Here is a 72089-nt window from a genome sequence, read left to right as displayed (position 1 = left end):
CACCAAGTGTGTAGAGCTCACTTAACTTGGGCGGTATCCAGACTGGTGCAAAGCGCCAGCCTGGATACGTACTAGGGTTGCCTCAGGGTGTCCTTTCCAGATGCCCCGCACCCCTAGTACGTTGTAATGGCGGTGCCCTTTCTACATGGGCGCCGCCGTTACGACATCAGGGCCGCACCGCAGCCAAACAGCACAGCGCAGATGTGATGTCCTGGCGCCGCTGGAGGACGCTTGTGGCACCCTTTCAGTGGCACCAGAAGGAGCTCCGTTTCAGAGCTCCTTCGGCCGCGCGTATCGCTGGCGCGGCCTTTAAATGGCTGCACCAGTGATACAAAGAGAAAGGGGCCGAATGGCCCCTTTCTCCCTTTCCCCCCCACTGTCGGGGTGTCCTTGGGGCATGAAGCCCCAAGGACACCTCTTTCCAGGCCAGGAAAAGTGGCGGATTGGAGCCTCTGGGGTTGCTGCTGTGGCAGCTGAGGCCCTGATCCGTCGGGGAAAGGGGCAGTCTGTATCCCGCCATTGTCACCTTTAGAGACACAGTGGCCTGATACAAAGAACTGGGTAAAAACATGTAAGCTCTCAGACCATGAAGGATTTGTACCTTATTATTTATGACTCCAGAGCCTCTCTATTTAGAGGTAATGTATCTCTCAGTACTGGCTACACAAGGAAGGAGGATTGTTAGCTTCCTGAAGGCACTTGCAGGACCACTTGACATTTGGTCTGAATCCACAGAGTTTTTCCTGTGTTCTTATAAGATAGCTCAGAGCAGTTTCAGTGTCCTCTGTAATTTCTGCTCTTTCACAGCCATGTAGGGACATGAGACTACAGAATCAGTGCCTTTGCTGAGAGGACAGCTTTCATCACCACTGAGTGCTCCATGATCTTCACTGCTGCTTGGTTGAGTTTACTGAAAACAAGTCAACAGATAACTGTCTTTCCTTCACCAGTCCTGACTTACTATGAATGACTCAACCTGTCTAATTTGCCTCTCCCTTCCTGAGCCCGGAGTCCTAGCAAAATTGGATTTTTTGTTAACACTCCTACAGCAGAATGGGATATTTCAGGCTGCATCTTAACTGCAGATATAATGTAGTTTGATACCACTTTAATTGCCATAGCTCATTGTGATAGAATTCTGGGATTTGTAGTTTTGTGAAATATTTAGCTTTCTCTCTCAAAGAGCAATGAAGCCACAACAAATTATAAATCCCAGGATCCCATCGCTCTAGTTATATCAGACAAAAGCAATATGGAAGACCGAAGAGCTTCTCTAATGGAAGAAGAGATTTATTTACCAAGGAACAACTTAGAACAAAAGCATGCACAACTGCTTTCTGTGTTACAAGGTGACATACAACAATGCACATGTGGATGCTCAACTGAATGTGCAATATGTAACTGAATGAGCATTTGCATGTGCAAAGGCACCACATGCATGATTCTTCCTTGTGACATTAAACAGAATGCAGATTTTGCTCATCAGACAAAAATATCTGATTCCATAAGTGAACATAGGCATGCATTAGACACCATCAGGATTCTGGCCACAGTCCTTGTGTTTCAGTCATCTGTCATAAGCTGATTTAAAAAAAAAACTGGGCTGGAATTCACTAAGATAGTGAATACATAACCTCGAGTTACACTGGAGTTACATTTGTATTCATGATTCCTACTTATTTCCAAGTTTAGGCAATACATAGGAACCATGAAAGTCCCAAATCCCTACTTAGCAGGCAGCAGTTGCTGTGAGCAATGAGGGTCTGTTCCCCTGTTGACTGGGAATCAGCTGACTGATGTTCCCACCTAACCCTCTCACACTGGGGATCACTTGCATGAAGGGTGAATTTCAATGTCAGACAGCTGCTTTCAATGTCAGACAGGGGAACAGACCTACATCAATTGCAGTGGATGCTTCTAGGTAAGTGGAAATTAGGGTGGGTGAGCTGGGAGTAAACTATGTAGCTACAGAACAATGGTGGCTATGCATTTATAACTGCCTTACTGAATTCCAGTCATTATTATATATTTGTTGTTGTTAACTGCCCTCACATCAACCCCAATTCATGATGACCCCGTGGATGAGACATCTCCAACCCTGCTGTCCTCCATTGTTCTGCTTAGTTTCTGCAATTTCATGCCCATGACCTCCGCAATAGAATCCATCCATCTGGCATGTGGCCTTTCTTTCTTTCTGCTAACTTCTACGTTTCTTAGTATTATTATCTTTTCTAATGAGTTGTGTCTTCTCATGATGTGGCCAAAGTACGACATCCTCAGTTTTGCCATTTTGGCTTTCAGAGAAATTTCAGGTTTTATCTGTAAGGATCCATTTATATATAAACACTTCACTTTGTTTTTACGAAGAAGCATCTAAAACGTATTAATCTAAGAAAATATTTTTATTTCATTTCTTATAGATTAGTGGCATTACAAGAAAGCTCACAAGTGAGACTGGACAAACTTGCAAAACAGTGGATAATTTTACATATTACATTGTTTCAAAAAAAAATTATCACCATTAATCTGTGTGTAAATTGTTACTGGGTCCATTTCCAGGGCAGAATACTGTGCACACAAGACAGGACATTAGTTACTGTACTGCTGGAAGCATATTTATTTAATCAACAAAGTTCATGGGGATAACTGGATCATTAATTTCTAATGCAGCTCAAGAAAATACAATTATGTTTATGATAACCAAGCAGCTGCTCCGAATTAAAAGAAAATGTTTAGAGTAAGAATGCTCCCATCACACAAACAAACACACATACACATATACTTACAAGTTTGAAGGAACTTTTAATTTCTTTCTGCAAGCTGTTAATCTGGAGTTCTTTCAAGTTCAGCAGAAGTTGTATTTTGTATTATCAGTTTGTAGTAGAACAGAAACTATGACAAATGTTCCCTTAACACCTTTCCCTAACTGGTGCCCTCCTTATCTCATGGACCCTGGCTGAGATCTATTTGAAGGTGATGGAGTGTAAAGTTTTGCCAACATACTTATGCAGGAGGTCCAGGAGAATGATGGCTACCAGTTGGGTGACAGTATGATCGATTTTTGTGGGTTTTTCAGGCTATGTGGCCGTGTGCTAGAAGAGTTTATTCCTGACGTTTCGCCAGCATCTGTGGCTGATATCTTCAGAGTATATCCTGGTAAACTGGAACCCCACCTGGCAGCCATTGGACTGCCTGGGGAAAATGTTATGCAAGGGGATATTTAAAAAGTACTTATACTCCACCACTCATGCAAGCATTAGTAGTCTCCAAGATGGTTTCAGCCTACAGTTCTCATCAGCTGTAGTCAAATGGTTTACTTTCATTTTAACTATTCATTGCCTTAGGACATTACCATACAAGCCTTATTCTCGCTGCAGTCACATCAGTTATTATAAATAGAAACATGCTTGTTTCAGAGCAGTCATGATCGTACATCTAATCATTCCCATAATTGGGGCTACTTCTGTCACTGTGCTCTCTTTCTGACTTTTGAGTTTTAATTTTTTATTTTAATGTTTACTTTTAGTGCAGTTCTGGAATTCTGCTAATGCAATTTACATTTTAAAAAAAGAAATAGAAAACATAAAAGAAAAGAAAGACAACCAGCCTCCTTGGGAATAGCAAGGTGGAGGTGGGAGAAGGGGAGAGGAGGAGACACTGACACCATGCGACTGCCAATATTGCCCAGCAGTGATGTTTCACCTTTGAGGACTAGTGAGATTGCAAGCTCATTGATGGGTTTTCCCTATCAATGAAAAGGGACATCCTAATCACACTGGAGACACAGCAGCTATGGATCGGAGGTGTCATTGTGTGATAAGTATTGCCAAAGGAACTTTTTCTGACTACAGTCACGGGTTAAAAGCTGTGTGAAGTAATCTCCTTAGAGACTAATTGTCTGGCAGAATTCAATAAATATAGGCTGGAATCCTGTATTAGCTACTTAGGGACTGTGCACACCGGCCGTAAAGACTGGCCTGGGGGCAGTGTCGGGGCATGGCACCCACATAACGCATGCCTCGACTCTGCCCCCAGGGTGGTGTGATGCTATGCATCACTCCACATGGTGCACAGCTTCACAGCGCTCCTCTGCAGTACCAAAAGAGCTCCTTAAAGCCATGGCGCTACAGCTATCGCACCCTTTCCAGGGCGCAAAAAGGAGACATTTTTGCAGCTTCTTTTTGCATCCTGGAAAGGGCAGATTGGGGCTGCAGCGTGCGGTTGCCACGACTCAAATCTGGGGAAAATGGAGGCGGCTGCAGGCCGCCCCTTCAGGGACAATCTGCACAACCCCTAAGTTAAGCTCTCCTGGCCTGCTTCTGCCCCCAAACCTCAGAGCAACATCATTCACTCATGCTCCAGTTGCTGACAGAAAGAGATCCAGCTCATACAGGATTCCAGCCTATGTTTATTAAATTCATATCCCACCCTTCTAACAAAAAATACTATCTAAGGCAACTAATAGTAACAAAATTAAAATGAAAGCAAACAAATATAAAAATGAAATAAAAACATGTTCCCTTCCCTCTTTCCATCTACCTGATATTTGCACAGTGTCTATGTGCAGCTTATCCCCTCATCTTCACAGCAAATGTATATAAATTGGTTTAAAATTTTAATTTTAATTTTCTTTAACTCTGCTCAAGTGGCATCAGGTTAGGATCAGATATTGAAACAGAACCTTCCCTTTAAGTGTAAGATAGCAGCCAGTACATTCCTTTAAAGAAGTATTCCCACTAGATTGACTGTTATATTCATTACGAAAGACTTTGCAGTATGGACAGCGAGGGATCTGCTGCAGTCACCTGCAACTCTTGTGGGATGTTTCTCTTCTTGCCTACAGAAGTCGAGAACTTCACATGCACCAAGTGCAAGTTGGTAGCACTCTTGGAGGAGAAAGTGCAGCAGCTGGAGTCCAGAGTAGCTACACTTCAGCATATTAGGGAACAAGAGGATTTCCTGGACACAATAGAACTAACCATCTTGGATGAGTACCACGCAGAGGAAGATGCTAGGGTGGAAGAAGTCACTTGCCATACACAGGAGGCAGACAGCTGGAGGAATGTCACAAAGAGAAGTAAGCCAAGAAGGAATTGTTCAGGGAGCTTGCAGCTAGAGAATCGATTCGAAGCTCTTTCCCTTATCAAGGAGGATGAAGAAGAGCAGCATGGACAGACTTCAGGGACAGAGCAGGGGAGCCTGAGAGTCCCACCCGAGGGAACAGTCGCTGCTAAGCCTTGGAGGAGGCGTGTGGTCGTAGTGGGGGACTCCTTGCTCAGGGGTACAGAAGCAGTGATTTGTAGGCCTGACAAGATGTCTCGAGAGGTGTGTTGTCTTCCAGGTGCAAAGATCTGGGATGTGACAGAGAGGCTGACAAGACTGGTCAAGCCTACTGACAAATACCCCTTCCTTTTGGTCCACGTGGGAACTAATGATACTGCAAGACACAGCCTTCAGAACATCAAAAGGGATTACGAGGCGCTTGGTAGGAAGCTGAAAGGAATGGATGTACAGGTTGTCATCTCATCTCTCCTGCCAGTTGAAGGGCATGGTCCAGGAAGGGAGAGGAAAATAGCGGATGTGAACAACTGGCTTCGCAGATGGTGCCGCCAAGAAGGATTTGGATTCTTCGATCATGGGCTGCGGTTCCATGAGGAGGGACTTCTTGCAACAGACGGGTTGCATCTCACGCCAGTTGGAAGAAATATTTTTGCCAACAGTCTCAAGAACTTGATCAGGAGGGCTTTAAACTGAGTTCCGAGGGGAAGGGAGACAATATTAAGGAAGGCGAAAGGGATGGCGAAAATAGTCAAACTGACATAGAGGAAACAAGGCAAACAGTGCAAGGACCCAACAGTGGGAGGCAAAAAAACTTGCACAGGCAGCAAGTAAAAGGGAACCAAGGTCTGTGATGTCTCTACACTAATGCACAGAGCATGGGAAATAAGCAAGATGAACTCGAACTCCTAGTACAACAAAGCAAATATGATATAATAGGCATCACTGAAACCTGGTGGGATGAGTCTCATGATTGGAATGTGGAAATAGAGGGGTATAACCTTATTAAGAGAAATAGGCCAAACAGGAAAGAAGGAGGAATAGCACTATATGTCAGAGATATTTACACCAGTGAAGAGATCCAGGACATCAATCATGGAAGCCAGGTGGAGAGCATCTGGATAAAAATTAAAGGGCTAGGGAAACAACAAGGATGTTACGGTGGGAGTCTACTACAGACCCCCAAGTCAGACTGAGGAATTGGATGATATCTTTCTAGAACAGATGACCACACAGTCAGAAAAGAGAGATGTAGTAGTTATGGGCGACTTCAACTATCCTGATATTTGCTGGAAGTCAAACTCAGCAAAATCCTCAAGGCCTAACAAATTCCTCATTTGCCTGGAAGACAATTTCATGGTCCAAAAGGTGGAAGAGGCAACAAGGGGGTCAGCTATTTTAGATCTGATCCTAACCAACAAGGATGACTTGGTTAATGGGGTGCAAGTAGTGGGATCATTAGGTGGAAGTGACCATGTTCTCCTGGAGTTTGTAATACAGTGGAAAGGAGAAGCCAGGCATAGTCAAACATGCATTCTAGACTTTAGGAGAGCGGATTTCAGTAAACTTAGAGAAGTATTGAGGGCGATTCCATGGTCAGAAATACTAAAAGATAAAGGAGTTCAGGACAGATGGGACTTTCTCAAAAGGGAGATACTGAAGGCACAATTTCAAACAGTTCCAGTGAGAAAGAAAAACGGGAGGTGTCTCAAGAAACCAGGATGGATGATTAAGGAACTTTCAACGGAGCTAAGTTTGAAACGGAAGATGTACAAGAAATGGAAAAAGGGGGAAATCACAAAAAAAGAATTCAAAGAAATAGCAGGCATTTGTAGGGGTAAAGTGAGAAAAGCTAAAGCGCAGAACGAACTCAGGCTTGCTAGAGAGGTTAAGAACAATAAAAAGGGCTTTTTTGGATATGTCCGCAGCAAAAGGAAGAAGAAGGAAACGGTAGGGCCACTGAGTGGAGAAGATGGCAAAATGCTAACAGAAGACAGAGAAAAGGCAGAATTACTCAACACCTTCTTTGCCTCAGTCTTCTCAGAAAAAGAAAAGGGTGCTCAACCTGAGGATAATGGAGCAGAGGACAGAATAGGGGAATTTCAGCACAGAATAAGTAAAGAGATAGTAGAGGAATACCTTGTTAATCTAAATGAATTTAAGTCTCCGGGACCAGATGAACTCCATCCAAGGATATTAAAAGAACTGGCAAATGTAATATCGGAGCCATTGGCAATAATCTTTGAAAACTCCTGGAAAACAGGAGAGATCCCAGCAGACTGGCGGAGGGCAAACGTTGTCCCCATCTTCAAAAAAGGGAAAAAAGAGGATCCCAACAATTATCGTCCAGTTAGTCTGACATCAGTACTAGGAAAGATTCTGGAGCAGATCATTAAACAGAGAGTCTGTGAACATCTAGAAGGCAATGCCATAATCACAAAAAGTCAACATGGGTTTCAGAGAAACAAGTCATGCCAGACAAACCTGATCTCTTTCTTTGATAAAATTACCAGCTTGGTAGATGAAGGGAATGCTGTGGATATAGTATATCTTGATTTCACTAAGGCCTTTGACAAGGTTTCCCATGACATTCTTGCAAACAAGCTTGTAAAATGTGGGCTAGACAAAGGAACTGTTACATGGATCTGTAATTGGTTGACCGGCCGAACCCAAAGGGTGCTCAACAATGACTCCTTTTCATCCTGGAGAGAAGTGACCAGTGGGGTCCCACAGGACTCTGTCCTGGGCCCAGTGCTATTCAAAATCTTTATCAATGACCTGGATGACAGAATTGGGAGCATACTTATCAAATTTGCAGATGACACCAAATTAGGGGGAATAGCTAATACCCCAGAGGACAGGATCAAGATTCAAAATGACCTGAATAGACTAGAAAGCTGGGCCAAAGCTAACAAAATGAAATTCAACACGGAGAAATGTAAGGTATTGCACTTAGGGCGGAAAAATAAAATGCACAGATATAGGATGGGTGACACCTGGCTGAATGAAACTACGTTTGAAAGGGATCTAGGAGTCCAAGTAGACCACAAGTTGAACATGAGTGAACAGTGTGATGCGGCAGCTAAAAAGGCCAATGCTATTTTAGGCTGCATCAATAGAAGTATAGTGTCTAGATCAAGAGAAGTAATAGTGCCACTGTATTCTGCTCTGGTCAGGCCCCACCTAGAATATTGTGTCCAGTTCTGGGCACCACAATTCAGAAAGGACATTGAGAAACTGGAGCGTGTCCAAAGGAGGGCGACAAAAATGGTGAAGGGTCTGGAAACCATGCCCTATGAGGAACGACTTAGGGAGCTGGGGATGTTTAGCCTGGAGAAAAGAAGGTTAAGAGGTGATATGATAGCCCTGTTTAAATATTTGAAAGGATGTCATATTGAAGAGGGAGCAAGCTTGTTTTTTGCTGCTCCAGAGAACAGGACCCGGAACAATGGATGTAAGCTACAGGAAAAGAGATTCCACCTGAACATTAGGAGGAACTTCCTGACAGTAAGGGCTGTTCGACAGTGGAATGCACTCCCTCGGAGGGTGATAGAGTCTCCTTCCTTGGAGGTCTTTAAACAGAGGCTGGTTGGACATCTGTCAGGGATGCTTTGATTTGGATTTCCTGCATGGCAGGGGGTTGGACTGGATGGCCCTAGTGGTCTCTTCCAACTCTATGATTCTATGATTCTATGAAATAGTGCCTTCCTTTTCCATGGTGACCAGCTTCTCTGTTTTTTTGTTTTCTGTTTTTGTATTCAGTAAGTGAATAAACATTCAAAGAGTGAATGCAGAGAACTGTTTTATTTGGACCAACAAATTTGCCGCTATGGTGCACCATATCTTCCAGTATACCTATTTATAACCTATTTCAGAGAAATAGATCAAACAGGAAGGGAAGAGGAGTAGCATTATATGTCAATAATGTTTACACCTAATCCATGACATGAACCCTGGAAGCCAAGTTGAGAGCATCTGGGTAAAAATAACAACAGAAGAGAAACAACAGGGATGTCATTGTGGGGGTCTGCTACATACCTCCAAGCCAGACTGGGGAACTGGATGATGCCTTTGTGGAACAGATGATTACACATTCAGAAAGGAAAGATATAGCATTAATGGGGGAGTTCAACTATCCTGATATTTGTGAGTCACCAAAGTCTGCCAAAAAATTCAGGTTCAACACAATCCTCATTTGCCTTGCAGATAATTTCACTTTCGACAGGGTGGAAGGGGATTGGCTATCCTGATCCCCTTCTACCTCATCTGATCCTCACCAACAGTAGTGACCTGGTTAATGGAATGGAAATGGTGGGATCCTTAGGTGGGATTGACCATGTATTCCTGGATAGGGGAAGCCAAACAGAATCAGACATGCTTTTTAGACTTTAAAAAAACTGATTTCAGTAAACTTAAGTAAACACTAGGGGTGATTCCTTGGTCAGGAATACCAGTGTGTGTGGACTGCTGGGATAGCAGCAGCCAAAAGTGTGTGCTTGGTCCTTTCCTTCACCACTGTGGCACAGGTCTCCTCGTGAGGAGACCTCTGCCACTACAGCAAAGCAGGGAGAGGTGTGCTCAGGCCTCTTCTTCACTGCCGTGGCAGAGGCCTCTATGTGAGGAGGCCTCTGCCACCACAGCGAAGCCAGGAGGGGCACAGTTGGAGAATGTCCTGACCAGATGTCACCCCTCTTCTAGGGTGTTACCTGATATGGGGCGCACCCTCTGCACACCTTATTGACACCACTGGTAGTAAGCTTGTTTTCTGATGCTCCAGAAGCTAGGATTGAACAATATATTAAAACTACAGGAAAAGAGCAATGGGTTCAAACTACAGGAAAAGAGATTCCACCTAAACATTAGGAAGAACTTCTTGACAGTAAGAGCAGTTTGACGTTGGAATATGCTGCCTTGGAGTGAGGTTGAGTCTCATACTTTGGAGGTTTTTAAGCAGAAGTGGATGTCCATCTGCTGGGAATGCTTTGATGGCGTATTCCTGCATGGCAGCAGGTTGGACTGGATGGTCCTTGTGGTCTCTTCCCAAGGTATGATTCTAAGGAGTTTGGCACATAGCTAAATAATCCGGTTTACCTTGCCTGGCTTGAATCCTCTTCCAGGGTGCAGCCAGATATTATCATATGCATTTTGCTGCCGATGCCACCTCCCGCCTAAATCCCAGATAGAATCCGAGCTCAGCCAGCCAATTTTCAAAGCTGGGAAGTGCCTGACTTTGTAAATTGGCCAGCTGAGTGTGGCTGGGAACCAGATTTTAGGTGGGTTTTAGGCGGGAGGTGGCATTGACACCAAGATGAATATGATATAATATACAGCCTTATCCCCAAAGAGGATTCAAACTGGGCAAGATTCAGCTGTGCATTTCACTCCTAAATTTGCTAGAGCTGGACTGAAGGGAACTAAATCCACATTCCTCCTAAGTGAATAAGGTTCCACACATTTTCACTCAGCCTAACCTGCCTCACAGAATCATTGTGAAGATAAAATCCAATATTAAATAATTTTAGATCTGGGTAAGCAACTACAGAGGAGGCAGGGGCCATTTTCCCACAAGACCCCATGGTTGCTCCTGGTGTGACTGAAAGTAAGGTTTTTGCACTTCCAGTTCTGAGAATCACCCCAAATATGCTGAACTTTTGCTGTCTGGAGGGGAAAGGGGCCCAAACCAGCATGCATATATATACTGGTTTGGGTGTTTTTAAAAATGCTTTACAGCCAAAAGAATTAAAGGAGAGGTGTGATCTGAGAGTTTTGAGAGTCTTTAGAGGGGCTTCAGGAACTGCAAAATGGGGCCCATAGGCTGCACTTTCTGCATTTCTATTTTAGACTGTACACAATAATCCTACAAGGAAATTGCTGTATGGACAGTAAAAACATTATTATTTCACCAACCTCAAAATGGGTTAGGCCAGTTTGGCTGCATCTAGAGACTCTTTGGCTATTGGGGCCCTAGATCTCTGCCTCATAGTCCTGCCCCAATGGCATTTCTGAAAATGTGGGGGTGAGGGGAGAATGTCTGAAAGTAATTTACCAGTCAGCCTGAGCAAATGGGAAGGAAGAATGGTATGCAAAATGTAACAACCTTCCTTCTTTGATGTTGGTTCCTTTTAAAGTGTAAATATAACTTTTAAAAAATGAAAGCATTACTAAAAGCAATTCCTTTGTAAAAATGTCTATTTTAAAAGGTACTTATTTCAGAAAACAGGCATGCATCAGCATCTGATCAAAGTGGCTTAACCGGAGCAAAAATACATCTGGAGGTTGCTGAAACACTTATTAATCTTAACAAATGGGAACTGTTGTTCTCTCCTTCATCTGCCTGGGATCTGTACAATGAATGTGCAACTTTTGCTTCTTTGCTATACATACATACTGAAGAATATATGTGATAAAAGACTGAGGCTCAAAAAAGTGATAACACCTCTCATTCTTTTTATCCTTCAATCTTCAATGCGCTTCAGGAGGAAAATGACTAGGATTCAGGACAGAATTTTAAAACTTAAACACAATTGTAATGGAAGAAGAACAGCCAGGCACACCTCACTGCCACCAAACTTATCTCCCCCCCCCCCCCCCCCGCCTCTTGCCATGCCTTTTCCCTTCTATGTTGTGACATACTTAGGGTAAGATTGTACATGTGCACATAGCTTTGCATGAATAGTTCCACATCCTCCCACAGGAAAGGGCCTCTGCTGCTGCCATTTACTGGTTTGGAACAGGTATGGAGCTGATTCAGACCATAGAGAAGCAGCTTGGTTGTATGGGAGAAAGAAACAGGGTTGTGTCCCCAAATGGAATGCACCCACTTTTTCCTTGCTCAGGCACATTTCCTCCAGTATTTCAGAGATAAAAACCAGAAGACATGCGACCAAGCAACATCAGAGTGTGGTCAAGATGGCAAAAATTATTAATGAGCAAGAATACACAAGTTAGAAGCTGAAGCAGTTTACTTTTGCCTGACTCTACAGAGAAGGCTAAGATCCCACTCTCTCCTCTTCTCTTTCCCTTGCTGAGTTAACTGAATGTGAACAACGTTTGCACAGTTTGTGGCAGCTGAAGTAAGCTGAGGTCAAAGAGCCAAAGTGGGAGGAGGAGACAGAAATAGAGAAATTTTAAAAGCAGCTAAAAAAGTGGGACAGCAGAAGATTAATCAGGATTGTCACTGCAGTATGCAGGAGTTCAGAACAGCTGGATTTTCATGGTCTGAAATACCTCCCCTCACTTTCCCTTCACTCTCTTGGGAAGAAGCAGCAGTTGCTCATCCTAGGATTTGCCAGCTGCCAGTCGTGGGCAAGAGGGCAGCCCTCTGTTCCTTATCAGAAAAGAGACCGCTATATGCGGAAGCTCCACTTATCCAAGTGTACATCACTAACAGGATGTGCAGTTCAGATTGTAAGCCTCATGACAGGGACTGTACTATGAAATATTAGTAATCCTCACTGGGAAACTTTTTGGCTGAAAGAGTTTTTAAAAAATCAATCAATCAATCAATCAATCAATCAATGCCATAGCTGTGAAACACTGGAGGCTATGTAAGTTAGGGCCTTGTGCTCAAATCTGACTTTTGATGTGCTGTGAACTCACTAGCTGATCTAGTGAGGAATCAAGCCAGAGACTGCTACCCACAAGTACTAACCAGCACACAATATAATATAAAACTCACATATTGCAAGAGACTATTTAACAGCATGCATCTCTGAAAACATTGGAGAGACAGTGTAATACATCCGCATAGATATCTTTTCAATCCTGCCAGTAATGGAATTTGAAGAAGCAGTAAGACTTAGATCTCCATAACTACAAAGGCAATAGTGATATTTGATATAAAAACCCTATACAGGAGGGTAGTTACTTTCTCCTTGGTCTCTCTCCCTGGTTCCCCAGCTGAGCAATAATTGATGGTTTGAGCTTTGTATGTAGGTTGATCTTTAAGTTTTTATGATGAGGATTGGTTTTGGACAAAGTGGCACTAAAAGAATCATGCATACTAGCATCTGATGAAGACTTCATAGGAAACAGGTTGCTGCCAGGATGTCTATTGTGTTTCTATGTGCTTTACTGTACTTCTGTTGTACAGTGTGTCTGTACTGTGCTACTGTTGCATAGTATTTCAACTATTATACTATTCAGTAACTGTCTCATGCCTAAGTTCTCTATTGAAACAGTTGGACATAGTTCTGTGATGCACAACATCGGCATTAAGTTCAAAGTCACAAAAGTGGAATTGCTCTGTGGTGCATTTTCACATGCAGATGCACATTCAATTGTGCATTTAGTTGCACAGTCGGTTGTGCATCTGACTGTGCATCAAGCTGTGCATTTGCTGTTCACTGTGGCCATTCAAAACCAGGTTTGTGTGGTACAGTCAATCTGTAATTCCATACATGACACAACCCAATCTTGGCCAGGGTCTTATACTGTCTAACCTATGTTTGTACACATGACACCATAGAGTCAAACGTAACAAAATGAATTTCAGCACAGATAAATGTAAGGTGCTACATCTAAGCAGAAAAAGTGAAATGCAAAATATAGGACACCTGGCTTGAAAGCAATACATGTACAAATGATCTAGGGGTCTTAGGAGACCACATACTAAACTTGAGTCAACTGTGTGATATACTGTAGCAAACAAAAAAGCCAATGCAGTTCTGTGCTGTACCAATAGGAATCTAGTATTCAGACTGAGAGAAATAATGGTATCACTCTATCTGCTTTGGTCAGATCTCATCTGGAATACTGTGCCCAGTTCTGGGCACCACAATTCAAGAAAGATATTGACAACTTGGAATTTATCCAGAGAAGGGCAACCAAGATGATTAAAGGTGTGGAGCTCAAGCCTTATGACAAGCAACCTAGGGAGCTACATATGTTTAGCCTGGAGAAGAGAAGACTGAGAGGTGACATGATAGTCACCTTTAAATAATTGAAGGGATGTCCTATGATGGAGCAAGGTTGTTTTTGGCTGCTCCAGAGATTAGGACACAGAGAAGCTGCAGGAAAAGAGATTCGACCTAAACATTAGGAAGAATCTCCTGATGGTAAGAGTTATTCAACAGTGGAACACATTCCATTGGAGTATAGTGGAGTCTCCTTCTTGGGAGGTTTTTAAACAGAGGCTGGATGGGAGCCTTCTGTTGGGAATGCTTTAGTTGTATCTTCCTGGATGACAGGGGGTTGGATTAATGAATCAACTGATTAAAAATACAAGGAAAAAAAGAGTCCACCTAAATATTAGGAAGATCTGCTTTACTGTAGGAGCAATTCGATAGTGCTATAGCCTGCCTTGGAGATGGTGGACTCTCCATCTATGAAGGTCTTTAAACAGAGGTTGGATAGCCATTTTTCAAGCCTGCTTGATCCCTGAAATCTTTGAGGGAGGCTCTAGTTCCATCATCTTCCCAGGCATATTTGGTGGAACTGGGCTATGTCTTGGTGGCTGCTCCCAGACTTTGGAACTCCCTCTCTAAGAGAGAATATGATGAGCTTGTCCTTTTGTCAATAAGAGAAAACTTTTCTGTTTCAATAGGGTTTTTGGAAGTGAGTGTAAGAGCTTTTTAATAGCATACTGCTTTACGGGTGTTTATGTTTTGTAATTTAAGAGATTTCTTTTAAATGGTTTTGATTTTATGGAAAGTTTAATAGCTTTTTTAAATGTATTTATGCTTTTAATGTTTTACATATTCTTGTAACGGCTTTGAATTGCGTTTGTTTTAATTTTTGTGAGCTGTTTTGAGTGCCAGTTTTGAGAAACGAGCAGAATGTAAATGAACTGATAATGACGAAGAAGAATCACCTTTCTCAGGAATTTTCCACAAAGGGAAGGAATATTCAGATATAATTTCCTCATGTGCAATCTGGAGGTCTACAGTCCATTAGAAATTGAACTATTTGGTAGTTCTGCCACTTTTTGTTCAATTCGTCATTAGAAAAATGCTCCTGAAAATACTTAACTTCTGAGAAGTTTTTGACTTTACATTTTTAAAAATCCAAGATGACTCACTTAAATTGTTCCAGTATATGTAAGCACCCCTATGCAAACATCTTGACCGAATAAATAATTTACTTGTAATCTTTGTCACATTTCCCACTATAGGGCTGTTGGCTGAGAGCAAAATTAAGACATTGTACTTCCTTAAATCATGATTACCTTGTTATATGAGTAATACCTTTATGAGAATGATCTTATTTATGCTTGTGCAACCAGGTGTTAGCCAAATGTTATGTCCTTTTTCAGACATTTTGTAAAGAATTATCCAGCATCTGCTTGCACATAACTTCTTTTCCACCTCAGCTGCAAAAAACATCTGGATGGTGCCAGGAAAAAGCTCCAAACTCTTTATTGAAATGCCCACTGTTTGGCTGTGTGGGTACTGGATGAGCTCCTTCACACTGCCAGCCAGCTATTACCCTCTCCTAGAGTAAGTGTACCATCACTGGACACATGACATTTTGTTCCACCAGTTTCAAACAGGTTCTTGGCCCATTTCACCAGTGTTTCCCCCTCTCCCCTGAAAGCCATGCAAGTGTAGAAAGAGAGCTGATGAATTATATATTTCCGGATTTTTGGAATAGAATGGTCTGTTGACCACTGGGAAATGGAATTGGAAACTGGAACAATTATTTTGGTTAGAAATCTGTATCAGCTGCTTAGTAACTTAACTAAGTAACTTCTCCTGGATCAGTCAATTAGTCTTCAGTCATTGGAAGAATGGACCTCATTCTTCCTATACAGATGATGCCCAGTAAAGTAGATTAGGGTTACAATCATGGCAATAGTGTCACAATCATGACTAAATAATGGTGGTGATTACCTACATTACCCATAACTGTTTCTTATTCATGATTGTTACTTAGCCATGATTTTGACACTATTACCACAACTGGAACTCTTCACCATTGCCATCAACTTTCCTGGACATCACCTGCATGGGAAGAAGGAGGTCCATTTTGCCAGTGATTGGAGCATGAATGATATTTCTGCCAGGTTTTGGGGTGGATGTGGTTGGACTAGGAGAAGTTACTTAGGTAAGGATACTTAACTATAGGATAAAGCAAATGGGGAGAAAAAAGGGGCCCAAAGCTGCTTTTTCCGAAAGCTGGGTGAGTCCCCACTGACTACACCATCTGCTCCCAAGGCGGCCGGAGTGTGCATGTCATGACCACACAGTGTAGCATAAAGCCACACTGTTGGGTCCTTTTTTAAAAAAAACCTTCCCCCAACCATCCCTATGCACCACCACAGGAACAAACTACCAGTGATTGCCATCTCATTAGATAGCCATCCCTTTGATCCTCTGCACAGTCATATGTGCAGCCCCCCACTAGGACAGGGCATCAGAGCTGGGCTGTGGCCATAAAGACACTAGCAGGTACAATCCTGCCCACCCCTACCCCCCTTCAACCCATGCCCCCTCTTGGACTGTCTGGCTTGTGTATGCTGTATTGTCATTCATTAGAGGTGTCACACTTTCACATCTTTCAATTGCCGCCCCCACTGCTTGGGTACAGCACACCTGAATTGGTCCATTTGTATGCAGGGGGTAAGGATAGATTACTCCTTTAGAATTGCTCTGGCTTTGGTGTGTTTATATGCCAAGTCAAAGGTGTGCACCTTGCAGGAATAGGCAGAAAAATTCAGCTTCTTTTTAGTCCCATTCCCCTCCGCCCCTTAGTGTGGCTGTGGTATGGTTTCCAGCAGCTTTGGGTGCATGCGTCATCTAAATGTCATGCGCCAAAAGCAGCCTGAAACCACTTCTTTTGGCCCATCTGCTTGAGGCCTATATAGCTGCTACAAAATTCCTGCCAATGTTTTCTTGTGGGTTCATGCTGGCCTAAATACAACTGTTGACCAGAGTATTTATTTTTTATTTAGTATACCCATGAAATCAGTGGGAAATTCATAAACCTACACTTATGTGATTTCTATTGATTCTATGGGTCTAGTCTAGCTTGGGCTAACCATTGGATTTAAACCTCTATATTTTAAAGGAAGGCACTGGCAAAGCTGCCTCTGAGTATACCTTGCCTAAGAAAACCATATGAAATTCATGGGCTCACCATAAGCTGATGGGTGACTTGAAGGCACATATGAACACATCCATTTTAACAACAACAACAACAACAACAAACTCTCAAAAGAATTGATCAAATGTGTTGGAGAAGCACAGCAAATAATTCCTAAAATGAATGAATAATAAATAAATAATGGTGTGGATTTGGTTTGCAAGCCATTTTGTTATTTTCTCCTCCTCTGCTCTGAAATTGATTTTAGCTGCCCATGGAATTTTCTATGAGTTATTTGTATTATTCATGATGAGGGGAAAAACTGTTGTCAACTTGCCTGCAGGAGTTGTGGTTAGTCATGGCTACTCCAAACATGTTCATGTGAGTAGAGGGGAGGGCAGGGGGTGTCTCTAATGGGGAAGCAATAGCAAATGTGTTCTAGATTTTAGCCTAATCTTAAAGTGGCTATCAAAGGTGCTGGATTCTATCCCAAGAATAGCCTCACCACTACATGTAGCTCCTTTAAGGTCCAGATAAAGACCAGAATGGATTCACTGATCTAGGAGCCAACAGCCACCGTGGGGAATGTGTTAGGGAGGGAAGAGGCAAGTTATGGCAGTATTTCCATTTTTGCAACCTAGAATTTTGGGAAATTGTTGCTAAAGTGGAAATGAAATGAAAGACATAAAGCTATTGTGAATCAAGTATTAAGGTTGGCTATCTGAGTGCCAGTCTGAGACTCCTACTTTAGCCCCACTCCCCATCTAACCCCAGGACTTCTTGAGGAATCCTCTTGTGGATTGTGGAAGGTGTATAGAGGCCATAGTGGTTAACAAAGCTCAGGTAAGAAGGCTAGAAAAGACTTTACATAAACCACAGCTAATAATAAGGCTGGTTCTGTCTCTAGGCAGAAAAAAAGCAACTTTAAAAGAAGCAACAAAAGAGTTAAAGAGGGAAGTGTTATGCTCTTATGTCCCTTGTCCCTCAGGCAGGAAAATGACTTGGGCCAGCCCTAAATTTTGCCTTCCCTTCTTGATCCAAAATTAGTCATTCTTAGTGGAGCCCCACTAAAATCACTGCGGCTTAAATGAGTAGAGATTAACTTCAGTCCCCTTGAATTCAATGAAATTAGTTTTTGGGGAATGGCCAATTTTGAATAATGCTTTGCTTCTGATAAAAGGCTCTCTTCATAAGGTTGTGTGGATGGAGAGCTCAGATTTAAGCAGTAGATCTGCCCAAACTCAGCTGAAAATGGCTTTTTATCATGTAGCAGTGTCCCATTGGACAGTATGAGACTTACACCCACAGTTCCTGACAGCTCTGTTATCATGCCTTTCAAAAGGAGCAAACTACCTTTGAACAACTCAAGATAACATGTCCTTCTTAGCCTACAATGGATTGAAAAAGGTCATTTCCAGCATTTCTGGAGAGAGTTGTGAGGCTGGATCTTTAATTTCTTGGGGCACAAGAGTTTAACAAAAGCTCTCCTGAAGCTGTAGTGACAGAGTGGGTAAAGGATGGGGTTGATGGCTGAATTGACCCACAGGAGCCAAAAAGAAGTCTCATACCAGTATTCAGGGATGCAGTGACCATGACAAGCAGCTCGGATAATCATGAGAAGGGTGTACGGTGCCCAGCAGAGACCAAAAATGCCCACAATGACTGCCAGTGATTTGGCTACTTTTTTGTCCCTTTTGAGCCTAAACCGCTGAGACATGTTCTGGGAGGCCACCTTCATCCGTTTCTCTAATGAGTGAGTGGATGCTGAGTCTTTATAATTCTTTTTGCTTGAGGGTTTTGCCTTGTTATTGGGAGACTTTGAACTTTCTGTGTTAGAGTCCTGTGAATATTTCACATTTGTACTCTCTTTTATGCTTTCTTCTTGCTCATTCCACTTTGGAACACCAAGGGTTTGCTCTGGGTCTCTTTGCTCCCATTTGCAACATTTCATGGAAATCTGGACCTCTTGGCTCATTTCTATCTCTTCCATGAAGTTCTGGCTTTGGGTCTCATTAAGTACATCTAAGCGGACTTTGGTGCGTTTCTGGATGTTCAGGTAAATGCTCAAGTTGAAAAATGTCACACTGATGAAGGGCGTGAAAAACTCAATTGTGGAAGCTGTGATAAGAAAATACCAGTTGTAGAAAAATTCAGCATAACATTCCCCATCAGGTATAATGCTTCTACCAGATATGTATTCCCAGCTGATAATTGCAGGTCCATATAGCAGGAAGGCCAAGACCCAAACCATCAACATCTTGAAGAGAGCTTGCTTGGTGTCCCCTTGTTGTGCTCTATATGATACCTGAAAGGCAAGAACAAGGGGAGATTTCCATTAGGGAACACCAAAACCCAACTATTGGGAAAACCCCTGAGATACTAATTCCAAACAATAGGACTATGAACCTACATTGTACCTGATTAGTGTAAATACGCATTAATTAATTAATTAATATGGTGTTTGTGCTACACCACACCTCTGCTGAATACTGATAGTGTGCAATTGATTGTGTATCTGCCAGTGGTGGTGCTTATGGCCCCATTGTGCAATGCGGAATGCACAGTGCTGTTTCTACCATACCAGAGAATCAAGTGGTATACTAAAGGTATGAATGAATAGTTATGCAATGTCCAAGAATGCACAACTGTATGATTGGAATCCCATTGGTTAATCCTAATTAAAGTCAAACCGCTGAAACAATTGTTAAGTGGTGAACTATCACATGAGTAGATCCCATTGTTTTAAGCCAAATGGAACTGTGCTTGCGCAACTATGAATGGAATATATCCTTGCATATATAATGGAATTTATACGTGTGTGACACCACAGCTTTACACTCTGCCAGTGTTATAACTGGAACTCGGCTTAAGAGTCTGTGCAGACCAGCCATTAAGGCCAGCCTTGGGGTGGAGTTGGGGCATGGTGTTCATAATGACGCACACCCTGACTACGCCTCATGGCGGCGTGATGCTGTGCACCACTCCACATGGTGCCTGGTGTCACGGTGCTCCTTTGGCGCTGCATTTACATGATGCTGCACCAAAAGAGCACCTTAAAGCTGAGGCAACGTGGCCATCATGCCCTGGAAAGGCCAGATCGGGGCTGTGGCATGCGGTTGCCATGACCCCGATCTGGGGGAAATGGAGGCGGCTGCAGGCCCTAAGTCTGAAGTTTTCTGATACTGAAGACACTCTTGAGCTTGCTATATGTAGTGCTTTGAGTGTTGGACTGCATCTCTGGAGACCAGGGTTCAGTTCCCAGCTTGGCCATGAAACCCACTGGGTGACCTTGGGCAAGTCACATGCTCTCAGCATCAGGGAAAGGCAATGGCAAACCTCCTCAGAATACATCTTGCCAAGAAAACTCCATTATAGATTTGCCTTAGGGTCGCCATAAGTCAGAAATGACTTGAAGATACATAACAACTAATATGTGTGTCAGAGTCTTCAATCTGAGCTTAATTTGGAGCTATTCAGGATCCTGCATGGAGCAGAAGCCTTTCTTGGAGTGTAAATCTTACTTGGATCTTAACCTCTGCTGGAACCTCCTCTTGGGCTTGGAACCACCACTTGGCTCAGATATATTTGAGGAAGTAAACTTAAGCCTATGAATGTTCATGCTGCCAGCTTCTTTCTTTCAGTTAGATTCAAAGGTGCTACAAGATTGCTCTACATATTGATTTTACACACTAACATGGCTATATGTTTGAATCCTTTCAAATATTTAAACAGTGCTATCATATCACCTCTTAACCTTCTCTTCTCCAGGCTAGACATACCCATCTCCCTAAACCACTCCTCTTAAGGCATGTCTTCCAGACCTTTCACCATTTTGGTTGCCCTCCTCTGGACATGTTCCAGCTTGTCAATATCCCTCTTGAATTGTAGTGCCCAGAACTGGACACAGCATTCAAGGTGGTTGTCTGGGGATAGTATGAGTGACTGAAAGCAAGCAGAGATACCTATGTTGTGCCTTGGAGAAATTCTGGAATTATTTTAGTATGGGATCTGCTTCAAACAATCCATATTTGGTATGCAGAAGCAATTACCAATATGATGCATTTGGATAAAAGCACTGTTAATTATATCATTGATATAAAAAGGCTTTTAGACTTCCCTGAACCTTCTTGCTCTATTGATTAACACTGGGCTTTTTGCAGCACTGTCAATTAGTGCATTAGCTCTCAGACGGTCCTCATGGAAAAATGTTGAATGTATGCGCAGCTATATAATCTGAAAAATTATAATAAAAGAGTCTTTTTTAAAAAATGTGCTGAAATACAGAAGTGTCATGAAATGTGCCTGGTGAATTGTGAAGGTGTGTATCAGGGCAAGAGATGTGGATCAGCATTCCTTAGCTAGTATCCTGATGTGAATTTGTCACTTTGCTGGCTCCCCTATCTAGTAATGTCATGGCAAGCACATGCTGAATACAGATGTTGTGAAACTGCTCAGTTCTCTTTCCTGCAAACATATGTGCACTATGTAAAGTTCTATAGTGAATCCCAGCTGATCAAATCATTACATGCTTTCCAACATTTCAAATGTTAAAAACAGAGGCTTGCATGACCTGGCCCACTTTCCTTAACAGGGATTTCTATCTGAGCCCCCCTCCTGGTAATTGTCATATCAGTGGGGTACTGATTTTAGTCTGAATTTAAAGGAGATATCTAAGGTTTTTTGGGATACTGAACAAGAACTTTTAAACTTCAGACTAATGGATCTACCACACCACTGATACTGGAGCTGGGGCTAGTGGGAGCTGGCAATGGGACTGGGGCAAAATGCAAGATCATGGCCCCACTCGCTAAATTTAGCAACAGACATTACAGCACTCTCTCAGCTGTTGAGATGTGTTTGCTGTTATGTCAGCTTCAATATATGGCAACCCTATCCAAAGGTTTTCCTGGTAAAAAAATTTCAAAATTGGTATGCCATTAAACCCAGTGTGGTGTAGTGGTTTCAGCACTGGATTACGACGGTAGAGAAAGGGTTAGAGTCCCTGCTCAACTATGAAATCCATTAGGTGACCCTGAGCAAGTCACACTCTCTCAGCCTCAGAGAATGGCAATGGCAAACCCCTCTCTGAAAAAACTTGCCAAGAAAACTGTGTAATAGGTTCATCTTAGGGTTGCCATAAGTCAGAATTGACTTGAAGGCACACAACAATAACAAAGGTATGTCATTGCCTTCCCTTTAGGCAGAGAGAGAGGAGGAGAAAGAGAGAGAAAGAGCAAGAGAAAGAGTGAGTGAGTGAGCGAGTGAGAGAAAGAGCTTGCTCAAGGTCACCCAGTGGGTTTCCATGGCTGAGTGTGGATTTCAGCTCTGGTCTCCCAGAATCCTTGTCAAACCACTACACCATGTTGGCTTTAACTGTTGTTCCAAAAAAAATCATTTTGTAATGTATTGACCAGACTCTTCAGAGATCCAGACCCCCAGGGAATTGTTCCCCTCCTGTCCCTCTCTTCAACCTTGCTAGAACCAGCATCTATCACACTACCTCTCCCACTATTGTGGTTTTTGTGTGCCTTCAAGTGTTCCAACTTAGGGAGACCCTAGTGAGACCATACCATGGGTTTTTGTCTCAAGATTTATTCAGAGGGGGTATGATGGCCTCCCTTGGAGGCTATGAGAGTATGACTTGCCCAAGGTCATGCATTCCATGACCAAGTCGGGTTTTAAACCCTGGTCCTCAGAGTTGTAGTCCAATACTGGAGCCACTACACCATTCTGGCTCTGAACAGTAGCTTTGTTGTTGTGTGCAGTAATTTTCCTTTGAGGTAAAGAGAGTATGACATGGCTAAGGTCACCTAGCGGGTTTCTATGGTTCAATGGGGATTCAAACCCTGGTTTTCCAGAGTCCTAGTACAACACTGAAACTAATGCACCACACTGGCTCTTGCATTGTGCACACTGCCGAATACTATATTCTTCTTGCTGTCATCATTCCTCTGCACTATTGCACTGCTGTTACATTCCTGTCCTGTCCGTGGTCTTCCCACAGATACATAGGTAGCTACGGTGGGAAGAAATGGGACAGATGGTTGGGGGACTGGTCTAGTTGAGCTCTTGTGTTCTTATTCATTCTGCAATAGTCTGCGACCTGGAGATCTAAAGGTGTTTGTCCTTTCTGTTCAAAATTTATGAGATCATAAACTGGACTTACAGTCTTTTTTGGGATTCATATCTATGGTCTTTAATGACTGAATGTGACTCAAAAAACTACACCTTGAGCTGGGCAGGTCTCCAACTAAAAGGTTTCTGGGGGATTTCAGATTGGAGAACAGGGAAATAATGACTGTATCTTTCTCCCAGTCAAAGAACTCATTCAGACAAACAAACTGCAGCAAGAGTCTGAGGGGTCTCTAGCTTCCCTGTTATTGTCGTTGTGTGCCTTCAAGTTATATTTGATTTATGGAGACCCTAAGGCGATCCCAAGTTTTTCTTAGCAAGATTTGTTCAGAGGAGGTCTCACATGGCTGCTATGTAAGTTAGGCTGCATCTGCACTGCAGAAATAATGCAGTTTGACACTACTTTAACTGCCATGGCTCAATGCTTTGGAATTATGGGATTTGTAGTTTGTTGTGGCACCAGAGTTCTCTGAAACAGAAGACTAAATGTCTCACAAAACTACAAATCTCAGAATTTCATAGCACTGAGACATGGCAGTTGCAGCAGTGTCAAACTGCATTATTTCTGCAGTGCAAATGGAGCCTTGGTTAGTAAATCCACTCCAAACTTTAAATCAGCTACCCAAGGTGCTGAAACCTTCTTTTGCATAAGGTAAATTCAGATCAAACCCAGAGTGGATTCACTGCCCTACAGACATGGAAACCACTCTTTGCCACTGCTTTCCCTCCAACTTCTGTAACTTCTACTTGTTTTTTTAATGGGCTTCTTCTTCCTCCCTTCTCAAATAAATAAAATTCAGTTTTCCATTGGTAGATGACAGGTTGCACAAACCTCATTACACCAAAAATCTTTCTTTACTATGCAGGAATAGCTTGCCTTTTGGGGTAATCTGCAGTTCCTAGCACTTTATCATAGTATATCATGAGCACAAATGGGAAATATCCAACTTTCTGCTTTTCCTGTACAGGTCTATTATCTCATAGGCTGTCTAGGCCTGGTTATCACAATAAAGGAAGGTTTTTCTTCATTTCAGATTCCAGAAGTCCCAGCATAGCAAAATCTCTGCCCTACATCTCAACAGGATACTTATGAATCAAGATGTCTTCAACTCAGTAAGCTTTGTCGTCACTAGTCCTGGACTCCACAAAACCTCAGCAAGTTCAGTGTGAAAAATTGGCAGGTCCACCAGTTCTTGGTTTTTACCATGTACTTGTGTATTCATTTTTTTTTAATGGACGATGACTTTGGAGACAAGCATTCAGATCCTGGGCAAGTCAAATGCTCTCAGCCTCAGAGGATGGCATTGGCAACCCGCTCTGAGCAAATATTGCCAAGAAAATCCAGTTATAGGGTCACCATAAACTGGAAATGACTTGAAGGCACAAAATAACAACAAGAATGAAGTGACAGTGAGGGATTAAGATCCTAACCAGCCACTTTAGGTATGATATCAGGCAAAGGACAAAGCATTAAAACATTAAACAAAAATAAAACACAACAGGAACACAGTGCAGTGAGAGGGGAGGCATATTAAACTTTGAGAAAGAAAATCCAAATGAAAAGATAGGAAGAACCTGGAAATAATATTTGTTTGGCAGTGGAAGGGATTGCTCAAGATGCTGGTAGACCCTCCTTCACTGAGGTTTTTTTAAAAGTACATTGGCTGCCTATATGTCAGGGATGCTTTATTTATACATTCCCTGCACTGTCAAATGGTTGCACTAGATGATCTTTGGGATCCTTCTAACTCTCCAGTTCAATGATTCCTCAGCATGCTAACAACAAAAATCCTTCTCTCTGTGTGACTCCAACACTTAGAAAGCTCCCACTTGCTCCAATGGAAGCTACTTGTTGACAGGTTCTAGCACTTATGGGAGTGTGATCTTCATTCCTATCGCTCAGGCAATTGAGGAGGGCAGATATGTCTCCTCTTTCTTTGCACTTCCCCACACCTGCCATAAATTACAGTGAAAGGACAGTATGTAGCTGCACGCTTTCTATTGAACAAATGTCTGATTTATCCCCCAGAGACACCGAGGAAGAGTTTGAATGAATGATACAACACAAGCAACTGAAACCAAACAAACTTGTAATGAGGTTTCCCCAAAGGCCAAAGAATAGGAAGAAAAGGGCAGTGTTTAATCACAGACTGGGACTGTAAAATAGGAGCTGTTCCTGGTAAATAAAAACAGTGGGTGTATAAGCAAATTTTTACAAGAGATACATTTTTCTTCATTCTGCTTTGCTTAAATCTTATTGCTTTGCTTAAATCTGGCCAATCTGTTCAGCAAAAGCATGCAGTGAAACCTTTGCTGGGCTTGGAACAGCTATTTTTGAGATTACAGCCTGCCAGAATCTCCCCAGGGAAAATGGTCATCAGTGGGGTGGGTTTATATATTGACTTGTGGGTTCTCTATGGACAAGGGGACAGTAGATGAGGTTCTTTATAGTGAATTGCATCAGTTTTTAAAAACTGCCAAGATTCCACATTGGGCTTGCATAACTTCAATCTCCACACAATGAATTATGCATGAATTGCCTTATGCATCTTTTTTATTTAAGAATGTGGGCAACAAGTTAATTTTTACAGAGAAGTGCATAGCTAAGTGAACTGAAATCAATACTTTCATTTTGTATTACAGTATATAGAGCACAAGCTCATTAATATCCACTTCCTGATTATCAGTTTGTATATCATGGATTTCAACTGTCCCTTATTTTGTTCTGAAAATCCTAATGTAATCAAAAAGCTTCTTTCATCCAGGAGTGGGAGATGTAGCTTTCATTTGGACCACTGGCCCCACTGGCTGAGAGATTCTGGGGATTATGCTCCTCCCCCAAAGTTTCTTTCCTAAACTCTCAGAAACAATGTGAATGCACCATGTCCTCTCAACCGGTGGTGCACATTAGTAAAAAAGCAAGTTTTTACAAAACAGGAATGATTAACCACTGTTGTCTCTCCATTTCCCTCTGTGTACCCATTATAGCAACGCTTAAACACTTTAATGGTTTCAAAAAATCAAGTCTGAACTCTCCTGATAAACTAAGATGAGTAAAGTGAGACTGCCATACGTTGGACATACCAAGAGGAGACATGATTTCCCTGAAAAGACAATAATACTTGGTAAGGTAGGAAAAGAGGAGGACTGCATTCCAAACGGATGGACTCAGCCAAGAAAACTCTAAATCTGCCAGATCTGAGTAGGGGTTTTATTGGTAGGGCTATGGAGGTCTGTTGTTTGTAGGGTCACCAGAAGTTGAAGTCAACTTGATAGCAGTTAACAATTACATCAACTAGTGGCTAGTTAGTTTTATTTTTCTTGAACACACTGCAAGGAGCAACAGCATGATCTGAGAAGGAGGACAGGCATAACTTTGTGCAAGAGAAGTGCTATCTTTAGCTTTACACACCCACTCCCTAATCTACTGATAATGTAAGGGACGAGAAAAAAGCAGATTCATTTAAGAAACTTAATCACATTTATTGGGTATATTAACACTTCTAAAACTGGGGTTTAGAACTAATTAACAAAACCAATCAACAAAAAACAAAGGGCCACACTTCCCTTGGTCAACTCCTCAAATGCAGAAGAATCTTAGTCATGGGCCACAGCCAATTAAGCTGAAGCTGACTTCATTTGTTTACAGTCTTTGTGATACAGAAGTTAGGAACCCTTCGGAAATATATTAATGTCGTTGTGTCACTCCTTTACTATTCCTATGTCTTCGTTATGCATCAGACCTCTATTTCATAATTAAAAGTAAAATACTTTTTTAAAAGGGAGAAAGTGGATGCCTAATCTGCCTTTGGAAGATTACAGTCTAAATGTAATCTTCCAAACAATATAATCTCTTGGTTAGCTGCTAGACCATGGAAATGGTAATGGAGGTGTTTGGAATCAAGAAGATATTTGTGTGTGCAGGAAAACATTCCTTATACTCTCTTTCTCTCTCTCTCTTTCTCTCTCCAAGTGGCCTGTTAATTTATGGCAAGCCCATGAATTTCACAGGGTTCTCAGGTATGAAATACTCAGAGGTGGCTTTCCTCTGAAATATAGTCTCCAGCACTTGGCATTCCTTGGTTGGTTCCCATCTAATTCTAACCAGGCCTGGCCCTGCTTAGCTTCCAAGATCAAATAGAATCTGGTGCCTTCAGGAGATTTAGGTCCCTATATGAGAACTAACAGAGGATTTTTTCCTAATGCAAATACATCTCCAAAAGAGGCATTTGTCTCAAGACTATTAGACTATAAGAACTCCACATGCAGAGATTTACACTATGCAATGCTGCTATACAATCTGGCCATTATGTGGTAGCGAAACACTGAAAATAACCCATTTCATAAAGTAATGTTTTTCAGGCCCACTCATGGTGCATTTTGTGAGTCTAACACTGAGAGAAGGAAAAGGTAAAAACACAATAAATGCTAAAAAATAAAAATCACATGCAAAACAGGCAGTTGACCAGATAATAGATCTTTCACTGATGAATAGCTCTCGATTTCAATATATGGTTTTACATATCTCTGCTCATCTCCTGGGGAGATAATTGAATTTGTAACATATGTACAGTAATCCGTCTTAAATATCATAGTCGCAATTTTAAATCCTCCATTATCTTTCTCTGTTCCATGGATTCTGAGGGTTCCAATTAAGAAAATGTTCACCCATGTCCTTCCCCATTTTCCTTCTCGTTTTTGTACATTTTAGTATTACAGTACATTAATAATGTATTTTCTACCATTGAAAGTGTTTTTCTTTACCAAAAAATATAGCTGCTTGTAGAAAATCTGTGGACTTTCTCCTCCCTTCAGTATTATCTGGGTATATTATCCTGGGGAAGAGAAGGTTAAGAGGTGACATAATAGCCATGTTTAACTAATTGAAAGAATGTCATATTGAGAACAGAGCAAGCTTGTCTTCGGCTGCTCCAGAGGCTAGCAATGGATCCAATCCACAGGAAAAAAATTCCTGTGTGGAATCTAACTGCAGGTCAGTGTCGCTGGGTCTTGTGTACTTTTACAGCTTATACTCCACAACTGGGAATACATTCACCTTCTCTTGTTCAATGGTCAGGCAATCTTACTGCTTTAGCTACTTTGTTGCTGTTGGTGCTGTATGCCTCCACACTTTTTTTTACTTTGAGTAACCCTAAGGAGAAACCCTTTATAGGGGTTTTGGGGGGCAAGTTTCCGTGTGATACTCCTGTGCCTACCTCTATCTTGGCTCTGGCTCCATTTCTAATTGAGAAGGCATTGCTGGGTCTCCATATTACTATCCAGCAGTCTGCAACATTGACTGGAGCTTGGAAGAGTTTGCTTTTGGGGATGACATTTCCTAGAATGCCACAGTCAGATTGACTGTATTGCCTGGAGGATCTGGAGAATCATAGTCCAAACCAGGAATTTTCCCAAGGTCTGACTTCAACTGTTCTGGCTTTGTTTTCTGTTCTTCCTAGGATTTATCATCCTGCTTTATCTTGTGATTAATTTCAGGCCCTGCTGTGATGTTATATCCACTTCTCTCTTTGCTTTCCTGTAAATCTCCCTCCCACATTAGAGCCTACTGTTAGGATGTGAAGTTCTCTCAGTCTTAATTTTGTTGCATTCTCCCAAATCCTACTTAATTCTGATCCACCCCTTGGTCCTCGGTTCATTTTGTTTTTCATTCTCATGTGTGAAATTATGTCTCCTTGCACGTTTTTTAAAAAGCATATCCATTTTTGGATACTTTTTAAGTGCACACATTTTCTATGCATTTTCTCCATTGGCTGAAGTGTGTTTCTGTAAATTTTCCAATTGGATACATTCCTAGCTGTCCATGTTTTAAGCATGTACATAAATATGGGTTTACATCTTAAAAATTCACCATGAGCCTCACAAGTGTGTGGATTCTAGAGGTAAGGTGGAGTTCATCCTGCTACACATCTGAAGAGGTGTGAATACTTTCACTGAAAATTTTATACCCAATGAAATTATTTTACATCCCTACATTGTGCTCCAAAACTTCTTATCCTAAGTTTGCATTGATTCCTATATTGTCAGTAGATTTGCTTCTAGCATGATAGACAGCTTCAGCAGATCTGGAGCAAGAATTAAAGCAGAAATGGGAAATTTAGTAGGTCTGGGAGCCAATTTTGTGTCCCTGGGAGGCTCTGGAGTTGCATGGATTCAGCAAATCATCATAATTATCATTATTATCACCACCACCACCATCACTCCCTCCTCCTCTCCTTCCTACCCTTGTACTGTGTGATAAAGCAAATAAAATAGGATAGAAAGTGAAGTGAAGAAATACGCATCAGAGAAACATGATCTGCCTGTTGCATAGTTGGAACTCACCGCTCTTGTCACAGAGAGGAATCTGTCATAGCTAATCAGCACAATGTTGAAGACAGAAGTGGTGCACAGCAGATAATCAACCACCAGCCAGAGCTTGCAAAAGCTTCTTCCAAAGGTCCATCTCCCAGTCAGTACATAGGGTACGTATAATGGAATACAAAAGGCACCTGCAATGAGAGAACTTGATTTAAGTCTTCAAGTGTTTCTCTTCTGCACTCTGGCAGCATAAAAAGGCACAGACTGAGTACAGCTCTGCATATTTGCCTTATCCAAGACAATGAGGACTGGGTGCCTTCTGCCAATTATCTTTCAAAGTCTTAGCTCTTGCATGAATTGTTAGGAGGTTACTATTGTCAAAGGGAAATGGCATACCCTCCATTTGTCCTGATTTGGCAGGGGCCACCCCAGAAGTCATCTCACATTTCTTTAGCTGCTTTTAAAATGTTCCAGTTTCTCTCTCCTCCTCCCATTTCCCCCTTTCATCCTCAGTTGACTTCATTTGGTGCAAAGTGACTTTAAAAAAGTAGTTTGCACTGACCAAGCAGAAGGAGAGGAGACAACATAGGCAAAAGCAAATTATTGCAATCTTTCCAAGCTTCTCTGTTCTTCCTTATTAATAACCTTTGCCAACTTGACCACACACCTTCTGGAATCTGCCACATATATCCCAATTTTTCACTTGCAAAATGTTGGAAGGTATGAAATGGATTAGTCACAGGATGCTGATCATTTCTGAAACTGCTGTTAGCAAAGTGTAACTTAATTTGCATGGGAAAAATACCAAATAAGGAAAATTTTCTATGAGGAAGGTGACAGGGGATCTGGAGGTGCTATGAGGGAAAGGTGGCCGAGAATCAGCGATGGGGGAATAACTTCATAGAGGGTGGCAGAAATATAATAATAATAATAATAATAATAATAATAATAATAATAATAATAAAATTTTTATTTATATACCGCCCTTCCTATGATCAGGGCGGTGCACAACAGGTTAAAACAGTTACAAATACATACATCAACAATTCAACACAGTAAGACTATTAAAACCAATGATAAAACCCCATCAACCAGCTACCATTGCTGTCAGGGGGGTGGGGGGAAGACTAGCTGGAGCTTGTGTCGGGGAATGCTAATCGGAACAGGAAGGTTTTTAATTCCTTCCTAAACTGGGCCAGGGAGGTGGCCGAGCAGAGCTCTAAGGGCAGCGTGTTCCAGAGGGTCGGGGCAATGATGGAATATGACCTCCTTGCTGTGGAGGCTAGTCTAGCCCCTGGGACCCTCAGTAGTTGCTGCCCAGATGTTCTGAGGGTGCGGGGCAGAATGTATGGGGAGAGGCGGTCCTCAAGGTATCCTGGGCCCAAGCCATGTAGGGCTTTATAGGTTATAACCAACACCTTGTATTGTGCCCGGAAGCGAATGGGCAGCCAATGCAGGTCTTTAAGTACAGGTGTAATGTGACTGGCCCTGGAAGTACCAGTGACCAGTCTGGCTGCCATATTCTGTACCATCTGTAGCTTCCGGGTGTGGTACAGGGGTTGCCCCATGTAGAGCGCATTGCAGAAGTCCAATCGAGAGGTTACCAGAGCATGTACTACCGTTTCAAGGTCCCTCTGGGCCAGGTATGGGCGCAGCTGGTGAATAAGCCGAAGCTGATAACAGGTGCTCTTGACCGTCGCATCCACCTGAGCTGTAAGGTGAAGCGACGAATCGAGAAGCACCCCCAGACCCATATGACAGAATGCATATTCTAAACCCTGAATGCAACTGTTGAGTGACTTGGTCACAGGGACTACAATGACCAACACAGATAAAAAGAAGATGACAACAAAAATGGAAGAATGAGAGACCTCTTCCACAAGATCTAAGAAATCAAAAGAAAGTTTTAACCAAGAGTGGGGATGCTATATGACCAGCAAAAGAACATATTGCATAACTAAAATACAAGTAAAAAGACAATGGAAACAGCACACTGAAGAATTATATAAAAGAGATGAAAAGATGACAGGTTCATTCAAGGAAGAACCACTTGAAGATGAACCTACAATTTTAGAAAGTAAAGTGGAGCCTGAACTCAGAGCATGTGAAAGAAATAAACCACCAGGAACAGATAGCATACCAATAGAGATGCTCCATGCTACAGAGACAGAATCCATTCTAGTTCTAACTAAAATCTGCCAGCAAATATGGAAAACAAAATAATGACCCAGAGATTGGAAATGTTCAATATACTGTACATTCCAGTTTCCAAGAAAGAGGGCACAAAGGATTGTGGTAACCACAGGACCATTGCATTACTTTCCCATGCAAGCAAAGTGAAGTCAAAATTCTACAACAAAGACTTTTACCATATGTGGAGCAAGAAATGTCAGATATCCAAGCTGGGTTCAGGAAAGTAAAAAGCACTAGGGATTATACTGGATATATTGGATAATGGATCACACCAAAGAATTTCAGAAGAAAATCAGCCTGTGCTTTATAACAAAGCCTTTACTTGTGTATGTCAGAGATTCTGAAAGTCTGATCTTACAGACATATTGCACTTCGGCTCCCCAAACCCCTGACTGTTGGCCAAACTGGCTGGGGTTTCTAAGAGCTGAAGTACAAAATCCCTGGCAGACCAAAGTTTAGGAATCACTGGTGTAGATCATGAAAAACTATGGATGTGCCACAACCTTTGATTGTCCTGATGCCCAACCTACACCCAGGACAGGTGGCTACCATCAGGGCAGACTCTGAATAGTTTCCAATTGGTAAGGGGGTCTGAGAGAGCGGAAGGCCCCTCTAGAAGATTTTAGCACTCAGATTGCCGCATAAAGGGAGACACAGTATTTAAAATAACCTGGACCCAAGCCATATAGACTTTACAGATCATCACCAGCACTTTAAATTGTGCCTGGAAACACATCAGCAGCCAGTGGATGCAAGCTGCAGGAAAAGAGATTCTACCTCAACCTCAACATTAGGAGGAGTTTCCTGACAGTAAGGGCTGTTCGACAGTGGAACACACTTCCTAGGAGTGTAGTGGAGTCTCCCTCCTTGGAGGTCTTCAAACAGAGGCCAGAAAGCTGGGAATCAAAGGGCACTTCCCTCTGGGGATGACACCTCTTTTATAAGACATTGGCATTGATTGCCCTTCTACAAGTCTCTGGCCATTCCTCCTCCTGGAAAATCCACTCAAACTCCTGAGAAACTGCCTCAAGACACATTTCATCCTATAAAGATGCCTACTTGGGCAATTCCAATTTGGCCCAGTTGGAATCAGACAGAAAGTGTTGGATTCAAGCTTGACCCCTCAGTATTACTGGCTGTGCCACAAAGCAGAGTACTGAGTCACATTTGACTTACAGTGTGCGACCAAATCAGAGTCCCGCTTCAGGAACCAGTAAAATATCTCCCACTGCAATCCTTTAAGTTGCTGTCTGCTACCACTGTCTGCAGTGGCTCAAGTGGTTAAGACGCTGACTCTGTTGACTGCAAGATTGGCAGGTTGGCAGTTTGAGGCCCGGGTGCTGCATTATGTGTGAGCTCCTGTCACTAGTCCCAGCTTCTGCCATCCTAGCAGTTTGAAAGCATGCAAATGAAAGTAGATAAATAGATGCCACTCCTCAGTGGGAAGGTAATAGCATTCGGTGGAGTCATGCTGGCCACATGACCACCAGAGCAGTATCCATAGACAACGCTGGCTCTTTGGCTTAGAAATGGAGATGAGCATTGTCCACTACAGTTGGTTATGACTAGACATTCATGTCAAGGAACTACCTTTACCTTTACCACCTTTTTTATCTTAGTTCTTGTGTGTGAGAGAGTGTGTGTTTTGCATATGTGTTAATTCCCCTTTTAATCAATAAACTAAACTAATTTGGAACCTGCCACTGGAGTTCTTGGGTTTAGTACATTGATTTGTGTCCTGACTTTAGAGTTGCCTGAAGCCCTCTCACTGCTTCCAAATCAATTCCTCCATTGAATACAATTGTGGGTGCCCTTCTGGGACCCTTGCATTTTGGGTAACAGGTGTGTCACTATTAAAAATACATTTGGCCCCCTTCCATTTGGAAATAACATTTGCTTGGGTTTTTGTTTTGTTTTTCTGCAAAATTGTGCACAGCACTGTTCAAAATTTTCCATTGTTTTTCACCAAGACAAGCCCTTCCCACCCACACTTCTTGGCATGGCCACAGAAACGTTAGAGAAATAACACTTAATCAAAAAGCTCATTGAAATAAAAAGGATAACAGAGCCAGCTGCAAATGACTCCTAAACACCACCCATATATAATACTGACGCCACAATTTATAGCCTAAAACATAATTAATTGTAAAAGCCAAAGGAAACTCTCATTCACATGCACTGATTGTAAATCAATACAAAATCGCCAAAGCAACTGAACTGTAGCTGAGTAAACAAGGAACATTCAGTTTCATAATTATGGAAAAATCAATATAATCAGTCAATCATGTTCTGATCTTAATAGTACACAGCAAGCATAGCCTGTTTCACTGAGAAATTGTTCCTTTTCCTTTTCTATAATAGAGTCCCCCATCTTTTAACATGAAGTCTGTCATTTATATTTTTGAATGTTAATGAATTTCATCTCTCCAAATGATAGCAAGGGATAAGTGATTTCTTGCTAATTCCAGATAAGATGGCACAGATTCTGCAGATTTCAATAGGAATTAAGCCATAATTGTTTATTGCTAACAAATCCAGCTGTAAAGTAAACCTAGGATTATGGATTCCAATAAAGTTAGTTGTTAAAGAAGCTTTGCTGGTGGTTACCCAAACAGACCACAGAACAAGGGGCAGGACTCATACCTCTCACCCCCAAACTAGACAGGAAAGCTAAGCTCCCCCTTAAATGACTGGGCAAATTAAACTGAAAGACACCTAGCTGAGCTGCTATTGTTGTTGTTTTATTGTTGTTGTTGTTGTTGTTATTGTTGTTGTTGTTGCTGCTCTGAGCATTCAACTTATTTCTGATTTATTGTGACCCTAAGAAGACATTTTCATGGCATTTTATAGGCAGACTTTGTTCAGAGGAAGTTTGTCTTTCTTGGAGGCTGAGACAGTGTGATTTGCTCAGGGTCACTCAGTAGGCTTCTATGGCTGAGCTGAAAGTCAAACCCTTGTCTCCCAATGCCCTAGTCATAAGAGATTATCACACACAGCTTTGAAACTGAATTATTGATGTAAAATAGTGCCTTTGGCTATACTTTTCACACAATGTTGCCTCCATCCCATAGCTGATGTGTCTCCTAAGTGTAGTTTTTGTTGTTATTGTGTGCCTTCAAGTTGTTTCTGGGTTACAGTATCTTTAAGGTGAACCTATCATGGTTTTTTTTCTGGCAAGTTTCTTCAGAGGGGGTTTACCATTGCCATCCTCTGAGGCTGAGAGAGTGTGATTGGCCAGTGGGCCACCCACTGAGTTTACATGGCTCAGGTGAGATTTGAATCCTGGTCTCCAGAGTCATAGTTCAACGCTCAAACCACTATAATATGCTAGTTCCTCAAGTGTGGTTAGGGAGCCCTTTTTATTGACAAGGGAAACCCATCAATAAGTTTCTAATCAAGCATAAATTCCATTAGTCCTCATATGTGAAACATCACTGCTATAGCAGTTGCAATATGGGTAGTTTTGTCTGTTTCTTTTCTTTTCCTAATTTAAATTGTATTGCAGTAACTCCAGAAGTGCATTAAAAAGTTTAAAAAATAGAATAAAACCTGAAAGGGATACTGAATAGGTCATATGGCAGAGAGATGGGCTAAGGCGGGATGCAGAAGAGAATGCGATGGCAGAATCTGCCCCATTTGCACAATTGATGAGACGTGAGACAATGGCTTCTCACAAACCAATATGTTTCCATTTTCTTTAACTAGTATGACTGCAAAGAGAACAGGGCTTGTGTGATATTGTGCCAACATTCAAACCATTACACCACATTGGCTCTCAGGGAAGAGGTGTAAGAATCCTTACATGAAAGACTTGATATTCTATGTCTTCAAGTTGACTCTGAGTAGTAGTGACTTACCACAGGATTTTCTCAGCAAGATTTATTCACAGGAGGTTTGCCATTGCTTTCCTCTAAGGATGAGAAAGTGTGACTTGTCCTCCCAGAGTCCTAGTCCCACATTCAGCTATCACACCACACTGCCTTTCTTAGAGTCTCTGTAGGAATTATCAATAAGAAATGTACTAACTCAGTAAGCACATGCACATACATACATAATATTAAGACAACTACTGGAGTTCAGCCCTCCCAGGAATAACAAAGGCTGCATGCCATCCATCCTATGCACACCTGCTCATAAACAAATGGGCAAGTTAAACTGCCAAGACACCTAGCTTAGCCACTGTTGTTGTTGTTGTTTCTATGAGCCTTCAATTTATTCGGGAATGCGTTAGTAATGTATTCTGGCATGGCAGGGGTCAAACTAGATGTCCCTAAACTCTTCTAGAACACGGGCTCATAGCCCAAAAAACTATGGATGCTGGTCATGAAAGCCTTCAATTTCCCAGTTCCCAGAATCTTTGACCATTGGTCAAACTGCCTGGGGCTTCTGGAAATGTCAGCCCAAACACCTGGAGCATCAGCATTACAGAATGACTGGTGTAAAGCAATCTCCTCTGTTTTGGGTGTGTGGGACTAGAGCTCCCACCTGCAGTTTATCCTCCTTTTCAACATGCAGCGTATATGATTCACAAAGGGTGAAAAAGATGAGTTTACTGATTGTGAGGTGTTGTCATGAATTAGTGGGTAATATGGTGAGCTTAGATGGAGATGATGGAAGCTGAAGCCCACCTCTTGGACTGCTTTTGTGGTGGATCACTGTATTGTCAGAGGGTGAATTAGATGGCCCTTAAGGTTCCTTTCCACTCTATGATTCAGTGGCCCACTACGTAGATTGGCATAGTTACACTGACATAGTAAGCCAGTAAGATTGCAGGCAATGAAAGCAACTTTATAGTTTCCCTCAACCCCCCCACCCCCCCACCCCCGCCAAACAGACAGGTGGTATATGCAGATCATTCATATTTCTAATTAAATCAGAGCAGCAGCCTCAGGAATTAGTCTATACACACCAATCAATACGCAGGCAGATTAGTGTCTCCATCCATTACAGTTTTTGAGACACAGGTACAGCGCTGCCATAATAGCAGATTTGGGGAACGCATGGCTGAGGTTGCTGTTAATTACCTTCTCAAGAAATGACAGATCTTCTAAATGTACCCCTGGAGAGCTCATAATAAGAAAAACTGTCTTCCTCTTAAGCAGAGAAGTATATCAGAAAGGGATAAAGGATCAGCAAATGCACAAGGGCTTTGATTTTATACAAGTAACATTGTTTCCAAAAAGATCTGCAGAATACAAGACTCATTGTTAAGTGAATCCTAAATGATGGTTAAGAGCTCCATTCCAATAGAGCCTTCCTTCCTTCCTTCCTTCCTTGAACCTGGATCACCCTCAGACTGCCTTCAATTCACTATTCTATTTTTATCAGTGCTCAGGCACCAGAACTTGGAAATGTCGTGTTTTTGGATAACAGCATTCAGAATCCTCCAGGCAGCATGGCTAGGATTCATGGAATTGTCAGAATCTGCAGTCTGTATTCCAAAAAGTAAATGTTCTAAGTTCTACTAGCCATATGCTTCCAGAAAGCCCACAAGTCATGATGAAAATGATATCTAAGTTGAATCCGCTGATAGAGTAGCACATTTGGGAATTAGTTGCTCAGAAAGATCTTGCCTTGATGTTAATTTAAAAGACACTGAAAATGGACATTTTATATATCCTGTACTGGAGAAATGCTAAACTGAGTGAAGAAGGCAGAGGCCAAAGCAGGTGAATGCATTCCTAAACAAACCGCTGGAACCAAGTTATTAAGGGAATAACTAGCAAGTTGAATTGAGCCTGAAAGCTTTTATAACCAGTGCAGTGGTCAAAGAAATAATTGAATATGCACTTGATGGAAGATGGGCTCCCACATTCTGTATCAGTGATAACTTCACATCCATCTTCAAAGGAAGCTCTACACAGAGTGCACTACATTAAATAAATCTTTGAGGCTATTTAGGACCAGCTAGTTCTAAATGAGTTCATCTCCACTGCCAGATGAATCACATTTCAGGATGCTGAAGGAACCTGTTGGCATTATTTGCCGAGCTGTCAGAAGATACAGCTGCTAAAGAAGCAAAGGTGGGCTTGGGATTTGTTATCTGCTTCACACACAATGGGTGGACTGTGTTTGGCATGATGAATCACATGTCTGGCAGGTCCTCTTGCAAAAAATGTCTGAAACTTGGAAAGAACTTGGAAAAAAATTACTTTTGGCAATCAAAATGTTATTTTTTTGGCCATGCTGTTTGAGGGATTCTGGAAACTGCAGTCAAAATGTAACTTACCTTGTGCCCTGGACTTGAGGGCAGATGATACACTACTGCAACTAAAGCCAAGCATCTCTGCCACCACTTTCCCATGTGTGATGATACTAGTGAGAACTGAGGGAAATTCACACTACATTGATAGCACTATGATTCCATTTTATCTGTCTTGGTTGCCTTCTAGAACAACCTCTCCCCAAACTTCAAGTCCTAGTATTCTGTTGGATGGGACCATGGCAGTTAAAGTGGAATAATAGTGCTATAAATGTGTAATGTGAAAGGGCCTTCACGTGTGTAAAAGAGCCGGTGTGGTCTAAAATATTAGACCTTAGGCTTATCTACACTGTAGAAATGATACAGTTTGACACATTTTATATGCTGTAGCTCCCACCTATGGAATCCTGGGATTTGTAGTTTTATAAGGTCTTTAGCCTTTTCTGTCAAAGCATACTGGTGCCTCACAAAACTATAATTTCCAGGATTTTTCAGGATACAGCTGTGGCAGTTAAAGTGCTGTCAAACTGCATTATTTCTACAGTGTAGATGCACCCTGAAACTTGAGAGATCCAGGTTCAAGTTCCCCCTGAACCATAAATTTCACAGGTTGAACTTGGTCCAGCTATTCTCACTCAGGCTGGCCTGATTCACAGGGACAATGTGAAGATTAAGCAGGGAGGAGAAGAGTCATGTGAGCCAGCTTGCTCACTGGAATCAAGACAGAGATATAAATGTAACACTTACAGATAAAAAGGCTTCCCCTCCTCAGGCATCCACACTAATGTGTGGATAGTGTTTGGTTGTGGGAGAAAAGATATAGGTGTCACCAAGAGTGGCCCTAGAGATAAAGCTCCCAGACTCCTTTTTCCTACATTTCCACCTTCATGTTTGCAAGAGATTTGGGGGGCATCTGCCTATTCTGAGCTGGAATTGGCTACAATTTCAAATTACCCCAAGACTTCATATGGCCCTGAAAACTGACACATATCGTTCCCATTAGATAAGCCTTGTTGATGCAAAATAATGCAGTAGACAGGTCTGCAGCAGAGGAAATCTTCACAGACCTTTAACTGATGAGTTCCAGCATCACCTCTCAACAAATAGTAGAACTAAGCCCCTACACAGGAAATTTTAGCCAGCCTGTGCCAGACCCAATATGCCTGATCCCTGTGGCTAAACAACAGGTGCCCTGACCTGGGGTGCACCCTGTCAGACCAAGGCAAATGGAAGATGGATTTCTGAGGGTTATACAGGGCAGAGCCAAACAAAGGAAAATGAAGTGCGCAAGTGTAACCCATGTTCTGTCTTAGCTAGTTGTTAAAAGGCAAGTTTACTCCCTAAGTCTATAACTAGCCTTCAGCTGCCAGCTAAAGCAAAATGATCTGGTATACTAAAGAAATAACCTTTTCAATGCACTGGACAGCTGTTAGCATTTGGCTATGATGCTGACAAGGCCATATCTACTACATGGCCTTCAGTCCTTTTAAGGAAAGGTACATGGCTAGCTCGGATTAATATGTGGATGGGAGATTGCCAATGAATACCAGATGCTGCAGTGTTACCCCACTATCTATCTATCTATCTATCTATCTATCTATCTATCTATCTATCTATCTATGTTTGCTATTAAAGGGATGTTTTAGGCAGGTAGCCATGCCATATATGGACTTCCATTACCATATGTGGAGATTTTACTGGCTCAGCATGGGGGAAGCCAGGGCACTTAGCCAGGATGGATAAATTAAGATTGGAATCTGCATAATACCATCGCTGATAGGAGTGATGGTGGGTGATAAACCTTGGTCTTACACATGAACAGAAGTCCAAGAATGCCTTTCTCTGGAGTGAGACTCCTTTGTCCAGAGACATTCATAACGATTGTCCAGTCGTTTACAGACTTCCCGTTCCATTCTTCCCTCCTGGAAACTTCACCTTAATCCCAAAATTGCCCCGGGATGTGTTTTGGCCTATACATACCTATTTGCTAACATCTTTTATACCACTAGTTCTTGTGTGTGAGTGTGTGTTTTTCAGTGAAAGTTCATTTCCATTTTGCTGTTATAAATAAAGCTACATCTGGACCTTGAATTCTGGAGTTCTGCTCCTCAGAACTGGTATACAGAGGCTTGACCCCTGCTTTTAGTTGCCCAAAACCCCCTCAGCAGCTTTAAGTGAGTTAATAAAATTCCCTCTATTAAATAATGGTTTTGGGTGCTCTCTGGGACCTTGGCATTTTGAGTAACGGTAGGCTATATTTCAGAAGAAAGATCTGGCAAAATCGCCTGTGAATATTTCTTGCCTAAGAGTACAAAATTCATAGGATCACTGTAAGTCGACAGGCAATTTGAAGAGAGAGAGAGAGAGAGAGAGAGTAGAAGGGCAGGATGCAACAGTCTATGGCTAAGCATCTTGTAGGGTATGGGTATACTGCTGACAAATGGTATAGGGATTTTCTTCCAATTGACGAGAAAGCTCAAAAACAGCAAGTGAAATGTCACAAATTAAAGTGTCTTATATGGAGTCAGACAAGCCTGAGAGATTCTCAGCTGGAAGAATTTACATACCCAGAAGCAGTGAGCTATAAGGCAGCCATGATGGTCTCCCTTCCCACCCTGTCACTCACCCGCTGTTCTCAATTGCCATAATTGACTGGGGTACAGCACCGCAAGTAAGGTAAAGAAGATGAATGATAGGGCAGGGAGGAAAGGAGTTGTAGAAGTTGCAACAGCTGCTGCCACACTGAAAGATATAAAGGCAAAAAAAAAATGATTCGCTCCAGCTTTGCATCAGATCTCTGGTCCACTTATCTCAATCTTGCCTATCCTTGTGCAGCAAGCCACAGGCTCCCATGGTCTCAGGCAAAGAATTTATCCAACCCTGCTGTTTCAGAACTTTCCCCCCTCTGTTCCAGAAACAGCATGGACTCAGATACTTTGCTTCTTGAGGCTGAACAGCAAAATATACCTTTCTATCCATCCAAGTCAATGCAAATACTGCTGAAAGCCAGCCATGTCATTTTGACAGGCGAAGAAAAAACAAACAAAAGAAACACCTCTCCTCATCATGGCTTGTGAAAGATGTACTAAATAAAGGGTGAGCGCCTACATTGCATTCATAACTATGGAAATGTCAGGAACTGCATCATTCAGCTTGCCTTCCATGGCGTGAAATGTTAAAATAGTAGGATATTTGCCTGCTAACTACTGGTATTAATCTGTTATACAGTACTGTGGTCAATGATCAGACATATAGCAGGATGTTTAGGGCCAGAAACTGTTGATCATACTCCTTTGTGACTACCGAAACTGACATGACTTGAGTCCTTCTCAATAAGATCCAGGGTCACTCTCTTGGAAACAATAGTAGAAAAAGAATCAAAGCAGAAAAGGGGGAAGAAGGAAAGTAAAGAATGGTCTGCTTTTGTAATAAATGACAAGACAGACCACTCAAGATCTGAAATTGTATGTGTTTTAATTATGCTTTGCTAATACTTGCTGTTTAGTTCTGACAACTGTTTCTGGTGTGGATCTCTAGTTGCTGAATGAAGGTTTTCCGAGTTTTCCTTCTGAAGCCTGGATTTCTGAACTAAGGGGTTACCTGACTTGACAGTAAACAGAGTTAAAATGACTTAAGAAATCAACTCCAGGAACTGTGGCATGAGTGAGTGGCGTGCTTCAGTGTGACACGGCTGTCTCCCTCCCTCCTGCAGATAACAGTGTGATGAATCCCCTCCCATCCACAAGCCTTAGTGCAATGAGCCAAAGGCCAGGAGGGGGCTAGCTGCGTTATGGTGATATACTCCGATTGTCCGTGCCACCAACCTCTGTCACTTGGAGTGGCTCCCTCAAGTTTAAGGTGGGAGAGAAAGTGAGTATTAGGTGAGGAGCAAAGAGGAACGGGAGGAATTGATAGGCGGAATGACAAAGAAGAAAGGTTAGAAGGAAAAGGATGGAAGAAATTGAGGAGAAGAGAAGGAGAGAAAGGGAAAGGTATGGATGGAGAAGAGAAGAAGGAAATAGCTGGGATGAAATGGTGAGAATTAGAAGGAGAATACAGGGAAAGTATAGTAAAGAAGAGTAGAAGGGTGGAAGGAAATGGAGGGTAAGATGGACAAGGTATAAAAGTAGTAGATAAAATTATGTAAGACCGCTATACGGTTAATAGTACAGTCTAAGTATGAAAGCATTTGTTGGGGGTTTAGAAAAGTGTTGATTGTATTAGATTGTATGTAATTTTGGATAAAGATATTATAAAAAAAGTTTAAGGTGGGTTCTAGGGGTATTTTTTTGATCATAGCAATAGTGCCACAGTCATGGACATAGAGCATATCTGAATATGGAACAATTAGGCTATGAATCTATAGGTACAATGCAGGATGACAGGCCGATTAAATAACTAGCAATCTTCTATCTTTTTTATCATACTCAACATCTGTTGCCTAAAACAGCTGCTTCATCCTGCCTAATGGCAGTCCCTGGGGTTGAACAAGCCCTTCAAGGACTAAGAGTGTCTGTGGTAAATGTGAGTGCCTCCATTTATCAGAGCCTTCTTCCCAGATAAGAAATGGTTAAATATAGGAGGAGGTATAGTTACATTTTAATGAGGGTTTATATCACAGGTGATGAGATGGCAATTGTCTGAGATGTGCCACTGGGAAGAAGTGTGAACCTTCTGAAGTGAGCTTTTAAAAAGGCCTGAAAGCAATGTGAGGCTTTGGACTGTTTGCCATTGTCTCTGGCTCTGGCTTCGCAGATCATGAGGCGTTTGTAACCAGCAGCTCTGGAACTGGGAGATTGGTAGAGATAAATATAAATGGATGTCATATTTAGACTTGAGTCCTATCTCCAATATATCTCCTGTGTATGCAAATATTCCACACACACATCCAATCCATCCAAAATTCAAAACACTTTTGGTCCCTAGCTTTTGGATAACCAGCACATTGCATTGTGCTTGGAAACGAATTGGAAGCCAGCACAACTCACATAACAACACAACAAGGATAGACTCTTGCAGGGGACGGAGGGAAGACGGTGGACAATTGTTCCCTGCAACCCCACCACTTTACACACCAGCATGTCAGTGATACAGCAGGGGTAATATCACCTGGCCAACATTTTCACCTTGTGTTAGACTGAAAACCAGGAGGTCCTTAGGAGGCCAAAAAAGTAAAATAATTGTATTTTCAAGCAGCTTCCTGACATTTTGGTCCATTTGGTTCATAAGCTAGAAATTTGCCTCACATTGTTGTTTTTTTTAATGGGGTCATTCAGGAAGGTTGGGATGGATGTAAAAGTGGTATTCATGGGGCACATACAACTCGCACTTTCCCCCACATCTGTGCTACTACAGTAATACATTGCACAAACCTAACACAGCCAACACTTTGGATGCTATTTTTCATCTGTTAAAGTTTCTGAACACTTTTCATGATAAAATCCCTTGTAGAGCACATTGCAATAATCTGATCTGAATGTAACCAACACATGCATATCCAAGTCTGCTTTCTTCTTTTAAAAAATGGCATAGCTGGTGCCTTTTCCAAAATGGCGAAGGCACTCCTCTGACTGCAGCAGCTTCCTGAACATCCAACAGTAATGCCAGATGAAATAATGCCTGCAAATTACAGACCTGATCCTTCAAACAAAGTTCAAAACAAATCCAGCATAAGCTGCACAGCTAGCATTGAAATGGCTTTCCTATCACCCAAGGGCAATTTTGTTTCAGCAGGATTAAACCTCAGTGCATTTGCCCACATTTACGATAAACAGAACAACAGAAAGCTTGAAAAATTGATGGCTGTGTCTGCAAAGGTCTATGATTATTAACCTTCCACATCTTAGAACACTACTTACATGGATGATATAGCAACATTCTTAAAAGTAATTCTCTGCCTTCCCAAATTATCTAGGTGTGACTGGACATTTTGTCAGGCACCCTCCTGTCTGTCCAATGAACAAGCAATGGAGGCTGGTGCATCTAATTCGGTGAGACAGTGAAATCTGCTCTGGCTTTTCATCTGAACTTTAAATAAGGTATCCAAGGTGCTGACTCCAACTCCAAAACAGACTCAGCACTTGGATAGTTTTTTTTAAAGATCAGATTAAACTCCAGAACCGATTCACTGACCCACTGACATGGAAACCATTAGCCATGACAGCTGATGAGCACTGATCTCATTGTTGAATGAACAGCAAGAATCAACAGTTGATTTGGACAGAAAGAGCAGCACATTGGATATAGGTTTCTCAGAATGAAAGTGAAGAAGGAACTGTATCTAGCTGAAGACATAATTGGACCAGGCTCTTTTGGAATAAGGCTTCAGTCCTCTCAGAAAGCACAATTTGTGTTTGAGATCTTTGAGGGATTATACAGGTGTATGTTTGTGTGTGTTTTTAAGATAAAACCTGCTGCCAAGACAGTGTAGTGGTTTGAGCATTGGAGTAGGACTCAGGGAGACCAGGTTCAGATTGTTGTTTGGTCATGGAAGCCCACTGGGTGACCTTCCACAAGTCACACTCTCTCCATCCCAAAAGAAAGCCCCCTTCTGAACAAATAATGCCAAGAAAATCCCATGATAGGTTCTGCTTAGGGTTGCTAATAGGTTTGAAGGCACACAACAACAAAGACTGCTGGATGTCTCTGTCTGTTTCCTCACTTTAGACATAATCCAGGTTGACAGTGCCATGGCTCGGTGCTATGGAATTCTGGGAATTGTAGTTTGTTGTGGCACCAGAGCTGTCAGACAGAGAAGGATAAATTCTCACAAAACTACAATTCTCAGAGTTCTCTAGCATTGAACCTTGACAGTTAAACAGTGTCAAACTGCATTATTTCTGCAGTGGAGATGCAGCTGCTGTGTAAAAAAAATTCTTATACAATTAGGCTTCTTAAATCACAGCAAAATGAAAGACAGTGAGCTGAGTCTCGATGGCTCTCCAGGCCACTTCTGTCTTTCTAGTCAGCTCATTAGTTACTCACTCGATGATTTTCCCTATTTGCAATTAATTGGGGCTGTGTATAGCAGACATTCCAAAGGAATAGAAAAAGGGCTGCATATTGATTAGACTGCTACAGGTATAACCTTGCCATGAATGCTATCCATACTCAAGAACTGCTCCACCTCTGGCTTGATTACAGCCATATATTGGACATGGGGCTTCCCCTTGAGATTACTTTGAAACTATAGTTAGTTCAGAATTTGAGAGTTAGTGACTGGAACTGTCAGGTCAGACCATATCTGTCTAGAGTCAGAATAACCTTCACCAGTTTTCATTGTGTTTCTAGGCACAAATCATAGTGCCAGTTCTAACTTATGAAAATCAATACAGTTTGGGACTTGGATATGTAGTGGACTGTCTCCCCATCCGATAGTATCCCCATCTGATGGGGATACTATCTGATGGGGACACAGTCCACTTGTGGGTATTCCTGGCTTAGGAGATGCAACAATTGATGATGGATGGAATCATTCCATTAATGCCATCCCAGCTATGGAATAATCTCCCAGGAATGTATGCAGAGGCATTTAGGTGTGAGGTGTCCTCCAGTATTTGAATCCCAAGGGCTCTGAAGAGTACTTGGCTAGCAATGTCACTTTGTTGACAACATCTGGTGAGCATTTTATTTTATTTATTTATTTGTAGCAGATGATGGGTTTATTGTGTTTTAATGTGGATACTGGTGTTCTTGTATGCTCACCCTGATGTTTCACATTTTTGTTCACCTCCTTTAAAACATTTTATTCTTCCTAGCTCTTAGTAAATAATAATTTCCACATTGCTGTTTCATTGCTGTGCTTCCTTTTTCTAAACTTGCCATTTCATTTTGGCCTTTAATGTACTCTTCTTGTGTATTTAACCTGATGGTTTCCATTTGTTGTTGTTAGCCATCTTCAATAATTCAACAAAGGAAGATAAGTTTAGTTATTTTTGCACTGTTGCCTTTTCCCATGGTTTTTGTGGTTCTGTGCCTCCAAGCCAAGGTGAACCAATCATGGTGTTTCTTGACAAGATTTGTTCAGAGGAATTTGCCTTTGTCTTCCTCTCAGGCTAAGAGAGGTTGACTTGCCCATGGTCACCCAGTGGGTTTTCATGGCTGGGCAGGGATTTGAACCCATGTTTCCCAGAGTCCCTGTCTAGCACTCAAATCACTACACCACACTGGTTCTACACCATATACATGTAGAGTCCATATAAACTGGGACCCTGGTATCCCCCCCCCCCCTGCCTGTGGATACCAAACTCTATGGATGTTCAAATCCCATTATATACAATGGAGTCATAAAATGATGTCCATTATATAAAATGGCAAAAATCAAGCTTTGCTTTTAGGAATTACTATTTTATTTATTTTGGAATATATTGAAGCTGTGGGCAGCTAAATCCATGGAAGCAGAATCTGTGGATACAGGGGGCTGACTGTAAAACTATGCTAATGAGTAAATTTAAGAACCTACCCAATACATTACTTGGGGTAAAAAAAAAAAAACTTGGATTTTTTGGATCTTGATGATTTTCTTTGTCCTAGACATATTCTGCACTATGTAACTGACCTAGCAAGGCCCTATTTCTGTTCAGGCAGCTGGCCACCAATGCTAATTCTAAACTTTGCAATCTACCTTTACCGGTTGTTTTCCATGATACAGATACTACCCTTTATCTTAGCCATAATGTGGAGAAACCATGCAGTAACCATGTACAAGAATCATTTAGGGGGAAAACACACAATGCAGGAATCTTAAAGGAAATCATATGATATGATCTAGCAAAGTCCACCTCTGGTTGGAAAATCCAAAAGTATCTAAACTATTTGAACCATTTCTGAAGTAAAAAAAAAAGGCTTCTTGTGGATTCAGATTCACACAAACTTTTTTAAAACTGGTATCTCTGCCATAGAGAAACACGACAAACTTCTTCTTTCTATCTTGCATTAATAGCACATTCCACAATGTGATAACTTCAGTGTGATTTCAGAGACAGCAAGCTTACTGTTCAAAACAGATAATATTTTTGAATTCATTTGATGCTTGTAAATAGCCTGGCAAGAAGCAAGTCCACCTCATACCCTTTTGATAGGCATATAATTCATTTTGTCACATCATCTATCTAATCTAGCATCAGTGGTGGAATCTACACTGATATCCACTTTGTTTAATCTCAGTTCCCACAGGCTGTTTGGCACACCCATCAATCCAGGCTTCACAGGTTTTCAGCTCTGCTTCATAACAGGGTATGGTCCTCTAGTGGTTTTAGCCACTGTAGAGTGAAATTCAGCCTCAGACAAAACATATAAAAAGATGGGTGTTATCTTCCACCAGTTGCAGGGAGATATTCTTCTTGGTTGGCAAAAGAACCTAAAATTGGAAATGTTGCAAATCACCCCAGGATAGAATCACAATATTGGGGTGATGGAGACGAACGTCAGCACAATTTCATCTGTCGTATTTAGCTTTACATGGCCAGTTAGCTGACAGTATGGTTGATTGTTTTCTCTCTGTGTACTGTGCTATTTCCTCCATATGCATAAACTTTAATATACTGCATTACTCTGAATGAGCCACACCACTGCAACAGGTAGTCAACAACACCAGTTGCATGAAACATAGTTGCCCATGCCTGGCAATTCCTAGATGCAAACACGGGTATGATCATTTTCTCTGTTTATAAAGCGGGGTGTCATTAGAGGCTGAAACTGGAAGAGAGGGTGAACAGTGGAAGCGAGACTTCCCTTAAACAAAAATGAGAGGGTACTAGTATAATCAGTGCCTCTTGCCTCTAAGCACAGACCCTTACCAAAAGCAGCAACAACAAAACTGGAGCTAGTGTTGCTCTCAAGAAGGGCAGCAAAATGCACAGAATATACTGTAGGTGAAAATCTGTAGCTATGGTGTCATGGGATTTGAAAGAATTAAGAGAAGCCTTTAAATCCCATTTGTCCCCTTGTCTCTTCCAAGCCCAATTCACACCCCAATCCCTTATTTGGAAGGTGATTTGGTCACCCTAATTATTAATTGGTCATTATTTGACTTTGTCAGTTTTCTCTGTGTATGCATGCACAGAAGTACATATGCTCTTCTAGGAAGCATAACCTGCAATTCAACAGAGTTGGTGCAAAGTTCCTGGATATAGGCAGATCTACCCTTATTTGGAAAATAGTTCCTTTGATACCAAACATGGTTACCTTTCAGGTTTATCCATTTGGGTTTGTGCACCAAGGGCAAGGTTCTGATAGGGACAAATCCAAGATGGAGAGTGACATATTTCCAAACCGGGACTAAATCGTGGAAGGAAAATGTGCAGTTATGTAAACTTGACAATCTTAGTAGTTACACATTCTTCCCACCCACCCCCTTTTGTAACAGAAACATTTGTTTCTCTGGTACTTGAAATAGTGCAGCCTTGGGGGGGGGGGGTTCCTTCTGGCTGTAAAATGCAACACGGTAAGTCTTGAGCCTTCCTTCCAAAATTTAGAAGCAATTATAAGCAGCCAGATTACTATAGGCTTTGTCAACTTGAGGAGATTAACTGAATCAACCGATTAATGGTGAGTGAATACTTATGTAGAACCCACTGGCAAGATGGTTCTATTCTAATTACTGTCATCCTAAAATAGTAGACTTATGTAATCAATCCATGTAACAATTGGATTCAGGATTTTTGACTCAAAAGACTGGGGACAGAAAAGAATGAGATCCTTATTTGCTCCTACTTCCTCGGGGGAAGTAATTTGGGGAAGCAGATTTGTCTTATCATAGAATCATAGAGTTGGAAGAGACCACAAGAGCATCCAGTCCAACCCCCTGCCATGCAGGAACTCACAGTTAAAGCATGCTCAACAGATGGCCATATCCAGCCTCTGCTTAAAGACCTCCAAAGAAGGAGACTCCACCACTCTCTGAGGGAGTGCGTTCCACTGTCAAACATCTCTTACTGTCATGAAGTTCTTCCTAATGTTGAGGTGGAATCTCTTTTCCTATGGCTTGCATCCCTTGTTCTGTGTTCTAGTATCTGGATCAGCAGAAAAACAGCTTGCTCCATTCTCAGTGTGACACATCTTCAAATACTATCATATCACCTCTTAACTATCTCTTCTCCAGACTAAACATTCCCAGCTCCCTAAGTCTTTCCTCATAAAGCATGGTTTCCAGATGCTTCACCATTTTGGTCACCCTCCTCTGGACACTTTTCGGCATGTCAACATCCTTTTTGAACTGTGGTGCCCAGAACTGGACATAGGGTTCCAAGTGAGGCCTGAATAAAGCAGAATAGAGTGGCACTATTACTTCCCTTGATCTAGACCAGTGGTCCCCAAACTATGCTCTTTAAGGAATTTTGGACTTCAGCTCTCAGAAAAACAGACTGTTGGCCAACATGGCTAAGGCTTCTGGGAGCTGAAGCCCAAAATCTCTTAAAAGGCAGAGTTTGGAGAACCACTGATCTAGACACTATACTTCTATTGATACAGCCTAGAATCTCCTTGGTCTTTTTAGCTGCTGCATCACACTCCTGACTCACGTTCATCTCATGGCCAACTGTGAAGTCTTTTTCTTCCTTTGCCAAAGAGTGCTGGTGGGTCACCAAACCAGAAATCCCACAATTCTGTAGGATGCAGTTGCAGCAGTTAAAGTGTCAAACTGCACTATTGCTTCCCTTGAGCTAGACACTATACTTCTATTGATGCAGCCTAAATTAGCAGTCTTCCCCCTATTATTATTATTATTATTATTGTTGTTGTTGTTGTTGTTGTCATATAGGCATGAGAAGGTGTTCTAGGGAAGGAAGGAAGGAAGTGAAACCGAGCTGGGGTACTTTACCTACTAGGAAATCAGAGATGGCCAAGTTAAGAAGGAAGTAGTTGTTCTGCGTCCTGAGGCTGGAGTCCACCACGAAAGCCAGCATCACCAAGGCATTGCCCACCACGGTGGCCACGATCAGGAGGGCCATGAGGGCGGTCAAGAGGATGGCCGACATGGTGGAGAACCTGCCCAAGAGCTGCTCTCCTCCTCCTCCTCCTCCTCCGGAGGGCTTCTCGGGGCTGCCGGAGCTGTTGAGTGGCCAGGCGGGCCAGGAGGAGCTGTCCATTTCAGCACCCGCGCCTCGCTTGAACCTGGGACTCCAGCACCCCTGGACCCCTGGATGCCAGGCTCAGGAATGCCAGCCTCTGCATGTCAAACCCAGAACCCCAAGCCCCAGCATCACCCCATCAGTCTCTTCCCTGAAGCGCACAGTCCTTGCTGATCCGTTGCTTTCCTTTTGCGCACAGACTCCTTCTCCAGCTGAAGCTGCAGGTCTTCCTCTCTCCTCCTCTTTTCCCCTTCTTCTTCTCTTTTCTCCCCAGCCCCAGGAAGGAGGAAAAAGAGAAAGGATCAGGAGAGTAAGGAGGACCAGCTCTGCCTGCTTTGGCACTCCTGCCCTGGCTCAGCCTTGGAAGCCACTGGCAAGCTTTTCCAGCAAAAACCAGGAAGGTTTTCTTTTCCAAAAGGTGGAGCTAAGCCTCTAAGCTCCCAGCTCCAAGATCGCCTCTGGAAGAGACTGGACAAGCTGGGAGGCTTCAAGGTCTGGGCTGACAGCTCCCATCTGAACCGGCCTGAGCTCCCAGGTATTCTCTTGCCTTCCTTTTCTTCTCCTGTCCTCAAGGCAGCTCCTTGCAAACTTCCAAGAGAAGTGGGAGAAGGAGATCGGCTGGTTAAGCAGTTGTTTGCTGTGTGTGTGTGTAACCAGCATTGGGTTGCATAAATAATCAAGAACTCAGTCAGAGGAGAAAACTGAGAATTAAGAGGCTCTCTGTCTCTGTGTATGTGTTTGCCCACGTGGAAAAGGGAAAAAAAAGTGACTCCCAATAAAGGTGCCTCTCTCTGTTACAAGTCTGTGACAGGATGACCTGTCACTGTTGCTTTGCAGGAGCCTTTCAGTCCCCCAGGTCCCAGTGCAAGCTTCATTGCATTTGACCTTGCAATGTCTCTGCTGCAGAGCTGCAAGGAAAGCAGGAAAGGGCAAGGAAAGGGATCAAAAGGCTGGAGTGATCCCTCCTCCTTTCCAGGAGGCCTTACAATACTTAGGACTTTATTTTTGTTTTTTAACTTAGAGAAAAGGATAGAGAGCAGGGGGCACATACTAAAGGTGCATAAAATTATGCACGGTGTGTGGAGAAAGTGACTGAGGGTAATGTTTTCCCCTCCCATTCTGACAGTACTTTAAGGTCCTCCAAAGAAGATGAATGGTAAGAGGTTTTGTTGTTGTGTTTGTTGCGGTGTGCTTTCAAGTCATCTCTGGCATAAGGCAACCCTAAAGCGAAGTTATCATGGAGTTTTCTTGGCAAGATTTGCTCAGAGGGGGTTTGCCATTGCTTTTCTCTGAGGCTGAGAGCATGTGACTTGCTCAAGGTCATCCAGTGGGTTTCATGACCAAGCTGGGAATCAAACCCTGGTCTCCAGAGTCCAACACTTAAACTGCTATACCATGCTGTCTCTAAGAGGTTTTAGATATAGTCCTTTAATTTTACTTCACATAGTAAAATTATGGAATGTTCCATCCCAAAATATAATGACAGCTCCAGCTTTGGCTAGTCTTAAAAAGGAATCAAAGAAATTCATGGAAGATAACGCTATCAGTACGGTGGCTTGATGGATGAGGACTCAAAAAAGCAGGGTTTGACTCTCCACACTCTCTCAGCCTTACAGGAAGGCAATAGCAAACCTCCTCTGAGTAAATAGTGACTTGGGGAGCTAGGTATGCTTAGCTTGGAAAAGAGAAGGTTAAGAGGTGATACAGCAGCCCTGTTTAACTATTTGAAGGGATGTTGCAGTGAAGATGGAGAAATCTTGTTTTCTGCAGCTTCAGCTAATAGAAAAGAGATTCCACCTCAACTTTGGGAAGAACCTTCTGACACTAAGAGGAATTCAACAGTGGATACGCTGCCTTGGAGTGTGGCGCAGTCTCCTTCTTTGAAGGATTTAAAAAGAGGCTGGATGGTCATCTGTCAGGAATGCTTTGTTTCTGTGTTCCTGCATGGCAGAGGGGGTTGGACTGAATGGCCCTTGAGGTCTAACTCTATGATTCTAAATCTTGGCAATAAAACCCTATGTGCGGGCTGCCTACAGTAAAAGCTGACATGAAAGGCACACAACAGCAACAAAAGGATGTCTGTTGATGGCAATCTATTTCTTCTCATATCAGTGGAAATGTGCTGGAGAACAACAGTAGGAAAGTACTATTACATTCATATTCTGTTTGTGAGTTTTCCATAGGCATTTGTCTGCTCACTGTCATGCTGAACTAGGTAGGCTTTTGTTCTGTTTCAGCATGGCTCTTTTTTACACCCTTAGGTTCTTGATGTTGCTCCTGCTATGATTTCCATATTTTTAGATGGAGAACCAAAGCTCGGGGGGGGGGGGGAGTGCCTACATGGTATTAAACATCTGGGTCTGCAACAGAACTGGGTTCTATACCCATATCATTCAGACATAAGTCTGAAACTGTGGATCAGATTTCCTATCAAAACAAAGGTTGATCCAAAATATCAAATGATGTTTCAGTAGTGAACACTATGTGCATAGGAGTGAGCAAACTTCTTAGATGTACAGAACTCTGCTGCTGCCAGAACACTGGAGGATGCTGTCTCCTGTGTGTTCTTTGATGTGTTTATTTTATACATCTTGTGGTTCTTTTTTCTGTTAAAAACTCACAAGAGACACACATGAAACTCTGTAAGTCCTCCATCCTTGAACTTCGACAGAACAGAGGTAGTATGAAGCAATGGCACTGAGCCACAGACAAGCACAAAGGTTCAGATGCTCCTGATTTTGATGAGCTGGTAGGCTGCGAGCAAACATTCATTTGCATGTAGCCTTAAACAATTATGTTTTTCATTATCAGGCTCACATCAGTTGACTTTCTGTCAAAAGAGAGCTGCATTTATCCTAATTTTTATGACACCTCTAATGGATCTGACAAAGTGGGCTATAGTTGAAGAGAACTTATGCCATAATGAATGTGGAAGTTTTAATATATTAGTAATAAATGTGTTCATCTGACGTGTTCATCAAAGTAAACTTCCTAGAAGTACAGAACTCTTCTTCTGGTAGGAAGAGATAATTCGATCTGTTCCATACATATGTTCTATCTGACATTGGTGATGCTAGAGAAGGATCCAAGTGATCATAACTGGGGCTGCGATACTTTAGTAGGTTATCAACAGGCAACTGATAAAATATACACAGGTAGCCATTGAAACAACAGGTCCAAGTGTGGATCATGAAAGATACCAAAGCAACAGAGCTATTCTCCCAAGCATGTAGAGCTTGTGGCGGCAATGATTCTAATCATTTCCTCTTCCTTTTGCATTAGCTGAATGCCAAGACTACAATGAGCCACACTGAGCCATTAGTCAATGTCAGACAGCCAAGGAACAGAAGTGTGATTCTTGGATCAACAAAAAACCAACAGCAACTAATATGCCATCTTGTGAGCTACCGTGGATTCTTAAAGGGATAAGGACTGAACGACTAGCTAACCACTCAGCCCCTTCAGCAACAGCAGTCAAACCGGGCTCTTTAGTGCCATGTGCCTGATAATCATGCCTTGTTTTATGTGTGAGCTGATTTCTAAGTCCATTGCACCCCTGATCTGGCATCCAGACTGAACAAACCCTTCCCTGCACTCCTACTTTCTTGTAACAATGATTTTGAGCTTTATGATTGGAAACTTGGCTCTGTGCTTGTGTGGCAAGCCTTCGTCCCTTTGGCCCCGGGCATCAGAAAGCCTCCATCAGAGGTGCAACATGTAAAGCTTGGTGCGCTCATTTTAAGTGCTTACAAAGTGGGAGTGTTGCCTACTGCCTCCCCCTGAGCTGTAAATTAGAGAATTAGCTATATAAACATTTCAGATCCAAATATAAAGATCCAGCAGTGTACTTCAGCTGGACCCCGCTGCTTCTACCAAAATTGGCACACTCCTTCCCTCTTCCATTTCCTGCTAAAAACCTGCTTTGGTGTTGTTGGGAGACTCTGTTGAGGAGGTTTATAACGTCAAAGGGGTTGCAACAGATGCACTGGGAGAAAATCCCAATTCTACCAGTTTGAAATATTGAAGTACTGGTGGTATCAGATGCTGCAGATCTTGGTTATCATTAGTAATTACAGTAATGGATTTCAGCTTTGTTTATTTTCCCTTTAAAAAATGGAACTCATAGTGACAGTGACTGATTTTTCCCACCTTTTTATTCATCCCTCCCTTCCCCCCAAAAAACATGGTTAGGAATGACACAGATGGATTTCTTTCTTTCTTTCTTTCTATTACTCCCCCACAACCTTCAATGAAAAGAAATGAACTTTTATATTCTCATCAAAGAACGACTGGGCAGACATTTGTCAGAGGTTCTTCTACAGGTTCTTCTGTTTCCTGTGATTTGCAGGAGCAGAAGAATGTTGGGCTTTCATCACAGGCTTTTCACTTATCTAGGCTATAAAATCCATCTGCTTAGAAGAAATTGGGTGAACCATCCTAGAAAATAGGCTGACAGAACGTAGAATAATAGAAACTTAGAGCTGGAAGGGGCTTCAAGATCTTTGTAGTCTAACCCACCCTTTGTTGTGGTTGTTGTTAACCACTCTTGAGTTGATCTTGAGTCATGGTGGCCCTGTGGATGACACATCTCCAAGACTCCCTATTTTCCACTACTCTTCTGAGTTCTTGCAGATTTATACCCGTGGCCTCTTTAATAGAGTCCATCCATCTACAGTTGGCCCTCCTTATACGCGGATTTGCCATCCGCGGATTTGAGCATCCGCGGATGGCAAATCGGGAAATTGTCCCCAATGGCGGCGTGCGTGCACGCGCGCCGCCATTGGAACAAATCAGACTTGAGCATACGCGGATTTTGCTATACGCGGGGGGGGGGTCCGGATCCCCCGCGTATAACAAGGACCCACTGTAGTATGGAAGATGTTCAGCCAACCTCTGTTTAGAGACCTCTAAAGAAGGAGATTTAAAGACCTCTAAAGATGGAAAGTCTACCACCCTATGAGGCAGTCCATTCCATTGTTGAACACCTCTACAGTCAAGAAGTTCTTCCTATTGTTTAAGTGGTAGCTCTTTTCTTGTAATTTGAACCCATTGGTTCATGTTCTAATCTCTGGACCAGCAGAAAACAAGCTTGGCCCATCTTCTTCATGACATCCCTTCAGGTATTTAAAGATGGCTGTCATGTCACCTCTTAGATGTCTTTCCTCCGAACTAAACATACCCAGCTCCCTAAGTGCTTGGTTTCCAAATCTTTGTTTATCTTGGTCAGCCTTCTCTGGACCCATTGCAGCTTGTCAATATGCTTCTTGAACTGTGGGCCCCAAAACCAGACACTGTATTCCCAGTGAGGTCTGACCAAAGCAGAACAGATTGGCACTACTACATCCCTCAGTCTGGACACTATACTCCTGTTGAATACAGTCCAGAATTGCATTGGCTTTTTTGGCTGTCTCATCACAATACTGACTCATATTTAGTTTGGGTTAAGGTTTAACCTCTACTGCAGATCTAAGCAACTTTTTTCGATATTGGAGGAGTGCCTCTGGGACTATCCAGGAGCCAAACACACTGGGGAAAAATCAGTAACCCTCCCCCCAAACAAAGTGGCTGAAAGCCCATTTCTATTTGGGAGGGGGAAGGAGGTGACATTAAATAATGCAGGTAGGCTGCTCCCTTGCTGCTCTTGGAGGTAGCAAGGAGAGGAAATTCATCTTACCTCTTTTTTGGCCAGAGAAAAAGGTGGTCTGGGGAGTTTGGAGAGATGAAGGGACAGGAACAAAACTGGGTGTGAATATAAGGTTGCCATATCCTGGTTTTGGTCGGGACAATCCCAGATTGGAGGGTCAAAAAAAAAGGTCTGGATGAGCATTTTTGACCCTCCAATCCCAGATTTCTGCCTTGCTCCAGGCCACATTTTGTAAAATGTGCCTGGAACAAGGCACAAAGCCTTCTTCAGGCCTGGCTCTTCCTCCTCCTCCTCCTCCTCCCTCCAGGATGGTCCTCCCTGCCCCGGGACTGGAGGAGGCAGTGTGACCTTGTTGGTGCTCCTAGACCTCTCAGCGCCTTTTGACACGATAGATCATGGCATCCTCTTGGACCGCCTGAGGGGGTTAGGTATCGGAGGCACTGCATTGCAGTGGTTCAGGTCCTTCCTCTTGGGCAGGTCCCAGAGGGTGCTGCTTGGGGACAGTTGCTCCTCACCTGTGGGGTTCCACTGGGTGCTATACTGTCCCCGATGTTATTTAACATCTATTTGAAGCTGCTGGGTGAGATTATTCGGAGTTATGGAGCTGGGTGTTATCAGTACGCTGATGACACCCAGATCTATTTCTCCATGTCTCGTTCATCGGCCTCGAATTCTAATGGCATCTCCTCTCTCACTGAATGTCTTCGGGCAGTAATGGGCTGGATGAGGAAAAACAGATTGAAACTGAATCCGGACAAGACGGAGGTGCTCATGGTAGCGGCCCTGAAACCAAGAATTGGGTTGCATCCTCCAGTCCTGGATGGGTTCACATTCTTCTCTAGTGACTGTGTTCGCAGTTTGGGAGTGCTCCTTGACTCGTTGCTCCTGATGACAAATCAGGTAAATGCGACAGTCAAAAGTGCCTGTTATCAGCTTTGGCTGATATGCCAACTGCGCCCTTTTCTGGAAGTAAGGCATCTTGAGACTGTTGTACATGTGCTGGTAACCTCACGTCTAGATTTCTGTAATGCGCTCTACATGGGGCTACCCTCGTGCTTGATTCGGACACTGCAGTTAGTGCAGAACATGGCGGCCAGAGTAGTGTCAGGAACATTGAGGAGGGACCATATAACTCCGGTATTAAAGTCCCTCCACTGGCTGCCTATTAGTTTCTGGGCCCAGTACAAGGTGTTGGTTATCACCTTTAAAGCCCTAAATGGCTTGGGTCCAAACTATCTCAGGGACCACCTCCTCCCATATAATCCTCCCCGCACACTCTGGTCCTCTGGGAGGAATTTGCTGCAGCCTCAAAGATCTAGGCTTTCGGCTACCTCCCAGAGGGCTTTTTCTGTTGTCGCCCCCAGACTATGGAACGACCTGCTGGACGAGATCTGTCAATTGACATCTTTAGACAGTTTTAAAATGGCTGTCAAGACAGATCTCTTCCGGCAGGCTTTTCCTGGAAAGATAATCCCGGCCTCAGGAACCCTCTTCTCATGAGAGTCCCCAAGGTCCTCCCTGGAAATTAAAGTAGAATGCTGCCGCAGTTTACTGTTTTGTCTTGTTTTGTTTTGTAATGTGTATGTGTTGATGTTGTTTTAATTTGTTGGTTTTAATTATAATTGATTTAATAACTTTTTAAGGGGAGGAGGAAAGTAGATTTTGATGTGTAATGTATTTTATTACTGTTAGCCACCCTGATTGACCTGAAAGGGGAGGGATATAAATAAATAAATAAATTATTATTATTATTATTAACTAGCCGGCCACGCTGGGGCTGAGGCTGCGAGCGCAGTGCCACCTCCTGAAGCCCCACAGCTGGCTAGGTCTACCCAGGAGTCTGGGACTAGAGGAGGTGGCACTCCACTCGGAGCCTTGGCATTCTGCAGCCCCTGCCGGAGAGGCCTAGCTGGCCACGCTGGGGCCAAGGCGGGAGCACAACACCGCATCTGTGGTCCCAACTGGCGTGGCCATCTAGGTCTCCCTGGGACTGGAGGAGGCAACACTCCACTCGGAGCCTCAGCCTCCTCCAGCCCTGGGGAAGCCTAGGAGGTGGCCCTGGCCTACTCCAGCCCTGGGGAGGACTTGGAGGTGACATCGCGGTTGGGGCCCTGGCCGCGGCCTCCCCCAGCTCCGGGGGAGCTGTGGGGCCTAGCTGGCTGGCTGGCTAGTCCCAGAAGAGCCTTTCCACGGCGAGGCCTCCTCAGTGTCAAGGGAGTTGCAGGGCCTAGCCAGCCAGCTGGTTCCTCTACAAAGAGGCCGCTGTGCCAAGGAGTCCTCCAGCGGCCTCCTCCAGCAGTGGCAGATGTAATAGTGTCACAGGTTGGTACAACATATCTTTATCTTATTGAATTTTACTTCCTGAGATGTATTTTATTGTCTGTTGTTGTGTGCCTTCTGTCTAGTAAGAATGTGAAAATCTCCGCCATATTGATTTTTTTGTAAATAAGGATTTATATTAATTTTTTTAAAAAAATATTAATGTTTCTGGCTTTTTAGGTGGTTGTGTCCTCCATTTTTTTAATGTCCTACATTTTGGGCAAATTTTGTCCTACATTTTTTCTACATTTTGTCCCGGTTTGATGGTAGCAAATTATGGCAACCCTATGTGCATGCAGCCCCAAGCTGCACTTCTACTACAGGGTTGTATGTAGCAAAAGGATCTGATTTTGGGTACTACTTGGATATGACAGCCCAGGACACCAGAATTCACTCTGAGCTCAATGGAGGATGAATAGGATTAAAAAAAATTGAAGAGAGAGAGAGAGAGAAAGAGAGAGAGAGAGAGAGAGAGTGTAAATCACAGACCATAAATGGTCCTGGATGTGAAGCATCCTCATCACAAGATGCAGCAAGATGACTAATTTCAGGATTCCTTCAATTAAGATGGCAGATGCAAATCAGTAGGTGAAAGAGAAAATCTGTCACATCATCTTTTCATGCCACTGGTGGTAGTTCAGCTCTTTGTGACTTCACCCACATCATGCCATCAGACAAAGAAGAGTGGAGCCCCCAGAAAGCTAAAAATGAAAAAATGGATAAATAAATGAACTGGAATTAATGAAGCAAAGGAACTTACTTTTTTGCTTTACAGCACCATCAGCCAGTGCACTGGGAATATGTACCTGATCCAGCCACCCACATTGTATTGATAGGAGAATGACACAGAGCCAACCAAATTAACATTTCTGCCTATGGCAGCTCATAGCCGATTTAGCAACTCTTTGTAGTTGCCTATTTGCTTCAAGAGAACAAGGCTATTGAACCATAGCAGATGTCTGTGAGTCACTTATTTTAACCTACCTGAGGAAGTTCAAGATATGTGCCATTAGGCAGCCCAGACCCAAAAAGACTGTGGAAGTACGTTATGTCCCACAAAGACAGCAATAAAACAACAGAAATGCATTATCTCAGTGAATGCCACAGCCTGTTTGGCCACCAAGCATTTTAATTTGGAATGTGAACACTGATGTTTTCAGACCTCTTACTGTATTATGGAAAACAAAATTATCTGGATTACTACAGCTGTGGATACCATGTGCCAGAAAAAGCACCCCAAGCTGAGTGGCAGAGTGCTTTATCTGCATGCAGAAGACCTCAGATTCACTTTCTGCAACCTCTAATTAAAGGATTTAGGCAGCAGTGGTAAGCAAAACCCTTTCCTGAGTCAGAGTGAATTATCTATCATGAGAGGACTGAATCGCAGCAGCAGAATGAACACTTTGAAAATAGAGGACCCCAGGTACCATCCACAGCATCTCCTGTGATGAGAATCTCACATAGCAGGTAACTAATGCTACCTCTGTTCCAGGCCCAATGATGTACTGTTAAATTCTGCATTGAGTATGTACCTCTTTCTGTGTTCTATGGGGCCCACTACAACTGAATATTGAATACACAATTGCAATTTAAATCTCAATGTATCAACAATGCAAAAAATTATATATTAAATTTGACACGAATGCACGATTCCCTAAAGGTTTGTGCATCTAATGAGGTGTCAGTGCAGGACTTCATTTCAGGACTCTTCTGCCTCTGCTGTTCAGTTACATTGCAACATTTGGATGTCAATCTTAAAGTCCTAAATAAAAAAATGAAATAGAAGTAATGCAATATAGAAATCACACAATAAAGAATTTACCCTTTTGTTCCCTCATAAATAAACAACTGAAAATACCACCACCTTATTAAAAGCAAAAATAGCCTACTCTTTAGCCCTGGCTCCTCTCCAGCTGCATCTCTCCCTCTCGTTCTGAATTCACTTGGCAACTACTACAGCTCCTTCTTTAGAGTTTTCCTACCCACTGGGCCAAACCCAGAGTCATAGGGGCTACATGTGCCTTGATTCCATAGCCACACCCTCAAAGACATCCAAAAATGCAGGCAGCTCTATTGATCCATATCAAAAATCCAGTTCTAGCTGGTCTGTTGGAAACTGAATTGGTCTTCTTTGCCCATTTCAGACCAGGCCACCCAAAATACAGCATTACAACAGGGATAGCTCACAATAATACATTGTTGCAGAAAGAAACCCACCCTGCCAGCTACCTAGAGGCATATCTCCATTGTGCTGTGGTCCAGCAGCTAGTGAGAGCACCTCCCCCCATTGCAACTGCCATTGCTCTGGCCTTTGAGGGAGAGGGGAGCAGCCAGCATCTGCTGGACAAAATCCCCACAGCCATTCCCTTGTCCTGCTGTGTTGTGTCTCATATCTCATCAGTACATGGTGGCTCAACAGTTAAGACACTGACTCTGACGACTGCAGTATCAGCAGGTCAGCAGTTCGAACTCCAGGTGCTGTGTGATGGGGTGAGCTCCCTACACTAGTCCCAGCTTCTGCCAACCTAGCAGTTTAAAAGCATGTAAAAGTGCAAGTAGATAAATAGGTATCACTTTGGGGGGAAGGTAACAGTGTTCTGTGCAGTCATACTGGCCACATGAGCACAGAGTCATCTTTGACAACACTGGCTCTTTGGCTTAGTAATAGAGATGAACACCACCCCCTACAGTTGGTCACAACTAGACAATCTTGAAAAAGGAAAACCTTTATTCTTTACATTTATCTTTAGAGTCTCATTTGTCTAAATACCCTATAGGTACTATATTCTTTTTGATCTGGGAAGCTAAGCAGGGTCAGCCCAGTTTAACATTTGGATAGGAGATCTCCAATGAACAACAATTTTAGAGGAAGGAACTGGCAAACCATGTCTAGGTATGCCTTGACTAAGAAAATCCTATGGAATTCATGGAATCATCATAGGTTGACAGACAACTTGAAGGCACACACACACACACACACACACACACACATATTTACACTGTAAGCCTGAGGATAGGGAACTGTCAAATTAATGTTTTGTAAGCCTCACTGGGAGCCTTTTTGGGTGAAGGGCAGAATATAAATATTTTAGACAAATAAATGAGAGAATAGTGGGTTGATTCATAATATGTTTCCTTATCATTCATTGATGGCATCATTGCCCTTGCTTTCATGGGTGAATTACCCACAACCCATTACACTACAGCTCCTTTTGTTTACACACATTAACCTGTTATACCTTGAACTTTTAAACACCTTGATCTGAAGCCACCTAAAACTGAATGCTTTCTACTGGCATCAGCTGATCAACACAGAAGCTGCTTCTCATGCGCTGAGTATTAAATATAGATAAATTCACATTTCATGTCAGTGGTGGCTAGGGGAGCCAATATTATGGGACAGTGAATCCACACTTGGTTTTCATTGAAATTTGGAGCAGCTATTCAGGTTGCTGAAACATATCCATAAAATTGATTCAGTCCCTTGGCTAGCTCACTCAAACTTGAAAATAAATTCCAGGGGAGATTCATGTCTCCATTGACACTGAAGCCACCAACCTCCACTGCTGCAAACATAAAATAAACTTGTTTTTCTTGCTACCACAAAAGGCACCTGTTCACTTCCCAAGTCAGTAAACAGAAGAGCATCAGCATTCAACATGGAACAAAACTTGTGTCTGCTTCTTCCTCCCCCCTGGAGGTTTCAGTCACAAAAGAAGCATTCCTACAGAAACTGGCTGGGGTTCTTATAGATGGAAGGACATTTCTGATGACCTGCAAATGAGGGGGGGGGAAAGCCAGGTTGTTGTTTTTTTAACAACTCCCAAAATCCTGATGGTGGCTGGGGGATTCTGGGAATCACTTTAGACAAGGCTCCATCCCAACTTAGAGCTTTAGATGCAGCTCCATCCTACTTCATTGTATAGCAGGTGCCAGGCATCCCTTATTATTATAAGGGATGTCCCTAATCTGAAGATTGGAAATCGGAAAGCCTTTCCTTTTATATAGACTGAATGAGAAACCCCCAAAACCTATATTGCAGGGTATGGTTCCTTCATAAAGATAGAAATGTGTGCATCATGTATGTAATTTATGAATGTTGATAATATGTTAATTTTACAGAGAAAAAATGGCTAAGTTAACTAAATTGATACTTTCATTTGATATTTTGGTAGAACAAAACCTTGTTAATAGGTACTCTCTGATTGTCAACTCTGCAGGACATGAGCTTTGACTGTCCCTTCATGCTGTTTTGAAACTTGGCAACACTATTGTATACATTTCTATAGCATCTGTTGAACAGAACAAATGACCTTTGAACAGGCAGGCAACAATAATTTTGATGTCTGTTTGAGGGAGGGTTGCATAAAGTGTTGGTATTTTGCTTGTACACTCAAGAGAGCTTGTTGTAAGAGTAGAAGTTGCATGAGTCAAACTGATTTGATTGCTGCAGTTTATGATTTGAAAGAGAGGAAAAGGAAAACTGTTCCTACCATCTATTGCAAGAACTGTTGCAACAGCTACTAAGCCACTATTGTTGTTGTTGCTGCTTGCTTATGTGCTATGCACCACTTTGGATCCCATGCTGAGAGAAAGACAGGATATAAATAAAACAAAATTAGTTGCTATGATATTCTTCCCAAATCATTTAAAGACAGGCTTTGTGCATCTCCAGTGGGATTTTGTTGTGTCTTGGAAGGCTTCCTTTTTGTATTTCTGCTTCCATGTTCACCATCACTAAGCTACAGCTTCCCATTTATTTAAATGGCACTGAGTTTACTTGTATTAGGCTCTAGTCCTCTTTCCCATCTTTGGTGGGGCAGATACATTAACTTTTGAAAGCTAGGTAAAAGAAAAAGAAAAGAGTGTGGAAGGAAGACAAAGGAAGGATGTGAAAAAATAGTAAGGACACATGCCTAAGAAATACACAGGAGGGTGTCATGCAGTTCTGTCCTCTTAATATTCTACCTCTGAAAAATGTAAATTTAAAATAATTTGAGCCTCTTTACTTTCAGCTCTTTCATGCCAGCAAATTTCCTAAACAGTGTAGAAGCCCTTAAAGAATATGAAACTGTGATTTGGGAAAAATAAATTCATCTCTGATACCTGCTCAGAGTCCATTGGATAAGGCTAGCCATTCATCCAAATAAATATATGAAGAAATGATAGTGAGGTTTGAGCCAACAGTGGAAAAGTCCAGGCCTTTTCGAGTTATATTACAACTTGGACAGTGGGTGTCACTGTCTAACTTTAATCATCATAAGGGTTTAGGCAGTTAAGCTAATTAAAATGACAAGAGAGGAACAGTAAATCAATGTAAATGAACAGGAAAAACAAACAATTCCCCAAGTCTGTTACTGCCGCTGTGTAAAGCTGCTTGTGTGGATGGCAAGAACTTTATCAGTGATGAAATGGATTTTATTTAATGAGTCGTGTGATTTAAGAATTTCTTTGCTCCAGTACACCTGTTTGGGGACCATTTGTAATCAAAAGGTTACAGTCAGGGATATATACTGACATATGTGCTACCAACAAAGTGCAGTGTTGCACTGACTACAGTCTTTGGTTTGCTTTTAAAGAGATATTTATGTTAAGATTAAAAAAATACTAGTCTGACCTCCTTGGAGAAAGCTGAATGAGGCATGCAAATCAATACAATAGTAGGCCCTTGGTATATGCTGGGGTTTGGTTCCAGGATCTCCCATAGATACCAAAATCCATACATGCTCAAGTTCCACTATATACAGTGGCATAGTAAAATGGTGTCTCTTATATAAAATGTCAAAATGCTTTTTGGAATGTTTTTAATAAAATATTTTCAAGCCATGAATGTGGAGTCCATGGATACAGAGGTCCGACTACTTAAATCACATAACTGAAGAGGCATTTAACTAGAGAAAATCAGGAAATGTCATGTGATAAACATCAGGCATTTCCTGGTTTTCTCTAGCTTAACTCTCATTTAAATCCTGTTTGCCCCCTAATGTGATAAAGCAGATGGAATGATCTTATTGTAACCAGAAAAACAAATAAAGTATACATAAAAGTTGAAGAGGAAAGACAGGAAGATATAAACATTTAACTTAAGTGAAATCAATTGATACCCAATCATGAAATAACGAGACCAGACACGTAAATTGGATGAATAAAGGGCCATTTATTTGACTATAATCTATTTAAAGCTAAGCACTTGAACTTCAACCTTAACTTCAAACTCTGAGCAAATTGATTAAAGTGAAAAGCCTGGTGCGGGTCCAGCTGAAGCCAGGTGTCAATCCTAGACTTCCTCTTCAGCCTTCCCTTTGGGCACAAACACCGAACCTCGAGGTAAATCCGATGATTCGGATTGCATCCTCAGTCCAGTCCTAGAAAGGTAAACATAAGGCACTCTCCCCCAAACCCCCACGAATTTGTAAGGTTGAGCAAAACCCCCCATGTCTACCCCAAAGGCAGGTTCTCTCACAACTCCATGCCCCTTAACGTGTTAAGCTGATCAAGAGCCTAACCTTTCACCACAAAGGGGTGCCAATGGTGCGTACCAAACAGTTCTTTAACCCCATATGGGCCACGGACAAGGGACAAGCTCATCTTAGTCCCTTTCCCCACCAGGCTATTCAAAATGTCTTTTAACCCCATTGTGAAAATCCCTCAAAAGATCAAATTGCCCTCATCCAAAAAGTGAAACCCCCCCCCCCTGACTGGTACAACTCTGCGTGTTTAAACAAAATTGATGGGCAGTTAATTAGAAAGCCAGATGTCCTCAATAGAGAATTTCTATTAACCTGTTTTCTGGCAACATCCAATTTACGTGGATTACTTACCCCTCTCTATAACTGTTGGGGCAAAATTTTAGACCAGAAAAACCTTATGTCGGGCCACGTATGACATATGATATCAAAATCATATCTCTCTTGACAAATTAGATCTTTGCATTTGATCAAACCAAGGTCCTTGCCACCAAGGTTTATCAGCAGTACATCAGGTTGAGGGCCGACACGCTCCTCAAACAACAACTTGAACAGACAACTCCAGCGTGAGCCTCGTCTGCCCAAACATTCAATCGTGGTGATCTCACTGAGACCAAGGTGAGAGACCATCTGACCAGCTCAAGCCTGTCTCACTGCCCAACAGATCATACTGTGCCCGCAGGTGAGGATGTGAATTCTAATAGAATGAACTCTGAAGACTGAAAGAAACAAGAGTCAACCAATTTAATGTGCTGCAGGAATCATCTGCACATACTTCTTGAAAGCTGAATATTGTCATCTACCAATGTGTTTGCTATCTGTGCCTCAAATCCTATAGCTGCTGCCATGGAGGCCACTCCAATTTGGAAAGAATAAGTACCAAATTTAACCCCCCTTGTTACAGGATTAGCCAAAGCCTTAACTAGCACAGTCCAAAATTGAAATTTAGTCAGGGGTGAGTGGTCTATATGTAGAAACAAGAGGCTCAGAGTTTGGCTGCAAAGTGCCACATATTCTGTCAATGCCTATACTAGACAAGATTGGCCATAATACAAGAATTTAATGTAATAGATGTCCCACTACTTTATTTAATCGGTCTTAGACCTTCTAATCTGCAGTATAGCAGTCAAGCTAGTTAGGACCAAATCAGTAAGTACAAGGGCCCTATTTTAGGTGTCATTGTTTTGATGTAACGACCAATTCACTAATTCTAAGCCCCAAAGAAAGCCATTAACGTCGCTGTACAAAACAAACTGGCCTTGTAAGGGGTGGAACACAAGAGAGCCTGTTGTCCCTTAAGACCCTTGAGAATTTGTGGAGTGATGGGCCTCCTATCATCATAATTAATGACCCGAATCCTAGCCCGCCCTTTTAAGGTCTTGCAAATTCTAAAATCTGATGTATGACCGACTAACCCCTGGGCAATGGCGGCAAAGGCTAAGGCTGAAAATTTGTTCCTAAAAGTCTGTGGTATTAGCCCCTTGTTGTGTAAATAAACACATAATTGCAAACAGTGTTCTACAGGTACAGGCCACATGTGACTTAAACCATGTACAGTGCAAAACTGTCAAAGGCCTTGCAAGCCTTCCCATAATTGGACTGTGTGTTGTCCAGAAGTGAAATGCTTATCATCTTTGCTACCTCACCCTTCCAAGCGTCCAAAGCACTTCCAGCATCGCTGCTCGGTGGAAGTCTGTCTCTTGAGCGTTATGCCCCAAACACTCGAGCACAAACACCGTGACCAACCTTGTGACAGGAGGAGACTTGGAAGACAACTGATTAATCACCTGTACTGTAGCAGCATTATCACATCAAAAATGACAGACGAATTAGTAAATTCGACTGCACAAATGTCTACTGTAACCACTATTGAAAAGAATTCCAAAAAGGTGAGGTCTGAGGAAAGGCCAATCATGAGTCCATATCTGTATGCACCAGTGATTGTTAAAATAAACCACAAGGGCAATCAAATCTGCTGCAACTGAAGAGACTTCCATGACTCCCGGAGCCTTAAAATGTCACTTCAGATAGACACATCATTGAAGGATTCTGGGAATGAAAGCCAAACTTAGAAATCTTTTTTGGACTCAATAGTCACCCATATCCTATGATGTGGTTTAGAAACACCAATAGTTGCAGAGCTCAAATGTCTAAGAAAGGCCCGGCCTGGTGGAATTAACCTTGAGGCAAAGTTTAAGTGGCCAATCAATTCCTGGAACTCTCTAAGGTTAGCTGTATGCAACTGTAGAAACCTATGAATTGTTATCATAATGTTGGTTATTTTGTCTTGTGGCAACCTAGAACACTGATTGATAGTGTCAGTTTCAATGCCCAGAAACATCAGATGGTGGAAGGGCCCTCAGTTTTCTCGTGGGCAAGTGGAACTCCTAGCTTATCAGCAAGAAGTGCAAATTATTGCCTAAAAAATTGGCATTGACCAGATTGTGCCCTTCCTATAAAGAGAAAATCATCTAAATAGTGAACCACTCACTGTAATCCAAATTGTGTAAGTACTGCCCATTCCAAAAATGTTCAAATGCTGAGCAGGATAAAGAACAGCCCATGGGAAGAGCGCTATCCATATAAAATTTATTTTGAAATGAAAAACCCAATAATTCAAAATCCTGTGGGTATATTGGCAAAAGTCTGAATGCAGACTTAATATCACATTTGCAAGCTCGGCAGTGAAATCTCCACTACATACAGTGGCCTGAGCCAAATCAAAAGAGGTATATTGCACAGAGTAGAGCTCTTGTGGGATTTAATTGTTAATTGAATCACCTTTTGGAAATGACAAATGGTGAATTAACCTATATTGACCTGACGCCTCCTTGGGGACAATGTCCAAATGAAACATCCTAAGATTAGGAAGTGGAGGTGAAGAGAAGGGTCGGACAACTCCCCCTTGATCAACTTCTCTTTGAATCTTAGCTCTAACAACATGTTCTAAACCCAAAACTATGCGTAAATTCCTTGAATAATAGTGTCGACTCTGGCCTGAGTTAAATGGTCTCCTAGCATAGAATCTAATTCACTGACAGGTGTGGAAGTGTAAATAACCTGTGGCGAAGGCTGAAACATGGCCTGATGTCTGCCAAAACTTGTTGGATCGTGAATGAAGCTGGTATGTAAGCATAAGTAGAAGCTAACATTGGGGAATGATATGCCAATCCTTGATGTTGCAATGCTCCTTGTGTAAATTGTGATACGTTTCATGTGTCAGCAATTGACTATGTGTTAGGCGGTAACCTATAGACAGATGTATTCCAAATCCCCCAAGGCCACATCTGTGACCAATCAATATCATATTTTTGTGGCACTGGATAGACAAGAGGAGTACCTGAACTAGATGCAATAACCGGACCAGAGGATGCTGAGGGTGCTGATTCTGCCATTGCCTGAGGAACCACCACTTCAGCTGCCATTTGTAGACATTGGTCCTGATAGCTTCTACCCAGAGCCTCTAAAAGGGATAAAACCATAGTTTACTGACTCACCAGCCATCCTTTTAGCGTCATGTGGTTTAGACCTTAGTGTATCTGCATGAACTTTATCAAGGTGTTCTAATTAAGATAATATAGCCGCCCTAGCAACCAACTCACTTTCATCATCAGACGTATCGGAATGAATAACAGATGGTTGTTTATACACCACCCTTTTAGCAGGTGCCTTTCCTTTTGAATTACCACTCCCTTTTTTTGGAAGGCAATGTATATAATGAATGGTGGGAGAACAATATACTAGCATATACCTAACTCAGCACACATCGATAAATGAATCTAATAAACTGTGATAGCCTTGGCTGAAGAGCAGGGTATCAATAAATACGTATTATTACATTATTATTATTATGCAACTCAAGTCAATTTACTGTATATACACATGAATAAGTCTAGAAATTTAGGCTAAAAAATTGACCCCAAAAACCTAAGTCAACTTATCTATGGGTCAATGTAAGTACTGTATTTTAACTCATATAAATATATATGTTGGTAGAATTCAAAGATATAGTCATATTAATCTGTAGAATTGGTACATAGAAAGATCCTGCAGCACCTCCAAGACTCTCAAAGATGCCAGAAGATCTCTACCTGCACTTATATGGTAAAAAGCAAGAGCTTAATCTGTCCTGGAAACACTACTGCCTTCTTGTACTCTCTCATTCATCCAGCCTTTAGTATGAGCACAAATAGTTATGTCTGCTGGAATTTGTAAGTTCTCTGGCATTGTCTCCCTTTCCTTTAAATCCTTCATTAAATGTTCCTAAGTTTTATCATGGACTCATCCACAGTTCTTATCAAAATCCACAATTCTGGCCCCAAAAACTTGCCCTCAACTTATATATGAAGTCAGCTTATAGTCCAGTATATACTAATTTATTCTAAGTGCTGAATTATATAACTATCATATAACTAATGTGCCTGTGTGTATGTGTATAATACACACACACACACACACACATATATACATATATACATACACACATTATTTAACTTGAGGCTGAGAGAGTGTTCCTAAAATGACCAACAAAGCTTGTGGAACAAAATGACCATCCATATTTGTGAAGAACAAATGTGTGGAACTACTGATGTGGTTTGACTCGAAGCTGAGAGAGTGTCACAGAAAATGGCTGCTGGAGAGTTTGATTAACAAAATGGCCTCCAGAGTGAGCATGGACAAAATGGCTGCCATGCACAAACTGGCACCAGGCAGCAGAAGGCCCAGGGAAATGGCAAGGCCCCAGAAGGAGGGGAAGCAAGCCCAGGGAGAACTCCAGGCAAGAAAAAGACAAGCCCAGGGAGAAAATGAAATAGAACCTGCAGCACCAGAGATCTATTGGTGGTCTCCCATCCAAGGACTAACCATGGCTGACCCTGCTCTTTATTATTTATTTATTATTTTATTTCATTTTATTTTTGTGGCAGGGCAGGAGTAGGAAGCAAGGCCCAGAGAGAACTCACAGCCCAGCAGGGAAAAGGCAAACTCCAGAGAGAACTCAAGGCAGGGAAGGAGGAGGAAGCAAGGCCCAGGGAGAACTTGAGACCTTTGCTGGGGAAACCAAGACCCCAAATGTAAAAAACCCTTTTTAACAAACAACACAAAAACTTAGCCAGAGAAGATCCTGATGTCAGCTATGCTTCCCTGCTTCATGGAAAAGAGGCAGCAGGATGGGGGCTGGACTGTCCTTATATACTGACTCTGCCTCCCATCACGTGTCTCAGCTTAGTCCAATGGACCTTGCTGATATTGAAAATTCTGGTCTCTATCATGGAAGGTATCAAAGCCCCACCCTCCCTCAAAGCTCTGCCAATCGTCCTGCTGTGAAGTCTATAAACTAGGGCTGCTGCTACGCTGCAGAATTAATGCAATGAAATGTAGTACTTGATATATATTAAGAGACCTTCATAATATCATATCCTAAATATAGCTTAAGTACTGTATGTACTTGAGCGGTAGCTCAAGTGGTTAAGACGCTGACTCTGTTGATTGCAAGATCGGCAGGTTGGCAGTTTGAGGCCTGGGTGCTGTGTGATGGGGGTGAGCTCCCGTCACTAGTCCCAGCTTCTGCCAACCTAGCAGTTCAAAAGCATGGAAATGCAAGTAGACAAGTAGGTACCACTTCAGTGGGAAGGTAAACAGTATTCTGTGCAATCTTGCTGGCCCCATGATAGAGTAGTCTCTGACAATGCTGACTCTTCGGCTTAGTAACGGAGATGAGCACTGCCGACTATGGTCAGACATGATTTGACAACCTTGTCAATGGGGAATACCTTTACCTTTACTGTATGTATAAATCCAGTACTAATCACAGTCCATGATCTTTTCCTTTTCTGGTCCTTCAAGCTATTTGCCTTCATTGAGCTCTAACACATATACACCTACAACGTATTGCTACTAAGTCTGAGGACATTTAATTTAAATGATCCTACATTCTTCTCCTGTCAGTGCTTAACTGTGCCTTCATTTTCCCACTTCTTCATATGTTCCCCTATGTCTGCTTTAGATTGTAAACCTTTAGGACAGTGTGAAGTCGAAGGCTTTCACGGCTGGCATCCATAGTTTTTTGTGTGTGTTTTGGGCTATGAGGACATGTTCTAGAAGAGTTTATTTCTGACGTTTCAACTGCAGCTGTGGCTGGCAGCCTCAGAGAATGCTGGCATAGAAGGGAGTGGGGTATATACGAGGGTCACTCAACAAGTACTTAGCCTCACCGCCCGATGGTGCTGCTGTTACAAAAGAGTTTTACCATTGTGCAGTACATTCTTTTAGAAGCCTACTGTCAAAGTTTCAGTCAATTCCCTTCATTTGTTTTGTTTTGATAGCCTTTGGAAGCAAGCGTGTCAGTCGGTTTTACAAAAATGGAAAAAGAGCAGTATCGTTCGGTGATTCGATTCTTGTTTTTGGAAGGGAAAACGCACAGCGAAATCAAAGAGCACTTGGATGCTGTGTACGATGACTTCTCCTTCGATGGCGACCGTCAAGAATTGGTTCAATGAGTTTGTTCATGGCCGTACGTCGGTTTTTGATGAGCCACGCCCAGGTGCCTCAAAAACGGCTACTACGGAGGAAAACGTAAAAAAAATCCACAATCTCGTGTTGGCAGACCACCGATTGAAGGTTCACAAGATAGCTGAGACTGTAGGCATCGCAGAAGGAACGGTGCATCATATTTTACACGAAGAACTTGGCATGAGAAATCTGTCTCTTAAAAAAAGCATAACCTCCACAGATTTATTATAGAACTATAAACAAAAGAATTTAAATTCTTGTTGTTACCTCTCTCTCCTTCTCTCTTTCTCTCTGTATGTATATAAACACCTCCATTAGATCTCTGTTTTGAAGGCATTCTCAAAAGGAAATGCAAGAATTCCATAAAAAGTTGTCTTTTTATGGCCCCATAAATACTGAGAGATTAAATTTCCTATAATGTACAGTATATAATACTACAGTATATTCAGCATGGTGTAGCAGTTTAAACGTTGGACTATGACTCTGGAGACCAGGGTTTGATTCCCAGTTCGGCCATGAAACCCACTGGGTGCCCTTGGGCAAATCACATGCTCTATCTTGCCAAGAGAACCCCATGATGGGTTTGGAGTAGGGTAATCATAGGTCAGAAATGATTTTAAGACACACAACAACAACAAACAAAAATATTCCAAAAAGGATTTGGAGACACACAGAAAATTCTAACCCAGTGCTAGGGAATGTGTGGCTTTCCATATGTTGTTGAACTACAAATCCCATAATCTCTTAACATTAGCTATGTTGACGAGGGCTGATGAGAGCATTTCAGCAGTATCTGAAGAGCCAAACATTCCCCGCCCCTACTCTAATTTATTTGGGAATGCCTTAATATATGTTTGCATGGTAGTAGGTTAAGACTGTATACTTGTATTACCTGGTTTATAGATGACAGCATTGTTGACTACTGATAATCTACTTCTTCCAATCAACAAACCGATCAAATGGAAGAATCAACAGCATTCCTCTTTTCTCCACTCCCCACACTACTGAGTGCAAACTGTCTTTGCACTCTGCATTCAGTCTGCAGTAGTTGAAATCAGCTGAGGACAAAGCTAAGGGGAAAAGTGATAGGAGAAGAGAGAAAATGGAACATTTTAAAAACAGCTGAAAAACTGGGATAATAGAAGGTTCATGAGACT

The 72089-nt window shown here is 42.3% G+C and overlaps 1 protein-coding gene across 1 annotated transcript; it reads right to left on the bottom strand.

Moving 5' to 3' along the window:
- Positions 1-17134: 17134 nt before the first annotated feature.
- HRH3 (histamine receptor H3) lies at positions 17135-50521 on the bottom strand. The gene is made up of 3 exons (XM_042461483.1): positions 49743-50521; positions 29554-29720; positions 17135-19384 (listed from the first exon to the last, which is right to left on the bottom strand). The coding sequence occupies exons 1-3, from the start codon at positions 50008-50010 to the stop codon at positions 18488-18490; spliced, it is 1332 nt and encodes a 443-aa protein (XP_042317417.1). The 5' UTR covers positions 50011-50521; the 3' UTR covers positions 17135-18487.
- Positions 50522-72089: the final 21568 nt, after the last annotated feature.

This window comes from Sceloporus undulatus, chromosome 4 (genome assembly GCF_019175285.1).
Source record: "Sceloporus undulatus isolate JIND9_A2432 ecotype Alabama chromosome 4, SceUnd_v1.1, whole genome shotgun sequence".
Classification (NCBI taxonomy): Eukaryota; Metazoa; Chordata; class Lepidosauria; order Squamata; family Phrynosomatidae; genus Sceloporus; species Sceloporus undulatus.
This window is presented reverse-complemented; position numbering and strand designations above follow the sequence as displayed.

Bases quoted from the DNA above. Each gene is read 5' to 3' on its own strand.
- HRH3 (XM_042461483.1), bottom strand. From the start codon at position 50,010: ATGGACAGCTCCTCCTGGCCCGCCTGGCCACTCAACAGCTCCGGCAGC. The intron at 29,721-49,742 runs GTAAAGTACCCC...CTCTCATTGCAG, and splicing joins CATCTCTGATTTCCTAGTAG to GTGCCTTTTGTATTCCATTA. The intron at 19,385-29,553 runs GTGAGTTCCAAC...CTTGCCTTTCAG, and splicing joins TCCTCTCTGTGACAAGAGCG to GTATCATATAGAGCACAACA.